The sequence below is a fragment of the Pteronotus mesoamericanus genome, unplaced genomic scaffold, assembly GCF_021234165.1.
Source record: "Pteronotus mesoamericanus isolate MK-2021 breed Mesoamerican mustached bat unplaced genomic scaffold, CSHL_Meso_final contig_74, whole genome shotgun sequence".
Taxonomy (NCBI): Eukaryota; Metazoa; Chordata; class Mammalia; order Chiroptera; family Mormoopidae; genus Pteronotus; species Pteronotus mesoamericanus.
The window spans coordinates 16,718,749-16,770,299 of NW_026555247.1; the positions used below are offsets into that span (position 1 = coordinate 16,718,749).

Below are 51,551 nucleotides of genomic sequence, written 5' to 3' on the forward strand. Positions count from 1 at the left end.
AAAAAAATCTTTCATTTTAATTTTTTAACTCATTTTTTTACATATTTATATTTAGATACTTGCCTTTTACATTATAAAGGAATTTTAACATTTATTTTTTAACAAAATATGGTACAAGAAATACTATGTAGCAACTAATTACAAAACACAAGAACAGATACAAGGCATTTCAGGCCCTACCAGTGTATAATGCACATCCTTATTTTTCCCTCAAAAATTGGGGCAAAAAAGTGCACGTTATACACAGCAAAATATGGTACCATTTATTTGTCCATTTACTTATTAAAGGATCTCCTGGAGGCTTCCAATTTTTGGCAACTATGAATAAACCCATTATAAACATTTACGTGCAGGATTTTGTGTAGATATGTTTCTAACTCATTTGGATATCAAGAAGTGCAATCACTGGATTGTGTGGTAAGCCTAGGCTTAGTTTCGCAGGAAACTACCAGACTGCCTTCCAAAGTGGCTGTACCATTTTTTTCATCCCCACAATAGCAATAAATGAGGCATAACTAAATGTATTGTGGTATTCCAGGTGGGTCTTAGAACATAAAAGGAATCTTAGGCAAAAACTAACAAAATCTGAAGACAATATGGACTTTAGTTAATAATGTACCAGTGTTGGCTCAATAGCTGTGACAAATGTATCAGGTGTCAACAACAGGGGAAACTCAGGACAGGGAATACACTGAATTCTCTTTACTATCTTTCCAAATTTTTTGTAAATCTAAAGCTCATCTAAAATAAAATGTTTATTTAAATATTTTTAAAAGAAATGTCATAATATCATCATTTTACCATTGTACGACGAATAAATAGAGATATTAAGCATCAACAACTGCCACGATCACACAAAGGGAGACAAGCAGGCCTTATATATGTCCTATCCTCCTGCCAAAGGATGAAACTTGATTCCGGTCCCGTTTCTGGCACGAGCTGTCAATGTGCAGCAAACACAGAAGACAGAGGAACATGTCCTCCCCACAACCAACAGAATTCAATATCACCTGGAATAGTGAAAAAAACTCCTTAATGAAATACTAGGGAAGAGAATGTAGCAACACACTAAAAAAGTAATGCTCCACTCTTTATTTTTAAAGAATAGAAAGAAGAGTTTTAAAAATCAAAAAAGGAAGAGTCAAAGTTAACTTCATTTGGAAATGATATAGATGTGCACCTGAAAAAGCCAAGATAATCAACTGAAAACTATTAGAAATAAGAATATTTGGCAAACTGGTTTAACAAATTAATAAACAAGGGGACATCAATAGCTTTCCTTAATGCAACAACAACTAGCCAGAAAACATAACAGAATAAAAGATTCCATTTCAAAAACAAAGTAAAATCACTAGGAATAATATTAACAATGCACAATGAAGAATTTTAAACTCTATTGCCAAAACTGAGAGAACAACTGAATAAATGAGACATGCCCTGTTCAAGGTAAGAAAATCTACCATGTTAAAAGTGCTAATTCTCCCTAATTTTATCTATGAATTTAATGGGTCCCAACAAAAATAGCATCAGTTCAACATCAAAATAAGGAATTTCAAAAAGAAAGAACAAAGAAAATGGTAGGAAGGAATGATCATAGAAAAATACATTTTCTCAGGTGAAACATTCTAGATGGAAAGGCCCTTTGAATTCTCTGCACAATAAATGAGGAAGAGTAAAAAGACTCATGCCAAAGCATTTGATTAAGAAATTATAGAACAAACATAATTAAAAGGAAGCTCTTAAAATCTTACAGGAAGGGAGAATAATAGGCTTTATAACAACCAAGGAGCAGGACTCAGAAAAGCATTGGAACTCTCAGAAACTAACCTTCCTGGGAAATACAAGGCATCAGTGGAGAAACCTAGCACTTCAAGATTCTGAGGAAAGGAATTTCTATCTTCTAATTCATATCCAGCGAAGTATCACTTAAATATGGGAATACAACTGTGACTTTTTGTTGTTTTCTTAAATTTTTAAAGAAACTATTTACAGTGAAATGTGCAAACATGTTTAAAAATAGAGACAACGGCGTAATAAAGACCCACGTCCCTAAAGCCCAGGCTCAACAGTTACCAGATCACAGCCAACTTTGCCTCACCTGCACCCCAGCCACATCCCCTCCTGTCCCATCAGCGCGTCTCTAAAGGTCAGAACATAAATACATGGAAATAATGTATTATTACATCTAAAATAAAATTCAACATTATCCTCAGATGTCCAGTGTTCAAATTTCCAGTTGTTTCATAAATGTCACACACTTTTTAAAAATATATAATTAGTTTAGATCAAGATCCATCTAAGATCCACACGTTGCACATAGTTTGCTTTCTAGATCTTTTAATCTGTGGTTTACTCCCCCATCTATTTTTTTTGCAAATAATAATATTATTATTAATATTAAATTATTATTATTTGCAAATGCCTTCTTTACCCCTGAAATGCATTTGTTGAAGAAACTGGGTGTGCGACCTGGAACATTGCCCTTCTTCTAGATTATTATGTTAACTGTATCCGCATGATGTCGACATTCTCCTCTGATCTAGTTCCTGAATATTAGTATTTGGACCTAGATGAGGACAAAAACTTCCCTCTACCCTCCTCATGCTTCCCAGGAAGCAAGGGAGGATGTGTTCCCCTAAAACCAGGCTTGTGGACCAAAGACCTGAACCCAGCTCAGGAGAGGGGCAGGGATGCTCCCCAGATGATGGGGAAGTGAGTGAGTCTCGGTGACAGCTCGGTGACAGTGTAGCGGATGCAGGGAGCAAAGTCCCGACTGGAGCAGGAGCACAGGGAGAGCTCCAGGGAGCACGTCTCCAAGAAAAAAAACAGACCTGAAATTCTTGTTATCCCTGAGGTGTTTAGTCATACTGAGAGTAGACCTCAAATTCTGTACCTGAGTTTAGGACTAGCTTAGTGACAACAATGAAGAAGACTAAGAAATATAAGCATAGTCCACAGCTGCTTCAGCCATGAATATTTACTCAGTCATAATAACGTAAATGTTGAATATTAATTGAACTTTGAAGGACAATATAACTATTGAGAGGAGGCGAGAAGGGAACAGGCTCCATGGTGTCTGAACTCACCCCTGACAGGAGTGCCCCCCAAAGTCAGCCCCAACCAGCCTCCTTTCCCTGCTGGCTTTAAAAAACTAGTTCATGTATTCCCGTCTGGATAGTACTTATTACTAGAATGAAACAGAGTTCAGCAAAGGTTCTACCCCTACTTTTCATTTTCACTGATGTAAGTACTGAGTGCCCTTATTCATGTAAATATAAGGAACTGGGAGATTTGTTACACTTCACCCAATTCTTTGAACTCCTTCCAATTTCATGCCAAAACTCACAAAGGACTATATCATCAAATAATTGACATTTAGAACTTTAAACAGCTTCCTGTGAGTGCCATATTCCAAGTATTAAAATATTCCCTAATTAAATTATTTTCTGGATTGAGTAAAGATTATACTTTTTAGTATTACATATATATGTTATCAAAATATCACTTTATGAATTACAAATTTTGATAAGCACTTATTAAACACAGAAGAGATAAGAAATGCAGTTCCAAAGGGCTACTTTTAATTATTTGCTTTCAAAAAGATCAAAGCGGGCACTATAGTCACAGAAAAAATGTTTAAGTTTTTGGTGACGAGTGAAGCTCAAGTATTTTATAATTGGATAAAGTTATTGGGGAAACAGAATGAAATAGGGGTGCTGGCTGCTGGGGATGAGAGCCTGGGGCTTGGAGCTGGAGTCCCAGGACCTGGGAGGTGGGGGTTCAGGCTGAGGAGTCAGGCTGGGGACCTGGATCCTAGAGGAACCCCTCTCTGCACCCAGCTTCCCTCAGGCCTCAGTTTCTTTTCCAATTGCCTTTTAAAAAATGTTCCTGGAAAATAGGCAGTGTTCTGTTTTGCCATTATTTCACATTATTTTTTCAATATGTTCCTATTATTCCATTATGCCTTCGAAATGCTGAGAGCATTGAACTGTTACAAGAACTCTGCAGCTCTCCACAGGGGCAGCTTCCCCGGTGAGGCGAGGCATTTACACTGGCCAGCTTAGGACCAAAACCCAGAGAAGCAGGTGTTCTAAGCGCCCGAGGCCATGTGCCTCCTGGCAGGGCTCTTCCATTCTGCTCCTGACAAGCGACCCAAACAGGGGCACCAAGGGCACCCGAGCACCTCCCAGTCCAAGGTTCCCAGCCCGGGCTCTCAGAACCGCAAGGGGCAGCCCAGAGGCCAGCGCCCCCTCGGAACCAGAAGTGCTGGCCTCCTTTTGGAAGGTCGCAATCAAACGGAGAGGTCAGGGTGCTGGGAACCAGAAACCGGCCCAAGGGTTCATCCCACTATTTATTCCTTATCAAAATCTAGAACGAATTAAGTAGAGATTTTTTTTCTAATAATAAACTCAATGTCAGCAATGTGGCTTTAGCAAAACATAATCTGTCATTAAATTATTGTTTTTCATTTGCGTTTTGTTGGTTTTATAGCTGAAATTTATTTTGGTTTTATATAGCCTAGGGCATATGTTATATGTTTGCACTTAATATAAAAATAATTTAAATTCGCACAAGGGGTTGGCTAATTTTTTTTTCTTTCAATAGGGCCCGTTCTTTGCTTAAATTTGAAAAACAGTGTTTTAATGTATTGCCTTGACAGACTTTAGAGAGTGGCTGTAAAGAGAAAGGGAAAACCAGACCTGGATCAGAAGTGCTCCGTGAGCACCACTCCAGGGAAGGGGCCAGACGGCAGGGAGGGGGCCTGGGGCCCGGGCCCGGATGTGGGAGGGGTGTTCTGAGAATGTAGAAGGGGGTAGCTGTACCATCGGTCTGCGGCTCTCAGCTGCAATGGACAGAACTCTGAACTCAGGCCCAAAGGGAACATGCTGGCCCTGGGCCAGCTGGAGTCTCTGGGATTCTCCAGGACACTTCTCTGGCACCCTGCCGCTCTGTGCATCTTAGCTTTCTTCTGGCCAAATGAAGGAGGGATTCCTCCACTGGGCATTGGGAGCAAAGCCCCAATTTAACACCTTTCCATATTGGCAACCGCAACTGAAGACACCTATTTTTATGTCACTGTCTGTGTATCAGGCCTAGCACAAGGTGACCAGCCTGTGTCCAGGGCAGGGCCCAGGCTTCAATCCTGTGCCCTCCTGCAGCCAAAGAGAGGGCTGGTCCTACCAAAGCAGGTGAAGGGGAGGCTGTGCTGGCCAAAGACACCAGCTCCCCGCCTCTCCATCTCAGCAGGCCAGCTGTGCGCTGCCCTGTGAGCTCCGGACCTCGGCCAGAGCAGGTCGGGGCAGGAGCGATGCCCTGTGGCGGTGTTCAAGGAAACATTATGCTCACACTTGTTGACCTGGTAAGGAAGACTGTATTCAAGACGCTTGCAGTAGGGGAAAGTAATTGGGCTCGACTCCGAATACAACAGAGACAGTGGGGATTCCCTTATAGGAGCAGGCTCAGGGGCCAGAGGATGGAAAATTACTAAGAGGAGACATCAAGAGTATGAAGATTCTTGCTAAGCTGACCTAACAGGAATTTTTCTTGTTACTTATATAGCTCTAATATGATTTCAAATCCGCTTGTTTATGACTTAAGTGAAATTGTTTGAATCTGCTTGTTTATGACATAGATGAAATGACATATGAAAAAAGTTGCTTTGATATAAAAAGGGAGGAGGCTGTGCCAGGCTGCCATCATTCTGCCGCGGCTGCGGCCCATAAGCAGTCAGCAGCCCAGCTGCTGAGGGGCCCTGTTGGGGGCTGACGCATAAGAACATGTTTAGAAGCAGCTACGGCAAAGGGACATTTAGACTATAAATACTGACAGTTTGTGAGGACTATTCGAAAGTTTCAGTCTGGGTAAGGTGACTCTTCTCTAACCTAAAAGCTCTCCAAGGACTCCTGGACCATTTAGCTCCCGTCATAGCCATGGCAACTCTTTGGTGGGCAGTGGCAAAAGGCCATGCAGTAGCCACAGGAAGGAAGTCATCTTTGTTCCTGAGCAGCATGCTCTAGCAACAGGGGACTTTCACTTTTGTGCTGGACCAATAAATCTGCTCTTGGTTGGATGTTGCCTCTCCTGAGTGCCTCCTCATATAAAAGGTACACCTCATACTAAATTGGGACTTTATTGCTTCATCTCCCCTTGTCTGAAACACCAGTGTGAATAACCTGTCATTCATTCTTTTTATTATTATTATTATTTTATCATTTATCTCCCTTATACTCTCCTCCCCCTTGCAATCACCACAGAAAAGGACTCATGGACATGCGCAACAGTGTGGTACAGCTCCACTCTTTAAAATTAACATTTAATGAACACCTACTACAGATTGCTCTCTCTTACTCAGCTTGCGGTCACCTCATCCAGGAAGCCTTTGCTGCCCTCCCCCCAAACCCAGCTCCTACTCCTGGAGTGGTCCTTGGGTGAACCATAGGAATCATTTAGAATTCATCTCCAAGAGGTCAGGAAAATTGTCTGAACGGACCGCCTGGTTAAGAGGTGAAGTCTGGAGCTGGTGCCTGGGCTTGAGTTCCACAGTTGACTCTGACTCTGAGATTTTGGGATCTGTGCTGAATAACCTGTCATTTATTTGGAGTATGTTATTTCTTTATTTGGCTTATTAAGAGATACTAGCCTGTAAGTTACTGGCTTGTGAAATTATTATAATTCCCACAGTGAACGTGTCCTCAATAAATTGCTATCAAAAAGAGTCAGTTTCTGGGTATAGCATTTGCTGCCTCCCCAAAACAAACAAAAACAAAACATGGTTAAAGGTGTTACCATGCAGAAACTCACCTTATTCTGGCCAAATGCAGGAGGGGTTCCTCCACTGGGCATTGGGAGCAAAGCCCAGTTTAATTTAACCTCTTTCCATATTGGCAACCTCAGCTGAAGACACCTATTTTTATGTCACTGTCTGTGTATCAGGCCTAGCACGAGGGCACCAACCTGTGTAGAAATTTCTTTAACGTGACTCTTTCTCCCTTCTGTCAGTCCACTCCCACCCTTAGGACATCAGACCAACCAATATCACACTGTCTGAAGAACAGGTCTGGTGACCACAGAAACAGAGTTTCAGTCAAGTCAAAGATAGCGCCTTGACTTCCACTGTGTTTCAGCCCCAGGCCACGCATGACCTGACCCTATGAACCACACCCCCAGGAAGCCAGACAGGACAGTGCCATGGGTGACATCGGGACCTGACACAACGCTCAACTGCCCCTTACTCTGGCCCCAACCAGTCAGTAGAGCCCACAATCCCAACTCCCTTAGCCACCATACTTAGGGATTTCCCCCTATACAACCCACCCCCTAGAAGCCTTCAGGGAGCCAGGTCTTTCAGCACTAGCTCACCTGTGACTGGGCTCAGTGCCCTTTCCTCAATTAATAAACCCATACTTTCTTGGCTGAAAACTCCTGTTCATGTTTGATTGGGCTTTGATGCTAGCAGGCAAGCAGACCCCCAGGGCTTACACATCAAAGGTAGGGGATGAAACACTTGATCAGATATCAAGGGTAGGGATTTTTTTCTAACCTGTCTTAGTGGGATTCTTGCTAATACTGGGGACTCAGCAAGGATGGACACAGAAGGCCAAGACTGAGGCCCGGTTGAGAACAAGGCTCACAGGCACCTAAATAAAGTTTGGTAGAGGAGAGTCTTTGTCAGAAGAGCTGCCCAAACTATGGCTTGGGACAAGAGGACCCAGCAGAGAGGAGCATCTGGTTTCCACTGTTGGGAGACAAAGTCAACTGCAAAATAATGGTCCTGGATGAGAACAGCCCTATGGAGGTGCTGGGGCTGCTCTGGGGCTGTGGTGATGCAGGGGAGGAAAAATAATTGTCCCTCTGCCTTTTTACATTCTGCGGGAGACACCCCTTGTAATAAAAGACAGAGAGACAAAAGAAAAACAGAGGTTTGAGAACATGTATACCTCTTATACACAGGTTTCTCAAAACAGCCCAAGCCGCCACCTTAAATCCTTTCTCAGCTAATGACCAAAGAAAGATTTCGGTGGGTGGGGGGTCCAGCCACGGGGGAGGTTACCAGGAAAGCACTGTAAACAGGGTGAAGTTGTCGTGCAGGTTTAAGGCTGGTGCACTTGTTAGTGTAGGTAGCTAGATATTAATAAAGGAAGGGCAAAAGGAATTAGGTGTTAAGAAGCCTGCTAAACTGGAAAGCTGAATCCAACAGTGGGCCTGCTTCACTCGGAAGCTACACTTCACACACTCCCCAGGGAACCACTGGGCCATTCCCCATAGATTACTGTGGCGAGGAATGGACAACAAGGGGGCAACTCCTCTGCTGGGCGCATGCCCAGGAGAAGTCAAGGTGACACAGGGGGAGGTACTTCCACTTTGAGGCTTGTGCAGCAAGAGCCAAAAGGGCAGCCGTAAAGGCCCATCAGTCTAGCCTGGGAAAAGGATAAGACTGGATAAGAGACACAGAACCCTGGAGGATCTACGAAATGCATTGGTTAGGGGGAGGGCCCAATGCAGCCTGCGAAGGCCTGGGGAGTAGATTGGTTAGTTTGAAGGGGTGCCTGTTCCTTCCCAAGCCCAAGGTAATATAACCTGAGATTAGCAAACCTCTCGTGTGCTCTCTTTCAGTAACATGTGCTTGCCCCATTTGCTTGTGTATTTTCTTTCCCTAGTCACCATGCGGGTCTGGCAGCCATGTGGACTCCAAGCATGGCCTGGGCATAGCCAGCTGGAGCACAGCCAGAAACATAAGCTAAGGGAGCCGGAAGGGGACAGAGACTGAACTGAGCCAATGGCGCCCAATTTTTGGACCTTTGCCTTTGTACTGGGCTTCATGAAGACAAGACTAGACGTTTTCCATGGCCGGATGGACAGAGATGAGACACTGGAGCTGAACCTGGGATAGTCCTGAGTGTTAGTGCCTCCTTCTTGAATATATCTCACCGTGGAACTTCAACCTCCCATGCACCCTGAAAGGCTTTCCTTGTGACCTCATGAAAGAGCCCCATTTCTACCGGCAACAAACAAATGAGAGCTCCTTGTGGTTTAGACACACCCTTCTCTTCCTGGTAGAGAGAGACACCCTTACGAATGGAGATTTCCCTTATAAATTGTAAATTTTCCTTAGGAAAGAGTAAATGCTGTTCTGATTTTAGAACTTCTCCTGTGTCTTTTTATTAGAAATACTTGAAACTGGACAGTAACCAGATACACTACTCGCCTTTGTATTTCCTTGCTCACAGGTTTTTTTTCAGTATCTTCCAGAACACCACAGGAGGCAGTTCCCTGGCCCTTCCCCAGGGTCCACTATCACGGACTAATCTCGGCCGCATGGGCTAGTATCGGCTGTGTGGATGAAGAAAAAGGGGGGTTCTGTGGAAAGTAACCTCACAGAGTGATCTGACCGCAAATTCCTACCCAGCCAGGCCATGGTGGGTAGTCATAGCCCAGGCCTGTAACTTCTTTAGTGAAAGTTATAAGCCAGCCCTGTTTGTTATTTGTTTGCATCTAGGTTAATACACCTTTGAAATAAGCTGTGACCACCCTCCAGAGCATGCACAATCTAGTTAACCACCCTGTAACGACCCCCCGACCTCCGCCCCAGCCCCTGCTTGCTTCCTCTCATTTCATGTAATCTTCCTTAAGTTCCCTCCTTAATTTCAAATGCATAAAAGAAATAGCGAAACTGTCATTCTAGGGAGCATTTGAGATCTCTTTTGCTCCCCAGCGTATATCATCGGTGTGGCTCAAATAAACTCTTATAAAAATTATTTACAGGTTTGAATGTTTCTTACATCAACTGCTGAAAGCAGTCTAGTCACACTGAGTCTACACATTTAGCAAGTGAGCAACTGCGACGTGACGACTCTGATGTGACTTCAAGAGCTTGGTGGAATCAACTTTGAAACTTTTGCAGAACTAACATGTGAAGACTTGGTCCTTGTGGACCCATTTCCAAAGTGAGGGGGTCTCTGAAACTGTTGCCCATTCCGAAGGAAAACTAACGCTGCAAGGATTGCATAGCTTCAACCAATCAAACCCCACCAAACTGGAATTCCTTTGTACTGTCTTCTGATCTTCCCATACCCTACCTTAGCTGACTAGTTCCAGAACCAGCCAATCAGACCCTCTCAAATTATAATTTATGAATATGTATAACCTTTTTTAACCTCACTTCTTAAAACTTATCTCCAGCCTTCGATCACAGAGACAAATCTGAGTTTTGTTTCCTGTCTTCTTGTCTGGCCAGCTTGCAAAAAATTCTTTTCTCTGCAAAAGACCATTCCCCTGTTATTTGGTCTCTGTCTTATACAGCAGGCAATAAGCCTACTTGCTCAGCCTGGTTACATTTTCAGCTCAAAATAATCCTTATGCCAAGAGGCCTATTTTGAGGTGACATATTCTGCTGCCCTTCAGGGAAACCTCTGAAAGTATTCAAAATGAAAGCAAACGATTACTGCATGGCCCTTCAAACTCATATGGGATCATTGTCTGAATGAGCCTCAGGTCATTTGCTGCTCCAGAGACGTGTAACCTGGTTTGACATATTATTGACATACTGTTGAACACATCATATTGTGGTATTAGATAATGACTTATAGACAACTGATACATTGTAAATGGTTTGTATCCAGTGGTTATGATTTTCTTGCTTGTGGACACAATTTATTTCTGTACCTCTTAGCGATCTCCTTTCTGCAATTCTTTTTTTCACTGGCTAGATACACTGGTTTCATTTTAAAACATTTAATTGCTTAGGCAACAGATTTGAACAAGTGTTTGCCAACCAGTTTATGCAAATCCTCCAACAGAGCTCTAATAACGGTCACTCCCCGGATGATCTGAGCATCTGCCTGCGGAAGAGTTAAAACGTGCTCAAAGTCACTGCCAACCTAGGGGTGCTGTGAGGAACTTCCAGGGCCCCACCAGTCCCCATCTCAGCCGGGGCAGGGGGAGCACTCTGTTTCTACATCCCGCCCAGCTGTAGTTTAGAAACCTATTGATTTGAATATGCAAAAGAGCCCGGGGCAGGGGCTGTGAAAGACAGCCTGATGGCTCTGCTTAGCATCAATTAGCATTTCAAACAGTGTCAAGTTGCTGGAAGACCTTTTTTTAATTGCTGCTAATCAGAGGTTCCAGTGGGGCCAAGGAGCTATTCTTGGGTGTGAAGCCCTTGCAAGAAAGGGTGTCCAAAGAGAAAATGAGGGTGTGGGGTGACGTTTCAGCCATAAATACAAAACGGCACGAATTTCAGAATCCGTAAAGCTTGATTCTCTCACAGAAGTTGAGTTTTCCTTTCACAGTGCAGCCTCAGCCCCAGGGTGGCCACGTTCCTTTAACATCTGTGCAGGTAATACAGAGACAATGCCAAATGCTAAGACAAAAAATAATACTTATCTGCTTCTCTGCTGTCACTTTATGGCATTCTCTTAAAGGAAATAGAGCCCATCACCAGAACATCACTCCCTTTCCATTACTGAGGATATTTTCCCTTTGAGCAGTTCCGGGTAGGAGACGGCAGGAGCCGAAGAGCTGTTATGACTTACCCAGTGTGGAAATAAACAGACTTCCCGAAGGAGAGCAGGCAGAGGCTATTTATTCAGAGCTCGCTGTGGGAAGGGAGTCAGTCAGCCACCATCACTTGTGTTTGGCAGAGACTCAAAGGCAGGCAGGGGAGACGGAAAGCTTTGTAGTGACAAAAGGGGAGGCTTCAGGTGTGCTGTGACCGGAGGTTGTTGACATGGGGACACGGGAGCGGGCTAATTAGAAGTGGGGGCATCCTATGGGATTGGTTTGGGGAGCTTATTTGGCTCTCTCCCGTTGGTGGGGGGGGGGGGACGGATAAAAAAAAACAGGGACACTATGGGCAAAGTTCAAGTGCCGACCCTTCTGGGACTGCGACAGAGGGCGTAGGTCAGTTTCATTGTCATACACCGCCTGGCCATTGCCTGCCTCTATTGTCAGTCCCTCGCCAGGGTTGTACATAAAAACTAGGGTCAAGCAGAGGAAATGATCTGTTCTGGGGCCGAGGTAAGAGCCCCTGCAAATCTGGAGCACAAATGACAACCAGTTTAGTGTAAACAATACTATACATAAAATGAAGCTAGAGCTGCCTTCCCGGGGAACTGCCTTCTGCAATGCACACCCCACACCTCAGAATGTTAAAAACAGGGCACAATAACCCCCGGACTGAGCCTAAGCAACCTTGTTCCCCAAAGGACTGTTTGCAAAGATAGCAAGGAAGCAGTCATTGTGACTACAGGACTGGTGGCTACTGGACTGAAAATCAAAGGCATTGTTTGGAGTTAACATCACTGCTATGTTACCTGCGCCAATAGAAATGCCTTCCTTCTATCGACGTAATTGTTCCCTTTCCCTCTCCCATAAATACCCATCATCTTTGTTTCCTAATGGAAGCATTATTTGGGCTTCTACCAGAATTAATGATTCTCAAACAGCTGTTCTTACTGATCTCAAATAAATACTCATTTGCCTCTTACTTTGAAAGGGCTTTATTTTTAGCTTAACATTAGGAACACCTGTTATTATACCTGAACCAGCACTCGAGGGAGCCATCATCTCCCAGGGCCACTGTCACCCGGAAAATGGGCTCCTGGGGCCGACGGCCCCTGCGGCAGTTAAGCAGGCTGGGTTACCAGGCTGTGGTCCGAGGGTCTGAGGATGCACGGCTGCCCCGGGGCCTCCCCAGGGCTTCTAGATCAACAGGCTTTCAGACGCTTCACTGAGGCCCTCTGAGTCAAACACCGCGTGTGGCGGTAATGTCCATGCTGTGGTCAGAGCCAGGAAAGGGGAAGACGCCCATGCGATGGGTCAGGCACGAGGGATGGGCAGCTGTGGGGGCCTGGCAACTGACTCTCATGATGGTGATGGTCCACTGACCAGGCCAAGAGGGAGGCAGAGCTGTAGGAAGGCCCAGCGATGAAAGACAGATCAATCAACAGGAGAAATGAACCAAGGAGAGCAAGAAGATCAGAATAACTGCTGTCACCACAGTTCACTGGGTTGGAATGAAATCTGCTGTCTACTTGAACTTAGGCTGCTCAGAGCAGTACAACGGTGGGTGTAAAAAGTGCTCGCGGCAGCAGCTGCTCCCGGTTGTCTAGAGAGACAGAGTGCCCAAGAGGAGCCGCGGGTCCTGTCTTTTCTCTAAGCAGAGAAAGCCCATTGTTTATCTTGTGCGCAAAGTTGGCATGTATGGCAGAGTTGTCTTTCTTCTTTCCCTCCTTCCCTGGAGCCCCTGGAGCTGGGTTCCCAGGCAAGGCAGGAAATGTGAGGTGGCTCATCTTGGAACGCTGTCCTGGGTGGCATTTGTCTGCTCTTCACCTGAAGGGAGCCTTGAGAGGAAATAGAAAGACCTTTGGATCTAGTCAGGAGTTCACCTGGGTGTTGGGCAACCCTGATTAAGGCACTTAAGTTCTCGGTGTTTATTTTAAAATCTGTCAAAATTGGGGATACCATCCCTGGGTGAGCCAGGCCATACTTTCATTCTTTTTAGCGCCATGTGATAGAAATGCAGATCAAAACCACCATGAGGTACCACCTCACACCGGTCAGAATGGCCATCATAAACAGATCCACAAACAACAGTTGCTGGCGAGGCTGTGGAGAAAAGGGAACCCTAGTCCACTGTTGGTGGGAATGCAGACTGGTGCAGCCACTATGGAAAGCAGTGTGGAATTTCCTCAAAAAGCTGAAAATGGAACTGCCTTTTGATCCAGTGATTCCCCTGCTGGGACTATACCCTGAGAACACCAAAACGCCAATACAAAAGAACCTATGCACCCCAATGTTCATAGCAGCACAATTTACAATAGCCAAGTGTTGGAAGCAACCTAAATGCCCATCAGTAGATGACTGGATCAAAAAATTATGGTACATATACACAATGGAATACTACGCAGCAGAAAGAAAAAAAGAAGTACTAAACTTTGCGACAGCATGGATGGAACTGGAGAGCATCATGCTAAGCGAAATAAGCCAGGGGGCGAAAGACAAATACCATATGATCTCACCTATAAGCGGAACCTAACCAACAATGCAAAGAAGCAAGGAAAATACGACCAGCAACACTGAAAGGAAAAGAAATCAACAGAGACAAGAGGGAAGGGAGGGGGGCAGGGAAAGGGAAGGGAAGGGGAAAGTCAAGGAACATATAGCAAGGACTCATGGACAAAACCAAAGGGGAAGAGCTGAGGGAGGGAAGGTGGGAGGGGGCAAGGGAAAGAGGTGGGGGGAAGGCAGAGACAAATGTATTTAAAAAGTAAATAAATTAATTAAAAAATAAATAAATAAATAAAACATAAAAAAAAAAAAAAAAAAAGAAAGTTAGGGCTTCAGAGACAGACAACAGACAAAAAGCTTCCATCTTTTACCTCCTAGGAAAGGCAAGTCCTATAAAATCTACACGTTATCTGCTTGCAACTTCCTGTCTGAATGTGACATTCTATACCTGATCAAATGCCCCTGAGCCTTGCTGGTTGGTTTGTCTCAGGCAGCAGAAAAACAGAGAGAGCTACAACTGAGGCTGTATCTCTGCACCTTTCCTGGGGGCAAAGGATATTAACTTATTTCTAGCTCTTTCTTCAGGGCAGAATTTCTGGGCTAAAGGTGACATCTAATGAGAATGCCCTTCCCTCATGTGGGACATAATCAGACATGCTTCTGCCAAGTCTTGACCACAAATGTTTTTCAACCAGCAAACGTAATTTCTAAACAAAGAGGGAAAAGAAACCGGAAATGCACAAAACTGCACGTACTTTTCCTTGCTTCAGAGACGCAGTACCTGTCTAGGGAAAGGAATGCATCCATCACTATATAGTCACTTTAGAAAAAGACAATTGTTCTATTTATCCTACCTGCTGGCAATGAGCAAGAAAAATCGCCACCACCAAAAAGGAGGTTTTTCCTCCCAAGATTTCCCAAAATAGTGCTAGAGTTTCTCTACTAGTTAGATGTAGCACCAACTTGGCCTCTGTTTGCATTCCAGAGACAGGGCGTGACCAGTGATGAAAAGAATTCTTTTTCTTGGAGACAAGAGATGTGTATTGACTAAGAAAAGACGGGGTTCTGGTTTAGCTTTGTGGGTGAGAGAAGAGATGGCCAGAAATAAAAGACCAACATTTTCTTGCCAAAAATAAAGCTTTTGATCTTATGAAAGTGAGAAGAGGCTTATCGAAGAAGGGAAAGGGGTCCACAGAGCCACTGTGGAATTGATCCTGCAGGGGACAGGACAGTGGAGTGGGATGTGAGCGAACTTCTCAGGGTCCCCTCAATATGACCGCACCCCTACCCGGGAGCTCACAGCGTCTCCTCAAAGCTGACCGCACCGACCACAGCCAGCCGCCCTCTGACGCAGAGACCATGGTCATGGTTCCCCTCTGTTTGCACCATAGATGACTAGTCCAGAAAAGTTCAATTTGGGGTCCATCTTCTGGATTCCAAAAAGAGTTTTGGACACAGCAGTGTGCAGTTGTCCCTACGTCCTAGAAACATTTCTAGAGGCTGTGCAAGGGCCCCGCAGGCCTGTGTTGGGCTACTGCGCTGTGAGCAGTGACCTGGAAGTGGGCCGAAAGGACCCGAGCACCAGCCTGCAGATGTGGCCGCCAGGTAGGAGTGACAGCAGAGCCGGTGTCTGCGGAAGCTCTTACCATCCCAGCACATCCGGTAAGATGAAACTGAACAGGGGCAACTGTGAGGCCTGCATGTGCGCTCAAGGGCAAGCCGAATCCCTGAGCATAGAAACCCAAGTTTAACTTGTCTTCTACACTTTGATTAGAGCCTTGGTGGATTTATGCCAAATCTGGAGGCTGAGAGAAACATAGAAATGATCTAGGCCAAGCAGTCGCCATACAGATAAGGACACAGGGGCCCAGAGAGACTCTCACCTAATTAAGATGTGAAATGTGGCCTTTCCCACATCTGACAGACCTGCAGCCCTTTGTAGGCCCCATGTTTGGTGCCATGTCTGGAATCAGCATACGGCCGTGGGTAGGAAGACAAGCTCCAGCGCCAGCCCTCACGCACGCGCTGTGAAATGTGCACAAGCTATTTAAGCTCTCTGTTTCATCATCTGAAAATCAGGTAAAAAAAAAAAAATCAGTGACAGCTCACAGCAAGTTTAATGAATGTTCGATATTATTTGCATATTGTGTTTAGTTCGCACTGGAACTCTTGATGTAAACAAACATACATATAAGTTTAGAAATACACATATTTGCACAAGCTATTTATTGTGTTTACTCATCTAAGAATGGAGTACAAGGTCAGTGTGTGTGTGTTCTATGTATATATACACATACACATATACTTATATATGTGTATATATGTACATATATACTTATATGTAGTTTAAAAATGTATATATAACTGTAGGATGAAAAGAACCAAGCATCTGACTCTGAAAATAGTCCACTTGAGAAAGCCTGCAGGTTTCAACTGATTACAAATCCGACAGGAACTAAAGATGTGACCAGGCTGCTAAACAGGCTAATGACACTCCAAGCTCCATTAGAATTATCAAGAGAGAAAACAGCCTCAATGTTTTTTGGGTGACCAGACCATGTCTAGCCCATTGGTCCCAACTGCAGATCACAGTGGCTGTCACTAAGCTGACATCCAGGACGCCGGAGAATCTGGAAACCTTGTCTTGCAAGGGAAATTCAGGCAATGTGGAGCACTTAGTCAAGGGGAATACTTGATACTCTGGGTGGGATATGATGTAGTATATAAAGTCTATCATGAGGATGACAACAATTCAAATGATAAAAGCAGGACAACAGAAGGAAGTTAAAGGGATGGATGTTTTACCTCAATACAAGGATAAACATTTGAACAATCATACATACTCACAACGACAGTTTTCCACGCTGCATAGAGCTCCCCAGCACATGGAGTGTGGGCAGTAACTAGCTAATGTAAATAGTTCCTGCATTTAGTAGTTGGAAATGATGATATTTACTGTTATTAGCTCTAATTCTTACAATAATTCTATAAGGTAAGGCATTCCAACTTCAGTTTACAGTTAAGAAAACTAAGGCTCAAAGAGGTTATCTGGCAAGCCCAAGGCACGCATCTAATAATGAGATGAGCCAAGATCAAATCCAGATCTGATTCTGAACTGCACATGCTTTCCATTAGCCTGCGATGCTGACTTTCCAGTTCATTCCCACCTGTCCGGAGTAGCAAATTCCCTCGTTGCTGTTCTACCTTAAATTTTTTGAAAGAACTCACAGGATTCCTAGAAAGAAAAGTGCAAGTAGAGAAATGTTCATAAGAGTCAAATTTCTTGAAAGGAAATACAAACACACTGCCTTAAATAAAAGACAAAATATATTTCTCAAACACTAAGACAAACACAGGTCCGGACTGGCAGCGGCCCCTGCAGAGGGAAATGAACGTGCACTCTGCCTCTTCCCTTTGCACAATTACCGTTCAGGTGTCCGCTGAGGACTGTGTGGGGCTCGAGCTCCTAAATGGGAGGAGATGCCAGGACTTGTGTCTGCCACAGAGTTCACCAGAAACGGCGCATCAAGGGAAACCTCCAGGTCCTCAAGCGATATGATCACATGGCCTCTTTTCTTCTATTTTACAGGTGAAGAAACTCCGTAGAGTGACTCTCCCCAGGGCCCAGAGTTGGCATCAGAATCCGGCGCTATACCAGTGGGAGCCGCATTATGGCTGTGGAGGCTGTGTCCCTCCCCAGCTTTAGTGAGCATGTGTGGGCATTTCTAATGCTCCACAGAACAATTTACTGTGCACACATGATTAACAACTGCTTTACAATTGCTTTTTTATCCGTATTTTATCAGTTTCTCTTTATAAATTTTTGTGTTTATTTGGATAACAGCTTTATTAAAATATAATTCACATACAATTCATTCATTTAAAGTATACATTTCAATGTTTTTAATACATTCACAGCTGTTCAACCATGACCACAATAAATTTTGAATATTTTCTTTAAATTTTTTTTCTTTTATTGATTCCAGAGAGAGGGGAAGGGAGGAAGAGAGGATAAAAAACATTTGTGTGAAAGAGAAACATGGATCTGTTGTCTCTTGCACATGTCCCCAGAGGGGGACCAAACCCACAACCCAGGAATGTGCCCTGACTGGGAATTGAACCCGTAACATTTTGGTTTGTGTGATGATGCCCAACCAACTGAGCCACATCAACCAGGCTCATTTTGAATATATGTATCATCTCAAATCCCATACCTATTGTCCATCTCTCTCCATTTCCCCTCAACTCCTCTGACTTAGGCAACCAATAATCTACATTTTTGTTTCTATAGATCTGCCTTTTCTGGATATTTTATATGAATGGAATCATGCAATATGTGGTCTTCATTTTACAGTTGATAAAACTGAGGCTCTTGGAGGTTATTCAGCAGGCCCAGGTTCATACATCTATTAATTAGATGAATCAGCATTCAAATCTAGACTTGATTCTAAATTGTGATTTTATGTGGTCATATGGATACACCATCTTTTGTTTTTCTTTTTAGCAGCTGATGGACATTGGGTCATTCTCACATTTTAGCTATTATGGATAATGCTGCTATGAACATTCAGGTTTGAATTTTTGTGTAGACATGTTTTCATTTTTCTTAGATATATACTGCTAGGTCATAGAGTTTCCCTATGTTTAAATTTTTGAAAGACTGCCAGACTTTTTTTCCAGTTTAGCCCACTATACTGATCGCTCACTATACGCCAGCAACTGTGCTGAACCTCTTATATGGATTAGTTATTTAGCACTCACAACAACACTGTGACACATACTATTATTTTACCCATTAACAAATGAAGAAACTGAAGTTAAGCTAGAGATTAAGTAATTTTCTCAAGATGTTACATGTAGCAGTTTAAAGATATAGGATCGACACAGGCAGGCTGAGTCCAGAACATCACCCTAAATCATGCCACCGTACAACACACTGTGAGCGTCAGATTTTGTGGACCTGCTCCATCCAAAGGGAAAAGGACAGAGGATGGCCGGGTCTCATTTTGGAAATCATGGACAAGAGAATGGAAAAGGGGTAGGAGCTGGGGCCCCCCTTCCCCATTCTTCCTCTCCTTTCTCCATTCTCTCTCCGGCATTTTACACCGGCTATCGTTCTCCAGGTCCCCAGGAACGTGTGCTGCCAACTTCTGCGGCCCCCACATATTTTAGTTTGGCTTGCTTTTATTGTGAAGACCAGAGTCCTATACAATGCTGACCTGTTAAAGGATCTGCTACTCTTAGGGCACAGCTGGCACTTCATGGAAAAGAATGATCACATGTGAACTGAAGAGCAAGTCCTGCGGTGCAGTGGGCATCATGGGAATAGAGGAAGGAGCCGTCAGGTCCCGGGGCAACTGAGGAGTTCTCCCTCGTGGCCACATGGCCCCTGCTCCATTCATTACCAACCACCACCCCCTGCTCCCTCGTGGTATAAGCTCCCTCTTTGGCTTGCACGTTGCATTAGCTTGCCACGGTCTCACCTTCCTCTGTGGCTCTAATTGACCTATTCCCTCATCTTTCTTAGTTCAGATTATTGGGAAAGGAAGTCTATGAAGTCCAGTTCCTCTCCCTATGTCAAATCACACCAGTTATTGACAGCCTACAAACTGGCAGACAGGTGCCCACCCTGTCTGGTCAGCCATAGCGAGGAAGAGGGGCATATGGGGGTGTGTGTGTGTGTGACATTATCTGGGGCCAGTGAAGCAGGTGTCCTCACTGGTACATGGCGTTGTAGTCACCCTGAGGAATGGCCCTCCCAGTACAGCATACCTACCCCCAGACACTCGCCCCTACCCACTCACACACATAGACTACAGCTTACCCTCCATGATATTCCCCTCATGGAGAAGCATAATTTGGGTGAGGGATTTCAACCCTTGCCCTGTGAGTATCTAAGGACCTCCAACCTTTTTACCCATTGGTTTTCTGGCCGTAACCCTTGGGTGAGTTGAGTTCTGTTGCTGCACTGGGTACAGCCCACCCTAAACCTAGTCCATCATGTAGTCATTCTGATTTTTGCTCCGATAACAAATTATCACAAACTTAGTAGCTTAAAAAAAATACAAGTTGGTGCTTTTACAGTTCTGTGAGTTGTAATGCTACTGTAGTTCTCCCTCGGTCAAAGTCAAGGTACCAGCAGACCTGTGCTCCTCTCTGGAAGTTCTAGGGGAGAATCGTTTCCTTGCCATTTCCAGCTCCCAGAGGCTGCTGCAGTCCTTGGCTGGTATCCCACTTTCTCCAGCTTCCAAGTCAGTAAAAGAATTTGATTCCTTCTTATATCACATCACTCTGACCTTCTCTTCTGCCACCCTCTTCCACTTTTAAGGACACTTGTGATTACATTGGGCCCACTAGGATAATTTATAATTCTCTCCCAATGTTAAGGTCAGCTAATTAGCAACCTTAATTCCATCAACCTTATTTCTCCTTGGCCATGTAACATAACATATTCACAGGTTCCTAGGATTAGAATGCGCACATCTTTGGGGGACCATTATTCTGTCTAACACAGAGCTCAACGAACACTGAATGAGGTTCTTACTGTATATAAGGAACAGTGCTGGGGACTTATTGTGCCCCAAAGGAAGTAAAAATTGAGTGCAGAGACCTCGGACCTCCAGATGATGCACATCTTTACACACGATATGCGCGCACACACTCATGTATACACACTCACACTACACACACATAGTAGGCCAGGAATCGGGAATTCAGGATACACATTACCCAGAGCGCAGGAATGGGGAGTAAAGACCAGCTTTAAGTTAAGACCAGCTTTAAGGAGACAGTTTTACCTGCATTCTGTGACCTGGAACCTGGTGACTTTACAAAAGCAATTAATTGCATGAGAGCAATTTTGAGGGTAATATAACGGGACAGAGATAAGGACTGAAAAGGAAGCAAGAAAACCAAGGTCTGGTGAGCACCACTTTCAGCCCAGCAGTCTACCACAGCAAAGAGAGGAGAAACGGCAGCAAGAGCCTTTTACCCCACTTGCTTGTTCCTTTTGACATTCTAAGATCATGGCCCCACAATGTAGTAAACTTGGAACCTGGAAATGTTGCCGGATGACAAGTTCATTGGAACCTAAGCAGAGCAGGAAAGAGAACAGCCACCTGACTGCCCAGATGGCAGACGGCTCTCCCACACATCCGTGGCACCTGATGCTCATCTTAATCACTTCTGCAGAAAGAACCTAAGTTGCTGCACGTATCAGTTAGGGTTCCAGCTGCCCAAAAGGATCACTGAAAAGAGTTTAAGGGAGGGACTATTTACATAAGGGTGGGTAAGGTTAAGGGGACAGAAGCACCAAGGGATATATAAGGAAGTCATTAAACCCTTAAGCAGGAAAGCGAAAGGGGAGGGAGCCATCGCAGGAGTCTAGGGAGAACTGTGGACAGGCTGGGCACGGGGTTGGAGAGTTAATTTCTCCACCTCTTTCCTTTAACATCTTCTGATCTGTTACTGGTGCCTCCCACTGGCTGTTCTAATCAGAATCCAGACAGCAAGAACACCCAGAAGATGCAGTCCACAGAAGTCAGCCTTTAGAGGCACAAATGGGAGGGAAGGGCGGTGTAAACAAAATATCCAGCCTGTAAGCACTCCAGTTTACTCCTATTTTCAGTAGTTCTGGAAAACTAGATATGGTGAAGCTCTTTGCAGGGATGGAAGCCACAGAAAGTTCCCATCACTATAACTAGAGCCCAGGGCCCTGCCAGCAATAGGAGGAAGCTCCAAGAGAAACAGGAAATGGAAAGGCAACAGAAAGAGAAAAGGCAGGGTTGGGAGGTAATAGAGAACCAGAGTGGAGGAAGCATTCTGCTGTCAAACTAAGCTCTGAGCTTTTGTTTAAAAATCGGAGCATGGAGCTGTTTACCTAACATGTTGAGCACCTTCAACAGCCCCACATCTGCTGTTATTTTGGATGAGCTCACAGAACCATCATGCTGCTCCTGGGCCTATTGTCGGTTATATTAAAGCATTTTTTAATTGCCACATATTCTGAGGCAGAGAAAGCCTAATCTGAACGCAGCTTTAAAACCGACAGCAATCAGCAGAGATCCATCAATTAGCATTTGGCATTAAGCAATGCAGAACATTTTCTAAGGCTCCAAGGGCCTCTCCACACCTGAATATTCTACAATACAACCTTCATTCTCTTCTGTGTGAATAATATTCGGGGCTCTTGACTCATGGTTTTGACAGACAGATAGCTTTTCTCAGCTGCCAAAAGAATAACCAATTTTCTACTGTAACTCTTTTCTAATGCAAACAGAATAGCTCCAGCAAAGCTTTTTACTGTGGTACACACATTTTTTTTTTAAGGAAAAAAGTGTCTGCTTCAAACCACTAATTATAATTTATTATAACAATACTTCCCAGGAAGCAGAGTTCTTGCTATAATTAACTACTGGGGAGTAGGCTGAAACAACTGTTTATTTAGTTTCAAGCTACTTGTTCAGAATTTGTCACTCTTTGCAACTTAACTCACAATCAGATCTAAATTCCAAATATTATGGAAGCACTGTCAACTTTGGGCTGAATATTTCTAGTAGTTTTCTCTTTATTCTTTAAGAATTTTCTTTAGGTTATGCCATTTTCTCTAATTGAGAAAGATTTTATTCTAAAATGTTAATATATTAATATCTTTCCATGATGCTTCAACATATGATGGTTGGGCATCCAGATAGCTTTCTTTTCTTTCCTATTTTTTTAAAAAAAAATCCTCACTTGAAGATATGTTTTTATTGATTTCATAGAGAGAAGAGAGGGAGAGAGAGAGAAACATCAATTGGTTGCTTCCCATGTGCACCACAACTGGGGATTGAACCCACAACCTAGGTATGTGCCCTGACCAGGAGTCGAACCTGCAATCTTTTGGTGTACAGGATGATGCTCCAGCTAACTGTGTGACCAGTCCAGGGCAAATAGCTTTCTATTGCTGCCACACCTGCTGGGTTGTGAGAATTTTTTTTAAGATTTTATTTACTTTTAGGAGAGGGGAAGGCAGGGAGAAAGGGGGGGAGAAACATTGATGTGTGAGAGAAACATCTATTGGTTGCCTCTTGCATGCCCCCAACCGGGGATCTGGCCTGCAATCCAGGCGTGTGCCCTGACCAGGAATCCAAAGGGCAACATTTCGGTTTGCGGGAGGATGCCCAACTCACTGAGCCACACTGGTCAAGGTGGGCTATGAGAATTTTGAACTGTGCAGCTTTATTGGCATTAGTTCAAGTATCATAATGAAGAGACCTCTTTTTCATTTGATCCCATAGTCACTGCACTGAGTTTGTACTGATTCTCAGTTTCCTATCTATTAAGTGGGGATGATAATATATAGCCTATAAAGTTGCTGTAAAGATTGAGTATAATCTAAGCATTTGGCACATAACTTAGCATACAGCAAGCACTTCCTATTTTAATTTTTTCTCATCAAGAAAGGCAACACAGCAGCAGTTGAAGTGAGTAAAATGTTTTTGCTTTGGCTGGTCTCTGAGTCCGTGACGGGAATTGCCTGCAAATGAACAGCAGAGCATAACAGTGTCAAAGCAGGCCAGGCTTCTGAAAACGTCTGTCCTTAATTCTCAACACAATTGCCAGAACTAAATGATTTGAAATTATTTGACTCTCAAGTGGCTGGGGTGACAAATAGTTTTTCCAATTACCTTCCTATCTAGCTGCTCTGCCTTTCAGATCATTTAGCACCACGGACTGAGAGTTTCTTCTTCAACATGAAGTAAGAAAGTTGGCTCCTGGCCGTTTCTGGAATATAAATTCATGAGACTATTTACAAAGTTCAGAGAATTCCTGGCAAGCAAGTCACTTCATAATGATAAATTTCACCTCTAGTTCTAACATATATAGTTACAGTAATCAAGACAGTGTGGTATCGGGGGAAGAACGGACACATAGATCCATAAAACAGAAGAGAGAATCCAGAAGTAGACCCACACATACATGACAAATTGGGTGTTGATGAAAGCATAAAAGCAATTCATTGGGGAAAGGGTAGTCTAGTCAGCAAATGATGCTGGAGTGACTGGCCAAAACAGAAACAAAAATCTTTGACCCAAAGTTATTTATAATTCACCATAGACTTAAATCTAAAATGATAAGACTTTTAGAAGAAAAGAAAGAAGAAAATCTTTGGAACCTAAGGCTAAGTTCAACATCACTAGTCATTAACCATGACAACAAAAGTGTAACTCCTAAAATAACATATTGATAAATTAAATTTCAACAAAATGAAGAACTTTTTTGCTCTGTGAAAGACCAAAAGAGAATGAAAGGACACACCACACACTGGGAGGAAATATTTGCAAACTACATGTCTGACAAAGGATTTGTATGTAGAATATAGAAAGAACTCACAAACTCAACAGGAAAAAAAAGCAAGCAATCCAATTAGAAAATGAGCAAAAGACATTAGCAGATGTTTCACCAAGGAGACTATATAGATGGCAATTAACATAAGAGAGGTTTTTCAACATCATATCCATAAGAGAGATGCAAATTAAAACTACAATGAAATATCATTCCAAATCTATTAGAGTGACTTAAGTAAAAAAACAATAATAACAAACACTGGAGAAACCGAATCTCTCATATGTTATTGGTGGGAATGTAAAAATGGGACAACCAATCAGGAAACTAGTTTGGCAGTTTCTTATAAACCAAATATATGCTTACCATTTGATCTAGCACTCGCACAACTGGGAGTTTTTCCCAGATAAATGAAAACTTATGCTAGGAAAAAAAAAAAACCTTTATGCACATGTTCGCCAGGATATGGAAACAGCAAAAATGTCCTTCGGGGGTGAATGGATGGACAATCTGTGTACAATGGAAAGGAATATTACTCAGTCACAAAAAGGAGCAAACTAGTGATACATGACACAAATTGCATGGATCTCAAGGGTATTATTATGAGCAAAGAAAGCCAATCTAAAACGATTACGTGCCATATGACTCCATTTATATAACATTGTCAAAATGGCAGAATGCTAGAGATGAAGAACAAACTAATGTTTGCCAGGGGACAGGGATTTGTTTGTAGGGTGAGGGGTGTAACTATAAAGGGGTAGGTAGCAAAAGGGAATTCCTTGATACTGATGGGACAGTTTTGTATCTTGATTGTGTAGTTACAGTAATCTATACATATGGCAAATTTGCATAGTTCTATACTTACACACACACACATACACTCATCTGTAAAAACTGGGGAAATCTGAATAAGGCACAGTTAACATTATTGTACCAAAATCAATTTCCTGGTTTTGGTGTTGTACTCTAGTTAGTAAGATGTTATCACTGGGGGAGATTGGTAAAGGATATACAGAATCTTTGGCCTAATTTTGTAACTTCCTGGGAGTCTGGAATTATTTCAAAAGCAGAAGATTTTGAAAAACTATTGAAGTTTTAAATTTTTTATTTATTTATTTTTAGAGAGAGGGGAAGGGAGGGAGAAAGAGAGGAAGGGAAACATCAATATGAGAGAGATGTATAATTTGGTTTCCTCACATATACCTCAACTGGGGACCAATCCTGCAACCTAGGCATGTGCCCTGATGGGGAATAGAACCAGCAGCCTTTCACTTTGCAGGACAACACCCAACCAACTGAGTCACACTGGTCAGGGTGAAAAACTATTGAATGTTTAAAGCAAAAGCAATAACAACATGTGGAGGGGTTTATAATGAACATAGAAGTAAAATACACAACATAAATTGCACAAACAAGAAATGGAGTTAAATACAGTTGTAAGATTCTTATATTGTTTGTGTAATGCTATAATATTAATTCAAGGTTGATCATGTTCTTAAGGATGCATTCTATAACCCCTTGAGCAGCCACCGAATATCTATCTATCTAAGCATGTAATGTAGCTAACCAGCAAATAGAAGAGATAAAATGGAATACTAAGAAGTACCTGATTAACCCAAAGAAAGCATGAAACAAGGAAGAAAAACAAAGGGGACAAGTAGAAATAGGAACAACATGATTTAACCCAACCATATCAGTAATAATGGTAACTGTAAATGGACTAGGTATTCCAATAAAAAATATTGTCATTTGGGGTTTTTTTCCCCCAAACATCCAACTATATGTTATTTGGAAGAAGTACACATTAACTATAAGGGCATATTTGGAAGAAAAAGGGTTGAAAGAGATATGCTACACAAACACTGATCATAACAAAACTGGTATGGCTATGTGAGTAACAGAGAAAGTAGATTTCAAGACAAGAATTATCACCAGTGAAAGAGCACTATTTCATAATGATAAAAGTATTGATTCAACAGGACATGACAACACTAAACATACACACCCAATAACATGTCTTCATATACAAATATACAAAGCAAAAATTGATAGAACCAAACAAATCCTTCATCTAAGATATTTTAACACTCTTCTTTCAGTAATTTCTAGATAAGCAGACACAAATATTAGTAAAGATATAGAAAATTTGAGCAACACTATCCACCAAGTTTACTGAATTTATAGAACAACCCCACTCAGCAATAGCATAATACACATTCTTTCCAAGTGTACATTGAATAATCACTAATATAGAGAATACATGAGGACATTAAACAAGTCAACAAATTTAAAGAATTGCAATCATACAGAATATGGTCTCTAACCATACTGTAATTAAACTAGAAATCAATTAAAAAATATAAGTCTTCATCTTTATGTCTGCAGAGTCTCTTTGGCTCAAATAACATTGATACAATTGTCTCAAACCCTCATTCTCTACTCTATGAATATCTGATATCCTCTCCTGGATTAGTCAGGGTTCTCCACAGAAACAGAACTGATAGGGATATATAGATATAGATATATGATAGATAGATGATAGATAGATAGATAGAGAATTCACATCTATATCTATATGTAGGGAGAAAGAATGTTGATTGATTTATTTTAAGGAATTGGCTCATGCAATTGTAGAGGCTTGATAAATTCACATCTGCAGGGTAGCCAGCAACTGAAGAGGAAGCGGAGAGTTGCAATTTGGGCCACAAGGCAGACAGACGACTAGCGGGATTTGTTCTGGCTCAGAAGTCAGTCTTTTTTCTATTAAGGCCTTCAAGTAACAGGTTAGGCCCACTCACACTATGGAGGGCAAGCCATTTTACTCAAAGTCTACCCATTTAAATGTTAATCTCATTCAAAAGGACACCTTCACAGAAACATCCAGAATAATAATGTTTGACTAAATATTTGGGCACTGCAGCCCAGCAGAAATGACCCATCAAATTAACCACCACACCTCTCCGCATGATCTCTTCTGAATTAGGTCAGTTTACAAATCATAAGGCCACTTCTTATGGGCTGTTAATGAGAAGCGCGGCCCCTTCCACCAAGTTCCACCAAAACCAGGAAAGCAGCAGAACCCATTCACACAGGCAGGCCTTTGTGGGTGTAACAGTTTTAGTGAATGTTAGGGGAGATAGGATAGGTTTTTTCAGCAACACAAACAACTTCACATTGTGTAAAACCCCTGCCATTTTGACCCACTCTTCTCTTTCCCTTTTCTGTTCTCCTCTACCCCAAAGTTGTTCATTTCTAATCAAAAACAATCTAGATGTTTCTATTGATTTGGTGATATACACCCAAACACTGCTCCAGGATCTCCCTTTCCATCGTGAGATATTTTCCTAAATAAAGACAATGGCCTGAGAATTCCAGGACCAGCTGTAGGTTAACATTCATCTCAATCCTCTCAACGCGGCGCCCCGCACCAGCATTAGTTTTGGTTAAACATCGGTATCAATCTGATTGTATTCTACTCCCCTCCAAATCATCCCAATAGCGGAAAAACGCTAATCTGATTACATTGAAAACAAGTAAGTCCCTTCCAAAAGACGAAGGCCTGTGAACCCCGCAGGCTGGAGAAAAAGGACGAAGTCAACCACTCAGGGCAGGTGCGAAGAGTTGCACCTTAGGTGGCGGGGGTGGGGCGGGCAGGTTGATTCGCGCCTGGCAGGAGGACGCCGCCGAGCGGGCGACGCTCTACAAATACAAGCCGCAGACCCTGGCTGTGAAGGCAGGGACCTGTCCCCGGGCCCCGAGGCTCCAGCTCCCACCCCAGTTCTGTGACTGAGGAATGGTGCAGGAAGCTGGCCTTTGACCCCTTCCACCTCCAGCTTTAGCGTCCTCCGTGGGAACCGCCTCCCTGCTGAAATTCACATCTGATTTTATTTCCCTCTGAGTCCCTGTCACATCGTAAAGTAATGCAATCAACGAAACCCAGCTGATGCCTGTAGTGATTTAATCTACGACCTTGCAGAAAACACTCACTGTAACAGACAGCGTCTAAAAGTGCAAAGCTTGTTGTCACAAAGGCAGGTCTAATGGTGGGCTTTCTCTCCAATGGGAGAGATGTTTGGGGAGCAGCTACCTTCAGTTACTTGATCAGGGGGGAAGGGGATGAGTAGAGAGCATCATCAAAGCTGCGCCACCAGGCAGCTGGCACAAGCTGCCCGAAGCGAACCAGGGGTGCGGTGAAACCCTGCACCGAGCCAGATCGCGCACTCAGGAGGGGCTGGGCGGCCTCTCTTTGGGGCACTGCACCCACCTTGCGCCCGGGCCGGGATTTTCGCGTGTGGTCCCGCTGCGTCGAGTTCCGGGGGTGACGGAGCAGGCTCTGCTGCGGACTGCGTCCCTCCGGCTGCAACACAAGACACGAGGGGTCGAAGCAGCGCCCGGGTCCCGTGTTGTAGCCCGAGGTCTCACACCGTGTCAAGGTGAGCCCGGCCTGTGGGCACCTGCCCTGCTTCCTCTTCCTGGTGGGCCGTCCGGGTCCAGCGTGGGGAACCCCGTTTGCTGAGCGTCCAAACCAGCTAACTGTAAAACAACGGAGGCTGGCATCGGGACTGCGTGTTCTTCCGCTGGGGCACACTGGGAAAAACAGTGGTATCCGTGAGGGGCACCTTGTGCTCCAGGTGACCTGCCAGACCTGATGGAAATGCTCCGAGAACTCAGGTGCACACAAATACTTAGCTGTCCACATGGTTTTTCTTTCAAAAAATGAATTAGGACTGTTTCCAAGCCACTAATTACAGTTTATTACAACAATACTTCCTAGGAAATGGGTTCTTATTCTAATACTATGATGAGAATTTTATAAATGCTAGACTAGGACAATGAATTGCCCTGAATCATAATAAATATCTACACTTCGCGAGCGAAGCAGTAAACACAACATTATTGCTATCCATTTCTAATGGGTCTATGGAGGATTTATTGCTTATTTACGGCTGATTTTTATTCAAAAACTCCTACATATCATTTTTTATGTGGATTCTCTTCGGTAAGTCATTTCTGGTTTTTCTTACAAAATAAAATGAAATAGGTCCAGAATTTAAACATTTTAAAAAGTTGACTTACTGAAATTTCTCCCCAGAATCCCTTTGGGCTGAGCTCTTCGTGGAAATCATGGGCCTCCAGACTGACTCCTAGCTCCCACCAGTTTTGTTCAACCCATCTTCCAAGAAAGCTTGAGCACAGGTTAGACATTAAATGAAAGTGTAGAAATTGAAGATCACATGGTTTTCTACCAATGAAAGAAGGAAGACAAGAATTCCACAGAGTCACCAAGTGGGAGAAAGAGATAAGAACACAGGCATAGCTCAGAGATATTGTGGGTTTGGTTCCAAGCCACTGCAATAAAGCCAGGTGTAATCTTTTTGCTGGTGGAGGATCTTGCCTTCAATTTGTAAACAGGCAACATCTGTGAATTGCAATACAGCAAAGCACAATTAAATGAGGTACATCTGTATCATGCCCACATTTCACAGAAACTTAAAATGAAACAGTTTTGAAGAGAAACGAAAAAAATCCCTTCTCCTCCCTAAATGATCAAAAAGATTTATGAGGGTTCTTCCCAGATGACCTAGACACTCACCCTTGTATCTGTGTGTGCAGTAAGTTTTTTATCCCCCAAACCCCTGTCATAAGCCAGGTGATTCTTACCCAGGACCACACTTTAACAGTGGAAAGTTGTACTGGGAAATTGTAACCCGCCAATCATTCTTTTGACATTGTCTCCATAAGTCCTGACTCTGACTAATATGTAGCTTATAGATGAACAGCATGTTTGTATAAGAATCCTAGGAACTAACTTCAAAAGATACAGAATCCGACCTTCAGGCATCCCAGCTCTGGGAGATTTGCTGACCTTCAACCATGGAGCAGGAATGACAGAAAGTCAAGATGATGTGAATCCAGGATGAGTAAAGCAGGATGATGCTCCTTGGACCATCGCTTGCCTCATCAGCATGGATTGTGCTAGTCTGCACGGAGAGAACATTTCAACCCCTTCCCTTGATCTCTTTGTTCTGTTCTCTCCTCCCTCATTATGAAAACCTTTCCTCCACGAGACGTGGAGATGGGCTTTGAGACCTGAATCCTCCATCTTCCCAGGGAGATGGGCACTGAGTTAAGAGTCCCCCATCTTCCAGGTGGCTGGCACCTGAAAATAAACCACTTTCCTTTATGTCAGCACCTGCCTGCCTTTCCAGCATTGGTTTTCATAGTGGCAGGCAGCCAGACCTGCGTTCAGTTACAACAGCAAGTCGTGGGGAAGCAATAGAGGACACAGGGCAGTGCGGGCACTGCTGGCTGCCATCCCATTTCTCGCGCCTGCCTCTTCCTCTCCAGCAGAACCTGATAGGTTCCCAGTGGCTGTGTCCCAGCATTACAGCTGTTAGCCTGTGACACAGCTCTAACCACAACGGATTTAAGCTGTCCGTTCTTCGTGTTGTAATGGGGACTGACAACAGCAGGCACATGAATTTTGGCCTCTGGCCTTCACCTTCTTCCTGCCCTGAATATGGACGTGCTGCATGGACGTCATCTTGTGAGCATGAGGAAGAAGGAGCCTGGGTCCTCAGTCGGCCTCGCACCAGCCCTCAGCTTCCGCCTCCAGGCTGCTTATTAGTCACATCCAAGGGTTCACTCAGGGACCGTTACCACAGCAGCTCCTGTAGCCTGCATTCCTCTAGACACTGAGGACACAGCAGCACCGAGGCAAACAAAGACCCCGGTCCTTGTAACAGTCACATTCTAGGGGAGCCAGACCAGATTCGAATGAAAAAGCAAATGTATTATGGGAGGGGAGAAGTGCTTGGGAGGAAAATAAAGCAGAACGAGGGGGGCTAGGAAGTGCAGGGTGGGAGCGGTGCAGTGGAAAACATTGCAAGAAGATGACATGAGATGATCCAAAGGACGACAGACCCTGTGACACTTGCCACGAGGAGGGAGAGAGAGAGGCAGAGGGAAAAGAACAAATTGCATCAATATTGCAGGCTTGAGGGGAAAAAAAAGATCAGTGGATGGCAGTGGAGACAAAAAGAGTTAGCGCCTTGTCTTCTGCCCCCTCGTATGTTAAATAAAATTGCATTTGTTGCACAAAACAGAAAACTGACCACGTGGCTTTAACAGGCCAGAGGCGCCTGTCCTCACACCTGTGCCTGCTGTGGAGGGCTGGCTCTGCTCTCTGCTCACATCCTCCAAGAAGCTCCTGACTCCCTGATCTTGCCCTCTACAAGCTCCTGGAGCTCCGTGGGGCCTCAGCCTTGTAGCTTATGCATGAGCTTTCTGAGGTCTCTGAGCTTTTCTCTCTTGTCTCTCCTGGACATCATTCATTTTTTAAGACTTTGTTGTATTCAAGGGGCCCAGGATAGGGCCTCTGAGAAAGGAGAGCCTATCACAGAGCCACCAGGCAGTGGCCCACTGCCAGCTGTTGGGAGAAGCTCCCCACTTCCCAGACCTCTGCTTAGAAAGTGCAGAGACCACGAGTATACCACGAGACACGTCCCTGAGCAGCCAAGCTCAGAGGGCTGGCTCAGTGTATCTAAACTCAGAAGAAACTGCAATTTTGCACATGATGACCTTGCCTTTCAAAAACAGCAGAAGTGGGATTGTGTTACTGAGTTCTGCTTTAAGAACGTGAAGGAATCCCTTGCTTATCAGTACTTTTGATGTGAACATGTGTGGCACCCTGGGGTGTATTTTGAGAAACTAAGGGGCGCAGAGGCTGTCAGGACACTGAGGAGAAAGCCCCATGGTGAGGCCAGGGCAGGGAGACTCAGACTTCAGTCCTGGCCAGATAGCAGCAGAGGGTAAGGCCACGATGCGCAAACCCCAGAAACACAGTGGCTGTGCACACGCCCTGCCTGTTTGCATGATGTTCGGAGAGCTGACTGATTCCCAGCATCCCCAGGAACCAGCAACAGAAGCGTGGGCCAGGAAGGGGCCCTCCTGCACCTGCCCTATGGCGCAATCTCTGGGTGCTATGGGCTGGGCCATGTACCCCCCAGTCAGAAGCCTGGCCCACATGAAGCATTTGGTTGAAACAGCAAAGGGGCAGTCATGGGTGGTATGCACCCACCTGAGCAGAAGGGAGCCATGGGCCCAAGAAGAGGTGGGGCCCAGCCAGGAAGCTCCTGGCCCAGTCAGGCTGGTAGGCGAGTCCGAGACAAGTGGGGCCAGGGGAGGCCTGAGCAGTGGAAAGAGGGTAGTGCTGGAGGATGATGAGGACAAGACAGGCCCCCTGTGCCCCCTCACTGCCTGGGCTCTTTCAGCCCCAACCCCAACCCTCATGGTCTTGGAGGAAACCAGGGGTCTCCTTCATGCCCACACCGAGATGGGCTGCCTGGCTTGTTTGTGTGAATGACAGGTCAGTGAAGAGAGGACGGGAATCAGAAAGAAAAGCTTGAATAAAACTCAAAGCCTACCTGCTGGATGGGAGGGCTGCAGAATGAAGACAAAGGAGAAAAGATGCCTGGCAATTAAGTCAAAGAGCATCTGTGCCAGATGGAAATTGTTATAGGTGGAAGGTCAGGGGCCCCTTCAAGAACAGTGAGGTCTCTCCCTGACCGGTGTGGCCCAGTTGGTTGGGCATTGTCCCGCAAAGCAAAAAGTTGCCAGTCGATTCCTGGTCAGGGCACGTGCCTGGGTTACAGGCCGGTCCCTGTTTGGGGCACATATGAGAGGCAACCAATAGATGTTTCTCTCCCTCTCTTTCTCCCTCCCTTTCCTTCTCCCTAAAAATAAATAAATAAAACTTAACTACCCCCCACCCCCTAAAAAAGAACAGTGAAATCTGGAATGGGGTAAGACTTGGGAGAAACAACAGAATTTACTTCCTGAATGGCCAGTAGCCTTGGAGGAAGTGCAGCTGGATTTCAGGGCAGCAGTGGGCTACATGGAGCATCCAGGTAGCTTAGCCGCTGGGCAGGGCTGGGCTGGAGCCTGCAAGGCAGACTGAGACCTGCAGTAAGGGGCCGGTGGGCAGAGCCCCCCACGGACTATGCTTCTAGGGTGCAGGGCCCTGGGTGTTCCTTCAGGGGAACCTGCCTGGGAGTTTGGGATAGAAAAGAGCTGTGCCAGAGCCCAGAGCCCAGGGAGGAGCCTAGCCCGTGTGCCAGCAAAGGTCTGGCTTCCCTGGGAGGTGAGCTCCCCTGCCCCTCCCTGCTCCTCATCAGGGCTGTGCACAGTGTGCCCCAAGTCAGCACACAGGCTGTCCTGGCCTGGCGGCCTCGGCGGTGAGAACACTGGGAAGTATGGCCTCAGCCACCACCCATCTCTGCCCGGCCCAGGGTCTGACTTTGGGGAACAACCAAGAACCCTGAGGGAGGTGGTGAGGACAAGGTCCGCAGAAGTAGGAACAGGGAAGACTTGGCCAAAGGCTCTCCTCGTTCACTGGGAGCTCCAGAAATCTCCTGAAGACCGGCAAGCAAGCATGAGGCTGCAGGGATACCTGAAAAATGACAAAGTAGGGAATGTTAAAAATGGCATCACACTGTAGTGCAAGTGCCGATGAAACAGGCCCATTGCCTTCCATTTGCTGCAGGTTCTATTTGCACTCTCTTTTCTTCTATTTATTTTTACATCCTAACAGCAACAAAAAAAAGGCCTCTACATTACATAGGCACTTTTCATCCATTTGTAATTCTCTCCCTCTGGGGCACCATATATTTCTTTTATGTTATTATCATATTAGAGAACCTAATATGTTTTCTCCTCTTGCTTTCAGAACATGAGGCTCACAGATGCTTTCCAAAGCAGGATGGAAGACCACATGGGAAGGAAAGGGTGGGAGCTGGTGGTTTATGACATTTAATAGAACAACCCGTTGGTAAAAATCTCTACAGTCTATCCTGGGAAGAACGCTAATGAGAAAAGAAAGACTGTACCCCTTGGCTTCTACCCTGCTATTTAGAGGAAAAGCCATAGTGATGGAGAAGGGATACTGACCTCAAAGTCAGAAAAAAAGGCTTTTGAATTCTACACAGTGATGCCCTTACTCTGGGACTTCAGACAAGTCATCTAGACTTCCTGTGCCTCAGTTTCCTCCTCTGCCCAACGAGACTAGGAAAACCTGTCCTGGCCTCTGCACAGAACTGTTTTCACAGGTAGAGAAGCAGAGGATCTTCTCTGTTACCCCTGAAACATGACTGAGCTCTAACAACAAAACTGTTAAAATTTATGTAAGGTATTAGTGGAATTATTACTTAAGGAAAGTATTCACCCCTGTATTCATTTAACATTTATTGAATTGATTTAATGTTCATTTCACACTGTTATTAATTTATCATCATTTAGTATGTGCCTGGCCCTGTGCTAACCACTGGAAATAAAGGCAGCGAACCCCACACCCGTTTGGGACACAGTGGTCAGGTGGTTACCTGTAGCCAAATGCAATCCTACTTCATATCTTAAGGGCCTAAGCTTTGAGCCCAATTGTTGTGGGTTCAAACCAAGGTTACAATCTGCGTAACCTGGGAAAATTACACAGACCCTATGAAAACAAGTTTCTCTATCTTTCAAGAAGTTGGACCTCAGTGTCAGACCCAGATGGAGCACCGCACATACTAGCTGCTGTTGCTGCCTTCATGCACCAGCAGTGCTGTTTTCTTCATGGCGACACAGTTAGAAGTGACATGATGACTTATTCTCCAGGCTCCCCACGAAGGTGACCCTCAATCCACTCCTCCCTGGTGGTTTGTCTGGATCTCACCCAACAGGTGAACTCCACTGCGTCCGCCTTCGGAAGGATAGACGTGCCAGTGAAGTAAACCGGGATGCACCACACGTGTTCCCAAGAGCAGGATTTCAGAGAACAGGAAGGTCACTGTGGATGATGGCCACAGAGGTGGCCTGGCTCCTTGCAGACAGCAGGGCTCAGCATACTCAGCCGAATGAACAAACCAATAGAGGAAGGTCCGACCTGAACTAGGCCTTTCATAGAAACCTTAGTCACAAACTTCTGCAGTTTGTGCAGAATAGTAACATACTATTTGCCAGGTACACTCTGAGCTTCTGAGGAGGGTCTTGACTAACTCTAGCAATAGGTTTGGGACTCACCGCCAGGTATGGGTTACCTTCTGGGGAGATTCAGGCACATCCTATGAAATCACATGGTTATGGGATCAGTTCAAAATCGCAAAATGTCAACCTGCCGATAAGATAGAGTTTGTCAATTAATGTCAAAACATTGAAGTTGGGGGAGCCCTTTGGGACAGAGAATGTCTTGGAGGCTGAGTTCCCCTTCCTTACTGTAACCCATAAAACCTTATCAAACACTGCTATTTTCTGCCCTGCTATTTTCTGACCAAAAGAGAAGCTTACCTTCCTCCAGACTTTCTGGATGGCCTTGCCCAGCTCCCTGAAACTAAAGGTTTCCACTTCCCCTCTCTAGATGCTTCACCTGCAAAAGGGCTTCTACTTGGAGGCCATTCTAATCTTTTCTAACTGGCCCCCCTCACACCACTTCTGTTAGTCACTCCACTTCCCAAAGAGTAAAGCTGAACTCCGTAGCCTGGCACTTGAAAACACTTTCCAGTCTTGTCTCTGCCCATCTCCAGCTACTACTCCATTGGTATTTCAGAGTCTAGACGGCTGCCTCGCCTCCCGCCCCCACAACTTTGTCCAGACCATCCCGTCCACGGAGCATGCCCCCCTGCCTGCTCCTGCCCATCACTGCTCCGCCCATCCTTCCAAGGGCAGCTCAGGGGTCCTTTCTTCTTAGACGCCCCCGTTGCTCACCTCCTCAAGTGCTAAGATTGAACTACATTTTTGACACTTCTTTATAGCACAGGTCTTTTAAACAATAAATCTTTTTTTAAAGCTCCTGGTTGCAAATTCCATAAGATTAGGAACTGAATCATGTATGGTTTTGTGTACCCTGAGGTTCCTAATAAGATATTTTGAATATTGAAGGTATGTAATAAATATTTGTTGGATAAATTAATATTTAATTACTTCATAAAAGTTCGCCTATTTGTCATAGAAATGTCCTTTTTCTTCCACAGTCACAATATGTCAATATCTCAGACGCTTTTGCTCATCTCATTTTCTTGAGCACGGTTATTAATAATTTGCTTTAAATGCCCATTTAAGTGCCCAGCATGAAGATAAGAGGTCTGCTTTCCTGTTGATGCTCACACTCAGCCATAATTATCTGTCAGAAGAGGCATGAAGAGGTGCGCAGATGAAAGCTCGGAAGGTCGGATGTGCTGCCTCAAAATCCCGAAATGAGGGGGCAATTATCAGCAGCTTTGAGTGCAGGGGATGTTGGGGGGCATGGTTAATCATGTGTGAAGAGGCCATTTGTCCTGAATGTCATAAAATTCAGCCTCCTTCCCTCATTCCAACACATACACTCCCTCTCTCTCTCTCTTTCTCCCCCCGCCCCTGCTGGGAGGGAGGGTCCCCAGATGCACAGGTCTAGAGCTAAATGAAGTCTGCTTCCTCATTCAAGGACCAGAATTCAAAAACTCACAAGGGTCAGACAGATTGCCTGGTCTTCCTAAACATGAGATTTTCAACCTAATTCAACATTTCATTCATCGCTCAAGGTCATTATCATGACCATTATTTATTGTGTTGTGCAGGCAAACTGTGGTTTTCTCCGAAGCTCTGTGTCTTTTCCTCTTAATTGCTAAAATACTTGTTTCTGTATTTGCTTTTCAGAATTTTCCAGCCTCACTGTGACTCTCAGATTCTCTGTGGTCATTAGGGAACAGAGAGCCTGCAGAAGTGCCCCACCCCCTAGACCCCAACCTATTTGCAAAGGCTAGAAAACTAATCAATCAAGCTGGTCAGGGCTATGTCAGAGTAAGATGCATGTTATTAAGGTAGAGAGCGAGGGGTCCTTGCTACCTTTATTCCAGAAGGTCTAAGGCCTTTTCCTACTTGCTTCCTGGCTCCCTAGAAAGTTCAAGTTGTAAGTAGAGCAACCCCAGTTCCAAACGAAGATGGTGGGCAAGCTCTGTAGCAGTGTATCATCTCTGTTTTGTGATCAGCAATTTAGTTTCAGCACAATAGCATCATTCATAGCATTAAATTAATGCCACTAATTTGAATTTTATGGGTTTTGTAAATTTTATTATATTCAGTTGGAAATTTGTTTTGGCTTTATAGCTGTATATGAGTTTATATGTATTTAAGTAGCATTATAATAATAAAGCCAAACTGGAGATTCATAAAAATTTTTCTCATTCCTGCCTTGCAAAATCTTCCTTGCTTTGTGCCATGTGCCTGTTACTTGACTTGCTCACTGGGGAGGCTTGTCCTTGACTTTCTTCTTGCCTCGTGGTTATTATTGATGCAAAATGACTGACAATAAACATTCATGCCAAAGAAAGCACTAATGAGCCACAGGGGAACTAGGTTAAAGTCTATAAAGGGGTCACACAGATCATCCAGAATATACTGATATTCTTTTTTTTTTAATTGCCATCATAATATCCATGTAACTTTTTAATTTTATTTCTATGTTTTAAAATATTTTTTTTATTTATTTTTAGAGAGAGGGGAGAGGAAGGAGAAAGAGAGGGAGAGAAACATCAATGTGTGGTTGCCTCTTGTGCGCCTCCTACTGGGGACCTGGCCCACAACCTAGGCATATGCCCTGACTTGGAATAGAACCAGTGACTCTTTGTTTTGCAGGCCAGCACTCAATCCATTGAGCCATGCCAGTCAGGGCTCCATGTAACTTTTTAAAAAATTAAACTTATTTTGAGGTAATTGTAGACTTACATGCAGTTATAAGAAATAATATAGAGATATTCATGTATCCCTCATCCAGTTTCCCCAATGATAAACTATACCTCAAGATGTTACTGTAGTTTAATAATATCACACTCACAGCATTGACATTGACAACGTCCATGACAAAACTTATCTTAGATATTACCAGTTTGACATACACTTATTCATTTGTCTTTATTTGTGTGTGTATGTGTGTTTTGTTTTATGCAATTTTATCACATGTGTAGTTTCCACCTTCACAGTCAAGATCTAGACCAATTCCATTACCACAGGGATCCCTGGAACTACCCTTTTGTAACCACACACAGCTCCCTCCTGCACTGCACCCTCCCATCTGGCAACTACTCATCTGTTCTCCATCTTTATAGTTTGGTCATTTAAAAAATGTTATATAAGTCACAGTATCTTTTTGGGATTGTCTTTTATACTCATATAATTCCCTAATGATCCATCCAAAGTGTAGTGTGTATCAACAATTTGCTCTTTTTTATTGCTGAGTAGTATTCTGTGTTATGGGTATACCATAGTTTGTTTAACCATTCACCTGTTGAAGGACATCTGGACTGTTTCCAGTTTTGGGCCATTAAAATTAATCTACTGTGAACATTCATGTACAGGTGTTTGTATAAACGTAAATTTTTATTTCTCTGGGATGAAAGCCTAGCAGTGAGAGAGATGGGTTGTAAGGTAATTATATGTTTTATTTTATAAGGAACTGCCAAACTTTTCCAGAGCACATGTACCATTTCACTCAACATAACATTTTAAAATTGTCATCAGAGCTGCGGACTCCAGTTTGCAAAACACAAATTTAGTGACCAACACCAGATAACTATAAAATCAGCCAGTGAATGGAGTGACTAGTTCTGGATGGGCAAAAAATGAACTTCTAATGAATAGATACTGAAAAACTTAAAAGTTTCAAGGAGATTTCTGCCTCCCAAGGGGTGGAGTCTTGAATTTTGAGGCAGTGTCTCTTGCAGGAAACACATTCCAAATGGCCTTTTGGCTATTCAAGTGTAAAACCAGTCCCCACTTCCTCAGTATGGAGGTCAACCCACCTCTAGAAGTTGCTGTGCAGGCAAAGAGCTGGAGGGTGGTGTGGCTCTGTCTGTGGAATGCGCCTTTCAGTCTACACATGCCTCTGCAGCTCCAGCTTCAGGCCCTCTCTTGCCAGGTCATTTCGCTGACCCTAAAAACATGGTCATGTATTTCTGTAAAACATCCAGAACTATGATATTTTAACCGCCACTGACTAAGACCATTGTCTTACGTCTACTCCAGACTCCCATATGTCACACCCTTTCAGGCCACATGATGGTGGAATAGCCGTCACATTTGGGGGAATCCAGCAAGGGAAATAAGGTTGATGACCCATTTGGTTGGTCTGCAGTTCACTTCCCTGTGTAGTTCAGTTACTGCCGGGTGCCTTGGTACAAGAATGTCTTCCAGGAACATTCCTACCACTTCTGGGCAGTCTCCCCTGGCCTGGCCGTAAAGGTTAAGGACCCATGGCTGTATTGCCACATGAACATGTCTTACGGGTCCCAGCAACAGAAGTATGTGGGTAGGAGGAGAAACAAGGTTTGAAATGCACAGAGCCAGTAGCTGAGCTATGGAAAATTCCTGGGATCACCAGATGTGTAAATTGGAAGCAGAGGATTCAGTTCATCTCTCATCAAAAATAGTCTCGATAATGAAGCTCACATAATTATAAACATACCATACTCTTTTCTCTTTTGTGATACAATTTTATCAGCACCTCTGTGTTTGTGAGACGTAAACCTGCAAAACACCACCAACACACTGTGTCTCTATGTGTTGCATGTTTTCTGTAGCCCAGAATATCAGATCTCGTTTCAATACAGCTAACACATCTCACCTGTGATGTCTGTGGTGAAGTCTGTGGTTCCCGACGAAGGAAGTTTTGATCAGTCATGGTAAAGGAAATTATGCTAATTTGAAATTATGCTAAATAGCATTTTCTTTCTATTTTCTCTATAGAATAGGGTAGAGATCTTCCCCATTACTGATCATCCGGGCTGGAACTGGGGCCTCAGCTGAGACTTTAGAGCTGGGTGAGAAAAAGATGTGGGATAGCCACCTGGGGCAGTGGGGTCTGCTGGGCAGGGGACAACCTGTCAGGGCAGTGAGTGGCCCGATGTGGGTTCTTGAGGACAGTCCTGGCTCTGTGAGCCCCGTGAGCTACCTCATCCTTAGGACTTGTCAGTCGCTCTCTGGGGCACTTCCCTTCCACTGTCCCAGGGCCTCAGGAAGACCTGGGGTACACTGCCCCAGAGCAGCTCTTTTGGGGGGACTCACACGAGGGCCTGTCTTTTGCCTGAGGTCTGCAGCTTATGGAAAACTGTATCTCCTGAGGCCAGATGTTCCCAGAGTGGGAGGCAGTGACCCAGCACCGGGACTGGGGGCTGTGCCAGAGGCTGTGGAGGGTTCTGCCTCGAGCTCAAGTGAGCATGTGCACGGGGCCCCGTGGGCACAGCTGTGGGATAGCCAGAGAGATCCACTGTACGTGCAAGGAGCCAGTGGGGTTTACACAAGCAGTGGCCCTCAAGGCTTCCTACAAATCCTAGTACCCAGGCTGCTTCCAGAGAAGTCAAGTCAGGGACAGGACCCCTGCTGGGGCCCTAAGCCCTCCAGGCCGTTGCGATATCCAGGCATGGTTGAGAGCTGCTGAGCTATTGGAATTTGGACATTTATAAGGAGATGTGACCTTACTTTACAGCCATAGTCCAGTGATAGCAGGGCTTCGCATGCCATGTTTATTGTTGCAACTATTAAAATTCAGCTCTGACAATGGTGGGGAATATCAGCCTCCATCTCATTTCAACGGCCTCTGTCTTGTTCAGCTTCCCGAAGCTGCCTTCATTGACATTTCCTCCCTTCGCCCTTTCCAGCCCCGCCTCCGTTCTTAAAGCAGTCCAGACTGGAAGGGGAAGGGATCCGGCTCCCCCAGCCTCCCCGCCCTGCTCTGAGCTGAGTGACCACGGCTGACTACTTCGTTGCCCTCAGTCTCATTCACTGCCTTCCACACCAGTGACCGTCACAGGGCTTTCATGCCTGCGGGCGGGGCCGGCTCTCTGCGCCCAGGTAGCCCACTTATCCCTGCTCTGATTCTGACCCGTGGCTCAGGTTCCATGGCTGAGGTCCCGCTGCCTCTGCTCCAAAGGGCCTCCTGACCCCAATCCAGGGCCCCATTAGCACTTAGGCAGAGAACCCTTAGTGGCCTTCCCAGTTTTTGAGCACTGACCACCCTAGACTCTACGTCTCAAAACACTGGCAGCTGTCCTTGTCTGAATCACACCAGAGCTGGCCACGAGTTTTGGAGAAAGGCTTCCCCACCTGGTAGATCTTCTATCACCGGCCAGACCTCTGTCACAGCACAGGGCTCATGCCAGGACCTGGGACTTTCACCCTACTCAAGAAAACACTGTGCTTCATCTTCAGTTCAGAATGATGGTAGAAAGGCCATGGGAAGGGGAGTCCAGAGATGAGCACTTTCATGCTCCCTTTGCCACTGGATTCGTTTTCTGTTGTTGCTGTTAACAAAATACCACTAATGTAATGACTTAACGCAGACTTACCATCTTTCAGTTCTGGAAGTCAGAAGTTTGCCATGAGTCTTACGGAGCGAAAATCAAAGTACTGGTAGAGCTGTATTCCCTCTGGAGGTTATAGGGGTGAATCTGTTTCCTTTTTCAGTTTCTAGAAGTCGCCTGCGTTCCTCAACTCGTGGCTGCATCACGAAAGCTGCTCTCACGTCCTCCTCTTTGACTCGGGCCCTTTTGCCTCCTTCTTATAAAGACCCTGTGATTACACATGGATAATCCAGGAGTCTCCCCATCTCAAAATCCTCAACTTAATAACATCTGAAAAGCCCCACTGCCCTATAAGGGAACATATTATACGGTTCAGGGGATTAGAATGTGGACATTTGGGGAGCCATTTTTCTGGCTATCACAACCCCCTAATTTGTTGTGTGATCCTGACCAAACCATCCACCTCTGTGAGCCCGCCTCCTCTTGTGCATTATGAAGAATTGAACTAATTCACGCCTTTCAGCTCTGAAATTCTAGCATTCTGTGATCCAGGGCTCACCGGCATCCTTTGGGTGAGTTGGGGGCTCAGGTCAAATGCCATCTCTCTGGTTATGGTGGGAACATCCCTGGGGAAGCCAGACAGCATGGGGCTGAGACCAGGGCCTATAGCTCTCGGTCCCTGCCCAGGTTAACCTAGTGTGTTCAATTTTATTCTGAAGAAACCTGGGGCAACATCTGAAATATTTTTAGGGAATTATGTTTTCTGCTTTTTTATTCCTCTTTACTTGAGTAAAGCTCTTAAAGAAAACACTGCTCTTCTTGGACTGAGATTTGCAAATTCAGCCTTCTAACCATTGTTTATTTTCTCTTAGATGCTTTACTTAACTAACATAACAGATATTCTAGCAGAGCTCAGATCTACCCTCAGCTTGGTCCACTTTCAACCTCCAGCAGGAATGCCTCCTCCTGTCTGACCAGGCTCCTTTGAGGTGTCAGGAGTAGGGGGTGGGGTCTTGAAGCACCTGCTTTCCCTCCCTCCTTCCCTCTGCTGGGTCTCCACTCCTCAGCTTGGGGAAAAGGGGTGGGGGATGTAGAAGAATGGGATGGAAGGAGCTGGACAAGAGGTTTCCCCTGTTCAGTGCTTTGAGGGCAACCCTCCAACTGTTCATATCTCCTGAGGGGGCAATCCAACTGCTGGCTGTCTCCAGGGAAGAGACAAGCTTCCTCAGAGGCCTGCAGGGCCTCCCCACTGCCCCTCCCCTCACCTGGGAACACGGCAGACCTGCCACACTCAGTCTCTTCCACTCTCACCCCCAGCTCCAGCCTCCATGAGCCTCCTCATTTCTTCCTGCCTGGCTCAGTAAGCAGCTCAGTGACCACAGCCCAGGGGAACTTCCACCATTTTGGCCACAATGAAGAGCAGGCCTTGAGGCTGCTCCACTCTTTACCACACCAGCTCCCATAGGTTCTCATCCGCCCACCCAACCAGTGTGCTGCACATGTGGACACCTGGGCAGGGAATGACATGCCAGTCGTCCCTTCTTCCAGGCATTCATTCACTCAGCAAACACTTATCACTGACCAACATGGAGGTGCTGGGAAAATAGAAAACACATACAATTCTACTCTCATCGAACTTACGCATAAATAAGTGATGCATTTAAAGGGAAGGGGATACAGGATTGAGTAAGGTAATTGGGATAAAAAGTGCCAGTGGCAAGGGGGAATTTAAATGAGTTGCGCAGTGAAGGCCTCATGAAGAAGGTGAAATCTGGGCAAAGACTTGAAGAAAGTGAGGTGGTAGGCCCCATGGGTATCTTGGAGAAGAATGTTCCAGGCAGAGGGAGCTGGGGTAAAGGCCCTGAGGCAGGAGCCTGTGCAGGTTGTTTGAAGGTCAGTGAGGAGGCTTGGGTGGCTGAGGCAGAGTAAACAAGAGAAGCAGTAGGTGAGGTTGGAGAGGTGAGAGGGTAGAAAAAGTGAATAAAAGACCATGTAGGCTATCTGAAAGTCTCTGAGTTCAATGGGAAGACACTGGAGGGAACTAAGCAGAAGAGTTATTGTGAAATGACCTTGGCAGGATCCCTCTAGATGCTCCATGACACAGACTATACGGAAGCAAGGGCAGAAGCAGGGAGACCAGTTCAGCGGCTGCTGAATGGCCCAGGCGAGGGAGGATGGGGCTTTCACCAGCAGGGTAGCCATGTAGATGGGGAGAAGTGGCCGGATTCTTGATATATTTTCAAGTAGAGCCATCAGAATGTTCTGACCTATTTAATGAGAAGTGTGAGAGAGTGAGCAAAGCCAAGATTTTTGAGCTGAGCAACATGAAAGATATAGTTGCCATTTACTGAGATGGGGGGAGGAACAGATTGGGTTGGGGGAGGGAGAGCATGTTAAATTTGGATGTGTTCAGTTTGAGAGGTCAATTAGGCATTCAGGTGAAGATACCAGCGAAGCAGTGGATATATGTGTATGAATGTCAGAGGAGAAGTCCAGCTTAGACATATAAGTTAAAAAGATATCAGTATTAAAAGCCACGGGACATGGAACAAAATAAAGAGGCCAGAAATAGGCACACACATATATAGTCAATTGATGTTTGACAAAGAAGTAAAATCAATTAAGTGGAGAAAGACAGTCTTTTCAACATATAGCTCTGGAACAATTGGATATCCATATTTAAAAAAAAATGAACTTAGATACAGACTTCCTTATACCTTTCATAAAAATTAACTCAAAATGGATCACAGGGCAAAATGTAATAAAATGCAAAACCATAGAACTTCTAGGAGATAATCTGTGACCTTGGGTTCAGTGATGAGTTTTCAGATGCAACACCAAGAACATGGTCCATGAAAGAACAATTGATATGCTGGACTTCATTAAAATAAAGCTGTGAGATTGGATAAGACCACTAAGGGAGGACCACTAAGAAGACCACTAAGGAGAGAAGAGGTCCAAGGACAGAGCCCACTGGGCCCTCTCACATTTCCAGCATCTCCAAGAACAATTCTCTTGAACTTCGACTATTTGAGGATGGAGTGGGTTGGAGACACAAATTTGGAAGTCAGCAGAGACGATATTTAGTGCACTCATCAACCTGTATAAGATCACCTGGAGGATGCCCCGGGCAGAAGAGAGAAGAGGTGCAGAAGCAAGATGTGGGACTCTTCAACATTTAGATATGTTAGAGATTTGATCATTGGTAGCCAGCACAGCACACTGAATAAGGAGCAGCAAAATAGATGAACAGCAAGAGACATTGCTATTGCAGAGGCCAAGAGAAGAAAGTGTTCCAGGAGGGCAAGGATGATCAATGTGTTGAATGCAACTGATAAGTTATGAGAGGCTGAGGGTCAACTACTGGATTGGCCACATAATGGTGACTGGCAACAACACTGTTGGCCATTTTGGTGGATCAGCAGGCACAGAGCCCTGTGCAGAGTGGGTTTAAGGGGAAACTGAAGAAGAGGTAAGAACAGTGACCTTTGACAATTCTATCACAGAATTTTCTGAAAAGGGAATCTGGGATGATGGGCAATATCCAGAGGGGAAGTCAGGATAAAGAGCAGGTTTGTGTAAATAGAAGTAATTGCAAGAAGTGTGCATCCTGATGCAAATGGCACAGTGGAGACGGAAAACTTGACAGTACAGGAGAGAATAGAGAAAACTGCAGGAGCAAATGGTCCACCCAAGAGAGGAGAGAAAGTGGTCCACACTAACCATCGAATACTACAAGCAAGATTCAAATGCATCTGTGATGTTCTGAGGAGTTCTAACATCGGACCAGTTTCCTCACAAGGTCTGCTTTGTAGTAGCAACTCATATCCTGAGGAGCACCCAAGGGTATAAGATACATCAACAACATGGAATTTCAGAGGGGAAAAAATGGGTAAACAAACAAACAAGACACTCACCCTACTTTTCATGGGCAGCTCTGGAATCCAGCAATATAAAGTTTGGACCTTTAAGTCAGCCAATGACTCTTATCTTTCACAGAATATATTCAAAGATGATAAGCAGTAGGTAATTAATTGCATCTTTGAACACATTCATTTTGTGAAGTTACCAATTTTCTATATTATGGGAATGAACGTCAGCTCATGCAAAAAATAGTCAACTTTTCTGTGTTTGTTCCACCCCAGGTGCAGGGGAGATGCTGTGTTTGCACAACATCTCCTGTTTCACCAGCACATGAAACTGTTCAGACAAAAGATAGATTAGTGGCTGCCTGGACTCACAGGTAAGGATGGGGTATGAATACAAATGGGCAAAGAGGTTCCTTTTCGGAGTAATGGAAATGTTCTAAAATTAGATTTGTCATATATGTACAACTCTTTAAATAGACAAGAAAATGTTGAATTATACGTGCACTTAGAACACAATTTTATGGAATGGAAATTATATATCATAAAACTGTTTTTGTTTTTTTTTTAAAGGGAGAGAACGCTCTTTGGTGAAGACATGGGCTATGTGGGAGGAAGCTAGGGGAGGACGCTGCCACCTCCGGTTCACTTCGCAGGCACCAGAGCTTGCTTTCAGTGCTGTCAAATCTGGAAACACCAAAGTCACCTAGCAGAAGTCAGGGCTCCGTCCACTGAGCAGCCAAGAGCTCCCCCAATCAAACACGGCCTGGGCCCTAGTGTGTTTATGTGGTGGTTTAATCTATAATTGCAGTAAACCCTCACTTAACATCATCAACAGCTTCTGTGACTTTAAGCTCAACGATTATAATAAAACAAATTTACTGTAGGTTAATTGATATAAACAAGAGTAAAGTTTCTAAGGCCTCTCATAGACATTATAAGGAAATGGCATTGAATGAAACGACGTTATTCAAGGACCAGCTGTACTTGACCATCAATTCACAAAGGTTTTATCAGCTAATAAAGAATGTGGTGGTGCTGGTGCTCTTGATAATTAGTTGCAGTCTCCAGGAATATACAGACAGAGTTCACAAGGAAGAGCCAAGGCTGTGCTCATCCAACCGAATTTTCAGCACTATCCTGTTCCAGTTATACAGATTCCCTTTTCTCCTTTAAGGGTTAGCTTAGTGTTTTTAGGATTTGCCCCTGTCTCAGGAAGTTGAAATCTCTGTCCCAGCCCACTGCTCAATAGGGTCCCGTATGTGATGATAATCTTCCCCTTGGATTACAGGTCAATACTCCCAAAATGCAGCTCAGCGTGGTCTCCTCAAAACACTGTCCTAAACTGGCATGGACTCTCCCTGAACACAGAACTACTAACTAAAGGAAAGGAGAGGGCAGGCCTTGGCCAGCCTTTTCACTAATCCCCCAACCCCTCAAACCCCCTCCAGTAGTTGCCATTAACAGTATCGAGGCTCAGCAATGGCCTGGATATATGGTGCCATTTGGCCAGTAGATAGCAGATCGTCTAGGTTTTCTAGGTGGGTTTTGTCTCTTTCTGATTCAAGGCTGTATGTCTCCTGAACTGGGTCCTGTCTTGTCCCCACCCCTCATGTTACTTACATCTTTTTTAAAAAAATTTATTTTATTTTTTTAATGTTCGAATACATTTGTCTCCATCTTCCCGCCATCACTTTCCCTTGCCCCTCTCCCCCACCTCCCTTCCTCAGCTACTTACATCTTCACTCTTCACTTACCTGTTCCCCTGCCGGATGACTGCATTTCACACCATCGCCATTCACACAAATCCATCCTTTTGTTTGACCCAAGCAGTTGAAAGCAGAGACTCAGATCCTGGCTCCTTCTCTTATTCATGGAGCATCTCAAGCAAGCGACATTATCTGTCATGCTTCAGTTTCTTCTTCTGTTGTGAGAATTAAATGGGTTAAATCAGGGACAGTGTTTATCAGCACTTTATTTTTAGGCTGTACATACAACAACCATTAGCTCTTCCACGGTCAATGAACCGTCCCACTGCAATGCCTTTGGGGATCTTCAGGTTTGGGGAACATTCCAGCTGTCTTTTGTATCATTTGTGGCCCAGGAATTGCTATTTGACTGTCAGAGATGTTTTCGCTTCTCTTTCCTGTTGTTGCCGAAGTTTACGACTGCAGGGCTGCCAACTCTGATAACAAACTTCCTTTCTGTGGCTCTCTGAACTTCTTCCAGGCCAAGCCAAGGCCAGAGAAGCCAGCATGGCTGCAGTGTTCCTGTCTTCTGCTCCGTCCCCACTCCTCGTTGGCTCTCTGGCCCAGGGCAGAAGCGGAAAGAGCTGTGTAGCAAGCATCCACACTAGTCATTGCAAAAACCCTGTCCTCTATAGGGAGTCTTTTCCCTTCCCAGCCCTAATTCTTTGCCCTTTTAAACCAGTGCTATTATTACTTCTAATTTACATTGACTGGTCCCTTAGCAACCATCCCACATTGAATAGGATATCAACCTGCTTCTAATACTGCTAGATTTACCAAAATCTTAGCTCTACCAGAGTCCAGCTTAAAATGTGATCAGCAGAAATGTAAACAGTTGTTGCCACATCTGTATACATGAATATTCTCCTTTGCAGATCAGCTACATGACAGCCAAGCTAACTAGGAGACACATTTTAGATGAATCCTGTTCTTTCCTTGCCACCAATGAAACACAATCTTATCAATTTATTTACTCTTGAAACATGTTTAGACTTAAAACAGTGCCACTGCTCTTAAGATTTTAAATGATACATCAGAAGGGAAGTAAAGGCAATGGACCAATTGCCATTATAACAATTAGAAGAACCATGTGGGTTTGGAATGGATTTGAGTCTGACACCTTTTCTGGTAACCTAAGCTTCCATCCGGCAACGCTCTAAGTCTCAGCTTTCTTACTTGGTACATGAGCCTCTGTTAGCTGTTGTAAATCATAGATCTCTTTATGAAGAAGACAGAAAGGACAAGAACCTTCCCATGGAAGAAGAAATTGAACCTGCCCCGGTCAGGAGGATTCTGAAACTCAATGCCCCAGAATGGCCCTACATGCTGGTAGGGTCTGTGGGTGCAGCTGCCAATGGGGCAGTCACACCCCTTTATGCCTTTTTATTCAGCCAGATTCTTGGGTTACTTTCTTGCTTACTACTTGCAAAGACTTTTTCACTGCCTGATAAAGAAGAGCAAAGGTCACAGATCCATGGTGTGTGCCTGCTTTTTGTAGTGATGGGCTGTGTATCCCTTTGCACTCAATTTCTGCAGGGATATGCTTTTGCTAAATCTGGAGAACTCCTCACAAAAAGGCTACGTAAATTTGGTTTCAGAGCAATATTAGGGCAAAACATTGGCTGGTTTGATGACCTCAGAAATAGCCCTGAAGCACTGACAACAAGGCTTGCTACAGACGCCTCCCAAGTTCAAGGGGCTACCGGCTCTCAAATTGGAATGATGGTCAATTCCTTCACTAACATCACTGTGGCCATGATTATCGCCTTCTTCTTTAGCTGGAAGCTAAGCCTGGTCATAGTGTGTTTCCTCCCTTTCTTGGCTTTATCAGGAGCTGTACAGACCAGAATGTTGACAGGGTTTGCCTCTCAAGACAAGCAGGCTCTGGAGATTGCGGGACAGATTACAAGTGAAGTAATCCTTAGTAATGTCCGCACTATTGCTGGAATTGGAAAGGAGAGGCAGTTTATTGAAGCATTTGAGAGAGAGCTGGTGAAGCCATTCAAGACAGCCATTCGAAAAGCAAATGTTTATGGATTCTGCTTTGGTTTTTCCCAATGCATTGTGTTTGTTGCTAATTCTGCTTCCTACAGATACAGAGGTTACTTAATCTACAATGCAGGGCTCCATTTCAGCTATGTGTTCAGGGTGATCTCTTCAGTTGTGCTGAGTGCAACAGCTCTTGGAAAAGCCTACTCTTATACTCCAAGTTATGCCAAAGCTAAAATATCAGCTGCACGGTTTTCTCAACTGCTGGACTAACGACCTCCTATCAGTGTATACAGTGGTGCAGGTGAAAAATGGGACAATTTCCAGGGGCAAATTGACTTTGTTGACTGTAAATTTACATATCCATCTCGACCTAATATACAAGTTCTGAATGGTCTCTCGGTGTCGGTTAGTCCAGGGCAAACACTGGCATTTGTTGGGAGCAGTGGATGTGGCAAAAGCACCAGCATTCAGCTGTTGGAACGTTTCTATGATCCTGACCAAGGGAAGGTGATGATAGATGGGCATGACAGCAAAAAGGTCAATGTTCAGTTTCTCCACTCGAACATAGGAATTGTTTCCCAGGAACCAGTGTTGTTTGCCTGCAGCATAATGGACAATATCAAGTATGGGGACACCACCAAAGAAATTCCCATGGAAAAAGTCATAGAAGCCGCAAAGCAGGCTCAGCTGCATGACTTTGCCATGTCTCTCCCAGAGAAATATGAAACTAACGTTGGGTCCCAGGGGTCTCAACTCTCTCGTGGACAGAAACAACGCATTGCTATTGCTCGGGCCATCGTGCGAGATCCTAAAATCTTACTGCTAGATGAAGCTACTTCTGCCTTAGACACAGAAAGTGAAAAGACAGTGCAGGTTGCCCTGGACAAAGCCAGAGAAGGCTGGACCTGCATTGTCATTGCCCACTGGCTGTCCACCATCCAGAACTCAAATATCATTGCTGTTGTGTCACAGGGGACAGTGATTGAAGGGGACCCACAAAGAGCTGATGGCCCAGAAAGGAGCCTATTACAAGCTGGTCACCACAGGAGCCCCTATCAGTTGACTTGACTCAAGAACTTCACGCACAGATGATGTACCCATTACAAGATGCCATGGTTATTTTTTTTTTCCTTTTAGAAGAAATGATGATTATTTTACTTCTACACACATTGTCATACATTGGGATCCAAGCTAATTTCTAATGACCTTCAGCAACAATTTAGTTTAAATGTCTATATGTAGAAAATGAAAGAAACTAGGTCCAGTGTGTATGAAAAGCCAATGTCTAGCTGCTTCCCAGGTCACTCAGTGCTTTCTCTGTGTAGGAGCCAGTCCTGTTACTACATAGGAATTAATGAGAGGTCTTGGAGTAATGAGACTTTGAACACCTCAAGGACTGAGGAGCTTTTTTTTTTTTTTTTCATTTTTGAGTCAATAATTTGTCAGCCCCAAGATGATAGAATTGAGAAATGTTCATTCTGCCTGTTAGGATAGAGCAGTGCCTTCCAATCAAAATATAGTATGAGCCACTAATGAGAGCCACATATATAATTAAAATTTCCTAGTTACATTAAAGAAAGGAAAACAAAAAAGATGAAATTAATGTTAATAATATATTTTATTTAACATGATATATTCAAAATATTCTCACCACCACATGTAGTTAATATAAAAATTATTAACACTGTATCATATTAAATATTCAAACACCAATGTGTACTTACACTTACTGCATATCTCAGTTCAGAGTAGCCACATGTCAAGTTCCCAGTAGAAACATGTGACTAGAGGCTACTCTATGAGACAGAGTGAGTTAGAGAATCTAGATTCTGAACCTCAGTTGTTCCTTTACAATTGGAGCTTTATAAAAACATTATCCCAGCTTCTCCCTTGAAACTTGTCTTTATACTGTACTCTGAAACTTTGGAAAACTTGTTTAGACAAAGATCATGGTGCCCATTTGGACTAAAGAGAGATGTTGTTAGAATTAGACATCATGATGTCAGTAGTTACAAATAAAATTATATTAACTCTTAAAAAAAGATTTTAAATGATACATCATACTTAAATAAGGTAGATTATTTCATAATGCTTTTACATATTGATTAAGACTCCACCTTTTCCACGTTTCCAGAAAGTATTTAGATAGTGGTGTGCTGATAGACTAGCTCTCTGGAAGGAAAAAGAAAAAAGATATTTTGTAGTGTCTGCCTATGTCCATGGTGTAAATGCTCTCACTGTGGCTGATCTGACGCTGTCAACTGTCTAGCAAGGGACTCATGAAATTCCTGAATATTTAACAAACACAA

General features: G+C 44.3%; 1 protein-coding gene across 1 annotated transcript; it reads left to right on the forward strand.

The window, feature by feature from the left end:
• The first annotated feature begins 32,155 nt into the window (after positions 1–32,155).
• Positions 32,156–50,305, forward strand: LOC129078828 (bile salt export pump-like). Its single transcript, XM_054583816.1, is given in 3 exon segments — positions 32,156–32,684; positions 48,389–50,225; positions 50,227–50,305. Coding segments are annotated over 3 exon segments (2,445 nt in total).
• The last annotated feature ends 1,246 nt before the right edge of the window (positions 50,306–51,551 follow it).